This window comes from Triticum aestivum, chromosome 2D, assembly GCF_018294505.1.
Source record: "Triticum aestivum cultivar Chinese Spring chromosome 2D, IWGSC CS RefSeq v2.1, whole genome shotgun sequence".
NCBI lineage: Eukaryota > Viridiplantae > Streptophyta > Magnoliopsida > Poales > Poaceae > Triticum > Triticum aestivum.
This window is the reverse complement of record NC_057799.1, coordinates 172,880,696-172,952,784: the sequence shown is the minus strand read 5'-3', so window position 1 is coordinate 172,952,784 and position 72,089 is coordinate 172,880,696. Positions and strand designations below refer to the sequence as shown.

At 44.0% G+C, this 72,089-nt stretch overlaps 2 protein-coding genes and 1 pseudogene across 3 annotated transcripts; 2 read left to right on the top strand and 1 right to left on the bottom strand.

The window, feature by feature from the left end:
• Positions 1-26,035: 26,035 nt before the first annotated feature.
• On the bottom strand, positions 26,036-27,526 carry LOC123055735 (SOSS complex subunit B homolog; annotated as a pseudogene).
• On the top strand, positions 27,215-41,846 carry LOC123052411 (phospholipid-transporting ATPase 2). 2 transcript variants are annotated; one of them, XM_044475571.1, is made up of 25 exons: positions 27,215-27,396; positions 27,998-28,194; positions 28,333-28,546; positions 29,163-29,279; positions 30,291-30,383; positions 30,467-30,641; positions 31,457-31,623; positions 32,666-32,770; positions 33,711-33,808; positions 33,895-34,037; positions 34,362-34,458; positions 34,545-34,654; positions 34,754-34,918; positions 35,106-35,260; positions 35,435-35,515; positions 35,626-35,746; positions 36,746-36,852; positions 37,303-37,434; positions 37,855-38,008; positions 40,081-40,198; positions 40,345-40,518; positions 40,654-40,705; positions 40,864-40,991; positions 41,080-41,230; positions 41,312-41,846. In XM_044475571.1, exons 2-25 carry the CDS (start codon positions 28,073-28,075, stop codon positions 41,648-41,650), a joined length of 3,318 nt encoding a protein of 1,105 aa, XP_044331506.1. In that variant the 5' UTR covers positions 27,215-27,396; positions 27,998-28,072; the 3' UTR covers positions 41,651-41,846. The 2 variants fall into 2 exon arrangements, with proteins under 2 accessions (XP_044331506.1, XP_044331507.1); XM_044475572.1 differs by having other exon boundaries at positions 27,236-27,396; positions 28,001-28,194.
• A 3,987-nt stretch (positions 41,847-45,833) lies between these two features.
• On the top strand, positions 45,834-46,579 carry LOC123052410 (uncharacterized). The gene has a single exon (XM_044475570.1). The coding sequence runs from the start codon at positions 46,088-46,090 to the stop codon at positions 46,310-46,312; it is 225 nt and encodes a 74-aa protein (XP_044331505.1). The 5' UTR covers positions 45,834-46,087; the 3' UTR covers positions 46,313-46,579.
• Positions 46,580-72,089: the final 25,510 nt, after the last annotated feature.

Here is a 72,089-nt window from a genome sequence, read left to right as displayed (position 1 = left end):
GTAGACATGACCGAGACACGTCTCTGGTCAATAACCAATAGCAGAACCTGGATGCTCATATTGGCTCCTACATATTCTACGAAGATCTTTATTGGTCAAACCGTATAACAACATACGTTGTTCCCTTTGTCATCGGTATGTTACTTGCCCGAGATTTGATCGTCGGTATCTCAATACCTAGTTCAATCTCGTTACCGGCAAGTCTCTTTACTCGTTCCGTAATACATCATCCTGCAACTAACTCATTAGTCACATTGCTTGCAAGGCTTATAGTGATGTGCATTACTGAGAGGGCCCAGAGATACCTCTCCGACAATCGGAGTGACAAATCCTAATCTCGAAATACGCCAACCCAACAAGTACCTTTGGAGACACCTGTAGAGCACCTTTATAATCACCCAGTTACGTTATGAAGTTTGGTAGCACACAAAGTGTTCCTCCGATAAATGGGAGTTGCATAATCTCATAGTCATAGGAACATGTATAAGTCATGAAGAAAGCAATAGCAGAATACTAAACGATCAAGTGCTAAGCTAACGGAATGGGTCAAGTCAATCACATCATTCTCCTAATGATGTGATCCCGTTAATCAAATGACAACTCATGTCTATGGCTAGGAAACATAACCATCTTTGATCAACGAGCTAGTCAAGTAGAGGCATACTAGTGACACTCTGTTTGTCTATGTATTCACACAAGTATTATGTTTCCGGTTAATACAATTCTAGCATGAATAATAAACATTTATCATGATATAAGGAAATAAATAATAACTTTATTATTGCCTCTAGGGCATATTTCCTTCATGAACTGTGTGTCATTAGGCAACACAATGAAAACGGTTCAACTGAACAAGATGTGTGTGATATGCGGCAAATAGGTCCGTAATCAGAAATGTGTGCGAAGACCAATAATAACACAGACGATTGCTGCTAATAAGCCGTGTGAATTGCTCTGTCTTCAGTAGAATAACATGTGTGTGTGTGTGTCTATATATATATATAACTGAAATAAACATCCAATTACATAAGTGACTATACAGATCATTCGCACACACCTCAATAAACAATTTCATGCATTCTAAAGTAGGAGATACGATCGTCTAGTCATCTACTTCTTGTGACGCTCCCGCCACTGTTATGTGGCTCGATCCCTCGTCTGGGTCAGGAAGAAGACAGTTCCTCATGTCAACTATCCGCATGTACATCTCGTAGCTTGTGTACGCGTCCATGGCCGCGTACTTGACATGTTGTTCATCCAGTCTCTCATGCCACACACTGTCCCAGGCGTTCTTGTCCTTATTGCTCTCTTCATAAATCTTCGCGTAGTAGGGGTCGATGATGGCTGAGGCGAGGTCAACCAGGGAGTTCAATTTGTTTTGTCGCTGCCCCAGACCTTATAGTGGTGCTGGATGTTGACAAGATTCGGGCATTTCAAGTACGAAACCTTGAGCGCTTTTAGATCGTTGGTGGTGTCCACCGTAGCGAAACTGTAGTCGGAGCTGTTGATAAACCTGGAGAAACGCTCGCAAGGCCTTGTGGCAAGGTGGTAGTGGTAGACGAGGACGTCATGTCGCACGCACAACTAGGCGACGACAACCTTCTGATCGTGCCCGGCACGACTGATGGTGTACTCGAGGTCGAACCGACCACTCGGTACTTGTCCTCGGCAAGGAACTGCTCCATAGTTTGGATGGAGCTCTCCACCGAAATCGGATCGTTCGTGTACACCACCGAGAGGGCCTTCCACCTCACGTGGGTGTCCACTACGTGATGCGTGGTGAACTGCCCGCCGTTGTCATCGTCGGCCGCTGGGAGCGCCATTGGAGCCACGGGGAGCGCCATTGGAACCGCTGGATGTCCTCTCTGTATGTGTCCTCGTGGGTGTGCTTATTGTGTCGTGTGAGATGAGAGATGAAGGTAAATGGCTGCAGGAATAAAAGGGGGCCGGGCGGCGTGGATTCTCGGCGCGTCCGCATGGCAGTTTTTGCGGTGGGTAACTGCATCGTCGCGCCGCGCCCGGCGCAACCGCTTGCACATGAACGTGCGTGATCATCGCTGGCCCCAAACACTGGCAGCACGCGTGGAGGGACGAGGGCAGAGCACCCGGAGGGACGCGAGAGCAGAGCGCACGCCGCGGGACACGAGCAGAGCGCGCTGCGGCCGCCTGAACCACAAGCAACCACACGCATAGAGCAGTTGAACACGCAGGAAATGGTCGCCTACAAGCTGGCCGACAATTGCGTCGCTGCGTAGAGAGCGGACGTGTGCTACCACCTCCGTCCAGTCTATAGTCTCCTTTATATTCTGTGCCATACTTTGCCCTCAAATTTAACCAACAAAATGTTAATGCATGTTTTAAAAATTATATAATTGGAAACTATGTTCAAATACAAATCCAACTATATAATCTTTGGCGACATGCATTCGTATTTTATTAGTTAAATCATACTTATAAACCAGGATGGTGGTATAGTAGGTAATTAAATCACAAACGTTTTTTTATTAACCGTATGTGTACATGGCCTTTCGTCCTCCTCTCGCACGTCTTGTCACCCCGCTACTGCAGACGGCTTACAGTGCAAGCTTGCACAGAGCGCGGGGGCGTTCTTTTGGCCAAACGGTGGCACCAATGAATCGTCGGTGAGCCCGTTCCCGCGCAAGCTTCCCGCCCGACTCGGTGAAATCCCCCAAAATCCCAATGCTTACCGGCCTACTATAAAAACCCTCACGACCGGCGAGTCCTACGTCGCATTTTCCCCTCCCTCCCTGTAGCTTATCTCGTCTGCTTCTCCCATAATCGCCAATGGCACCGGTCCGTCGTCGTCGCTCAGCCTCTCGACCGTCATCAGAGGACAGCTCCAGCTGGGAGGCTACACCGTAGTGGCGGCGCAGTTCCCGGCGTAGTGTAGTGCGCGTGGCGTCCCTGTTGGGTGTGCGCGGAACACCCACCACACGCTCCGCCGCCGGTGCCCATCGGCAGCTGTTGCCGGCCGCCGTTGCCGCCACACCACCGTCGAAAGCCAGGGCCTTCGCCCGCTCCGCCGCCACGGCCTGAAGGCGGGAGGTGGCCGTCGCGGCCGCCACCCCACTACCAGCCACTGTGGCCATCACCCGCTCCGCCACCGCGGCCCGAAGGCGGGAGGTGGTGGTCGTGGCCACCACCCCGTCGTCGGCCGCCGTGGCCGCCAGCCCATCGTCCACCGCCGGGGTCATCACCCGCTCCGCCACCGCCGCCCGAAGGCGGGAGGTGGATGCCCGCACGTGCGTCAGCGACCTTGCGCGCTACACCGAGTTCCTGCAGGAGGAGGAGGAGCGCCTCGTTGAGCACGCAAAGAGCCTTACCGCCGCCGTGGCCGCGGCACACGCCGCCTCAGAGGCGAGGAATCAGGAGATCTACAAGGAGAACCACCGCTTTGAGAGGGGTCATCTGGAGCGGCAGAGGGCGTTCGAGGTGAGCGTCGCTGAAGCTGCAACAGCGGCAGGCACCGCATTGCGGTTGCCCAGCTCGTCGGTAGGCTCCTCCTCCTCCGCCTCTTACTGAGCGCGCTCGGCAGAGGAGAGGCAGCCGGAAGTAGTACAAAGCCCCTCCGTAGTAGTAGTATTTAGGGGCTATTTTGTTCAGTTCATCTGACTATAGATGTGGTGGAACTGTACAACGTACTTAAAATTAGCTAGTATATATAGTTGAACTAGTTATTTCAGTACGTGGTTGGCAACAATTGGGGAAAAGTTTGGTCAGTTCAGCTGTCGAGTTGAACTGTTTGTATAAATTAAGAATGACTGCTTAAATCTATGAATGAAATCTATGCTTAATTACTGAATTTCAGTTGCAAAAATTAGATACTGCTAGTGATTTTTAGCTTCATATTTTGACAAATCACACTGTTACAAGGATTGACAAATCTTACCAAATTATTTGGACGTGGTTGCACACGGGTCATCCAAAACAACCGTTTGCGTTGAAGGGATGCACAAATCCTGCGCTGCTCTCACTTTGCATACGGGTGTTCTATCTAAAACATTTGCGATCAAGAGCTGCAAAAATCCTGCTCGACACATTTTCTCTTGGCTTCCTGGGGAAGCTGTCGGTTTGCATACGGGTGTTTTAACTAAAATGTTTGCGATGAGTGTTTTATATTTAAAAAGCGAATTAAACAGCGGCTTGGGCGCCATTAATGGAGAGGATGCGAGCAAGGCGGGCGGCCATGGAAGTCAAAGCGCTCACTTCCCAGTGAGCCTGCGCAGCGTACAACTCGCACGCTTCCCGGTGAGCCTGCGTATTCGAGGACAGCTTGCACGCCTCTCGGTCAGCCTGCGCACCGGACGGCGCTCACACGCCTCCCGTTCAGTCAAGGTCAAGCAGCTGTCCGCACGGCACCTCCTACAGCCATTAAAACCAAGACACGTGGCATCACATGAATGGTTAATAGAATGCACATGGTTTTAATTCTACAAACGTTTGAGACATTAAAGTGGCAGCTATTTTTTCAAAATGCCTTTGTTGGCTGTTATTATTCGAGTGCGCCTTCTCTCAAAATGGACACAAAAAATGCCACAGCATGTCGGGTGCCATTCCAGGATAGCATGCCAAGTTTCATGAATTTCAGACGAGTTTTGGATTTACTAGAATTTAAAAACCATGCATCTCAATGTTTTGCCGGCAATCAACGGTGCCCTGGTGTTTGAAATTCATTCCCATTTCTTGCATGGGACCTAAGCATGCACTCAAGGACACAGATTTGATTTTTCAACCAATTTATATGCACCGGAGCATGTGCATGTAGTTCAAATTTGAATTATGCACATAAATGCATTGAAAACTCAGTTAATGCATAGAAATGTCCAAACGAACCCCGAAAAATCACAAAAATTCACACAACACTCCTGTTGTTCTGTGTTGACACGAGAAAAAAATTGAAAGCAATAAGAGGCAATGGATATCGTTTCCTCCCCAAATGTGGGACGTTCCCTACCAAAAACCATCATGTTTGTTGTGAGAAGCTCCGGTTTGTGAGGAGCATATACCCAAACCTGACCCAAATGGGAAAAATTTACCACGCCATGTTGATGCCGCTCCATGATAGCATGCCAAGTTTCATGAATTATAGACGAGTTTTGGATTTACTAGAATTTAAAAATCATGCATCTCAATGTTTTGCCAGCAATCAATGGTGCCCCGGTGTCTGAAATTCATTCCCATTTCTTGCATGGGACCTAAGCATGCACCCAAGGACACAAATTTGATTTTTCAACCAATTTATATGCACCGGAGCATGTGCATGTAGTTCAAATTTGAATTATGCACATAAATGCATTGAAAACTTAGTTAATGCATAAAAATGTCCAAACGAACCCCGAAAAATCACAAAAATTCACACAACGCTCCTGTTGTTCTATGTTGACACGAGAAAAAATTTGAAAGCAATAAGAGGCAATGGATATCGTTTCGTCCCCAAAGGTGGGACGTTCCCTACCGAAAACCATCATGCTTGTTGTGAGAAGCTCCGGTTTGTGAGAAGAATATACCCAAACCTGCCCCAAATGGGACAAAAAATTTACCGCGGCATGTTGATGCTGCTCCATGATAGCATGCCAAGTTTCATGAATTTCAGACGAGTTTTGGATTTACTAGAATTTTAAAACCAGACATCTCAATGTTTTGCCGGCAATCAACGGTGCCCTGGTGTTTGAAATTCATTCCCATTTCTTGCATGGGACCTAAGCATGCACCCAAGGGCACAGATTTGATTTTTCAACCAATTTATATGCACCGAAGCATGTGCATGTAGTTCAAATTTGAATTATGCACATAAATGCATTGAAAACTCAGTTAATGCATAAAAATGTCCAAACAAACCCCAAAAATTCACAAAAATTCACACAACACTCCCGTTGTTCTATGTTGGCACGAGAAAATTTTTGAAAGCAATAAGAGGCAATGGATATCGTTTTGTCCCCAAAGATGGGACGTTCCCTACTGAAAATCATCATGCTTGTTGTGAGAAGCTCCGGTTTGTGAGAAGCATATACCCAAACCTGCCCCAAATGGGACAAAAATTCTACCACGGCATGTTGATGCCGCTCCATGATAGCATGCCAAGTTTCATGAATTTCAGACGAGTTTTGGATTTACTAGAATTTAAAAACCAGGCATCTCAATGTTTTGCCGGCAATCAACGGTGCCCTGGTGTTTGAAATTCATTCCCATTTCTTGCATGGGACCTAAGCATGCACCCAAGGGCACAGATTTGACTTTTCAACCAATTTATATGCACCGGAGCATGTGCATGTAGTTCAAATTTGAATTATGCACCTGAAATGGCTATAAACCCAATTTAATGTATAAAATGTTCAAACAAACCCTGAATAATTCCAATTCCTTTACGACAGACATATAGTTGCATGTTCACTGCAGATAAAAGGTCTAGCAATTCAAACAGCATCCATTGCCGCTGTGACCCCATTTTGTAATTCAAATCAAATAGATCCCACACAGTTTATTATCACCAACCGTGTGATATGTAGTACAAAATATCTTGGAGCATCGTCGGTGTATAGTATGCCTATGGCTTACGCGAGAAGGTGTGTCGGCTATAGTCCACAGCCGACGTCTCAAGCACACTAGCTCGCTCCCCAAATATAATTTCACTGTTCAATCGTCGCCGGTGAAAGATGGGCACGTGGACCCGCGTCGTGAGGGCAACTTCGGTGGTCCACTCCGGCAAGAGCGTGGCCGCAGCCGCCATGCGCATGAATAAGGTGCATGAGCGCGGCCGCAATCTGCGACCGGGCGGCAAAGACATCCCAAACGACCGATGTTGCTTCTCAGGTGGCGGCAGCAACATCTGCCTCGGGGATAGCAACTGGCAAGAGCGGCACAGCAGCTGCCCATTCGCAGCGGCGGCCTTAGCCCTCATGGAGGCCGCCCACGCCCAGCTCCTGGCGGTCACCACACAAATCGAACGAAGCTTCTCCGACAACGGCCGGCAACCCACGGCCGAAGAGCTGGCAGTCGCCGAGAGTGTTCGAGCAGCCGTTCGTTCCTCCGCCGCATACCTTGCAACGACGGAGCCCGTCCAAGCCCAGATCATGTCCGCCCATGCCCAGCTCGTGGCGGCCTTTTGCAAAGAGATGGCGGACGCGGATGGCGAGATGCTTGCCGAGTATGGTGCGATGGATGCCATGGAGCCCCTTCCCCGGGAGACCGTCGAGCGCGAGCTGGACATGGAGGCGGCGGCGGAGATCGACGAGCACCAACCGTAGTAGTACTCTTTGTTTTGTTTAATTAAGAGTGCCGGTCTTTAATTTGTTAGAGTAATGTTTAGGTCAGCTAGCACTGTTTAATTGCTGAACTTGCTCGATTAAGAACTGTGGGTGTGTTGTAGTCTCCTTTGTGTACCCAAATTATGCAATGACGTGGATGACGACTGTAACCATGGAAATTCGAACCAAAACTTTTGACGTTCAAACTCATCACACATGAGTTAAGCTATCTGAATCGTTTGTGATGTCCACATATCGTACACAGTTTTGAATAAGGGACCGTGTCTGATGACACTTTGCACGCCAGTTTTTTTGCTGAAGCGATTCCAAATTTTCGGCTTCCGCGGAAATATCTACCTCCCCGCCCCCTCCCCCTTACCAAAAGCCACATTTCCCCTCTTTCCGCCTTCCTTTCCAAGTTGAAACCTTCACTCCTTGCTTGCAGCGCCACCGCCTCCTCGTCGGTGACCCTCCTTCACGCTGCTCGGCCTCGTCTATCCAGGCAGGTAATCCACACCAGACCCCCATCCTCCTCCTCCTTCCACATCCTACATGCACCGACCGCCGGCGCGGGCACGACACCTTCCACCCAAATCACCAACCCCTCCACCAAATAAGCGCTGCCCTAAGCCATGGTGCATGCAGTATAGCCAGGATCTCAAGGAGCATTTGGCAGCGGAGAAGCAAATCGCGGCCACACGCGCGGATGAGGTCGCGATGGCTGCCATTCGTGCCGACCCCCAGATCTTGGAGGAGCACCTTGCCATTTGCTAGCTACGCCGGTTAAGCATGCTCGGTTTACCCGTTGCCTGTGCTGCTCCTGCCTTTCCTTCACAAATTCTAGTGAATTGTGCTATCTAATTTTACCATGCAATCTGTTGCTCTAGTGTATATGTACTATATGTCGTGCAGTGTGATGCTCACTTATTAACTGTTTTGTTAATTAGTTGCCATCTTCGGTTACTATTTGGTTCAGTTCTGCAAATGTGATGTTCAATTCTTCAGGCTGCAATTTTTTATTGTCTTCCATGTGAGAAATAAATCGAATTTATCTTTACAAAATACATGAGAAACGAATACAATTGCTATATTTCCAAGTTGTCAAGCATGCTTGGTTTGGTTATACATTGAGCAATGTGGTGCTCAGTTAACGTTTGGTTCATTTGTGTTGTGGTGTTTAGTTAACTGTTTGGTTCAATTCTGCAATGCGATGTTCAAGTTGTGGGTGCATTCTGTTATTGTATACCATGTGAGGAATAAATTGAATTTGGTTGTAGTAAATACATAAGAAACAAATACAATTGCTACAATTGGTTGTAGTTAATTTTTTGGTTAACTGTCTGATCTTCTATTAGGAGTATGTTATATTGTGCAATGTGGTGCTCAATTAATGTTTGGTTCATTTGTTGTGGTGTTTAGTTAACTGCTTGGTTCAATTCTGCAATGCGATGTCCAATTGTCGTGGTTAGAATTTTGTATTGTTGTGCATGTGAGGAATAAATCGAGGCTGCACTTAATACATGAGAAACATATACAAGTGCTATATTTCCTAGTTCTTAATCATGCTTGGTTTGGATAAATGGGTTTTTCGCGTGGCTTGAATTAATCTGATGAATCTGCAATGTGCTTATTTTTCATCAACATATTTTACTAATAGCATGCGAACCCTTACTTAACCTGATGACTAACTACCTTATATGTGTTGTAGGGAAACAATGGGAAGCACTGAGGTTTACAATCGAGGTTAGCACATGCATGGTCTGTTCTCTAATAGCACATTATTGTGCAATTGCAGGAACCATTCTAATATTTTGGTTTTTCACAATTTGGTCTTGCACATGTAGGTCCTGCTGTCAGAGGTTTTGACCCACTGTTCGACCCTTTTTGCATATGGGAAAATGAGTTGTCCATGAATATCAATCAAATCAAGAAACTCAGAAAGATTGTTAGGATAAAGAAATTAGCGACAAAAAACAACAAGATCTTTGTCTGCACAATGAAGAAGACATCAGTTCACTACAAGATGGTACTAACTATTATACCTTGCCTTTTTTTATTCCTTTGCCCCATTTCCAATATAGAGAAGATATTTATGCACATCCTTGTTTTTAGGCCTTTTCAAAGCAGTTCACTGATGATTACTGATACGTCTCCGCCGTATCTATAATTTTTTATTGTTCCATGCCAATATTATTCAACTTTCATATACTTTTTGGCAACTTTTTATACTATTTTTGGGACTAACATATTGATCCAGTGCCCGGTGCCAGTTCCTGTCTGTTGCATGTTTTATGTTTCACAGAATATCCATATCAAACGGAATCCAAACGGGATAAAAACAGACGGAGCTTATTTTGGAATATTTGGAAAATTCCGGAAGAAAAATCCACGCGAGACGGTGCCCGAGGCGGCCACGAGGCAGGGGGCGCGCCCCTGACCCTAGTGGGCCACCCGTAAGGCGGTTGATGCCCTTCTTCGGCCGCAAGAAATCTAATTTTTGGTAAAAAAAATCATGGCAAAGGTTTCAGTCCAATCGGAGTTACGGATCTCCATATATATACGAAACGGTGAAAGGGCAGCAGACGAGAACGCAGAAACAGAGAGATACAGAGAGACAGATCCAATCTCGGAGGGGCTCTCGCCCCTCCCACGCCATGGAGGCCAAGGACCAGAGGGGAAACCCTTCTCCCATCTAGGAAGGAGGTCAAGGAAGAAGAAGACAAAGGGGCCCCCTCTCCCCTTCTCTTCCGGTGGCGCCGGAACGCTGCCGTGGCCATCATCATCACCGCAATCTTCACCAACAACTTCACCGCCATCATCACCAACTCTTCCCCCCTCTATGCAGCGGTGTAACCTCTCTCTTACTCGCTGTAATCTCTACTTAAACATGGTGCTCAACGCTATATATTATTTCCCAATGATGGCTATCCTATGATGTTTGAGTAGATCCGTTTTGTCCTATGGGCTATTTGATGATCAAGATTGGTTTGAGTTGCATGTTTTATTATTGGTGCTGTCCTATGGTGCTCGTGTCGCGCAAGCGTGAGGGATTCCCGCTGTAGGGTTTGCAATATGTTCATGATTTGCTTATGGCGGGTGGCGTGAGTGACAGAAGCACAGACCCGAGTAAGTAGGTTGTTTGCGTATGGGATAAAGAGGACTTGATGCTTTAATGCTATGGTTGGGTTTTACCTTAATGATCTTTAGTAGTTGCGGATGCTTGCTAGAGTTCCAATCATAAGTGCATATGATCCAAGTAGAGAAAGTATGTTAGCTTATGCCTCTCCCTCAAATAAAATTGCAATAATGATTACCGGTCTAGTTATCGATTGCCTAGGGACAAATAACTTTCTTGTTAACAAAAGCTCTCTACTAAAACTAACTTAGTTGTGTCTTCATCTAAACAGCCCCTACTTTTTATTTACGTGCTCTTTATTTTCTTGCAAACCTATCCAAAAACACCTACAAAGTACTTCTAGTTTCATACTCGTTCTAGGTAAAACGAACGTCAAGCGTGCGTAGAGTTGTATCGGTGGTCGATAGAACTTGAGGGAATATTTGTTCTACCTTTAGCTCCTTGTTGGGTTCGACACTCTTACTTATCGAAAGAGGCTACAATTGATCCCCTATACTTGTGGGTTATCAAGACCTTTTTCTGGCGCCGTTGCCGGGGAGTTATAGCGTGGGGTGAATATTCTCGTGTGTGCTTGTTTGCTTTATCACTAATTAATTTTTATTTGTTGTTCTTAGTTGTTTTCTATCTTTAGTTATGGGTAGGAAACGCAAAATACCAAAAAAATTAGTTGTACCTACTGAACCAATGGTTGAAGAACCACTCAAAATCTATCACACTCCTGAAGCTTTTTACTTGGATCATCTTCGATCTCTTTGTGCTCGTGCTGAAACCCCAACTAGCATAGTTGAGGGCAAATCTTTAGATGATCATGCTTGTTATGTGTGACACCAAATATCTGAAAAAGGGAAAATTCTATTGGGTCAAATTCATCGTTTGCAATGCTATGCTTGGAATTTATGTGAAATATATGATTTTACTTGTTGTTCTGAAAACCCTAAGAAACACCTCCCCTACCAATGTGAGTTTATTGATAATGGAATCCTAGCTTCGTATGCTAAGGGTGTTTATAATTACTATGATATTCAACAAATTGAAGAATTTGTTGCTTTTAAGGGTGCTTATGAAATTGCTTCTTTGATTGAAAAGTATGATGCTACTCTTTACAAATCTGAAAATTTTGCCATACTTAAATATTGCTATGATAATTATGCTTCTAATGCCTATGTTGAACCATATATTGAGGACTACTCCACTATCCAAGAAGAGACTAATATTTTGCAAGAGTCTATGGAAGAAGAAATTGATGAAACTGTGAGCTCATTGGATGAGAAAGATGATGAGGAGAGCGAAGAACAAAAGGAGGAAGAGCGGATTAGCTACCCGTGCCCACCTTCTAATGAGAGTAACTCTTCAACTCATACATTGTTTAATTTCCCTTCATGCTTACCAATGGATGATTGCTATGATGACTATTATGATCCCGTTGATTCTCTTGAAATATCCCTTTTTGATGATGCTTGCTATGCTTGTGGCCAAGATGCCAATATGAATTATGCTTATGGAGATGAACTTGCTATAGTTCCTTATGTTAAACATGAAATTGTTGCTATTGCACCCACGCATGATAGTCCTATTATCTTTTTTAATTCTCCCGACTACACTATATCGGAGAAGTTTGCATTTATTAAGGATTATATTGATGGGTTGCCTTTTACCGTTACACATGATGATTTTGATAGATATAATATGCATGTGCTTTCTGCTCCTACTTGCAATTATTATGAGAGAGGAACTATATCTCCACCTCTCTATGTTTTCAACACAATAAAATTGCAAGAAACTGCTTATACTATGCATTGGCCTTTACTATGTGTGCATGAATTGTTCTTTTATGACATGCCGATGCATAGGAAGAGAGTTAGACTTCGTCATTACATGATATATGTTGCTTTGTGCTCACTACTAAATTACAAATCATTGTTAATTAAAATTGGCTTTGATATACCTTGGGATCCGGGTGGATTCATTACTTGAGCACCTTATGCCTAGCTTAATGGCTTTAAAGAAAGCGCTGCCAGGGAGACAACCCGGAAGTTTTAGAGAGTTATTTATTTCTGTTGTGTGCTTTTATAAAGTTTAGAAATAAAAATAATGTGCCAAGTGGGCCGCCGCGGTGTGCAGAATTTCACAATTGAAATACATTAGAGTACAACATGATATAGCTTCAGCACTCAGCTACCCCATTACACAACTGCACCAGCAGCAAGTTCCACATGCAACATGTAGAACCTTTCGAAATTAGCATCATTGACGGTATAAAGACAGATGCATCTCCTCTGGAAAGCTGCTAAAGCAGAAGGCGAATATTGAGCCTTCATTCATGTTGAAGGTCTTTGCAACTTTAGGCCAGTGCATGTGGATAAACATCCTAAAGGTAAACCTTGGCACATTATTTTTATTTCTTAACTTTATAAATGAAGAACTAAATGTGGACCATTATTTTTATTTCTAAACTTTATAAATGTGGACCAACTATATAAGAAGAAAACATCAACATTTATAATATGAAATCAATATCATTAGATGCATCATTGAATTAATTTTCATAGTATATAACTTTTGTATTGTAAATGTTAATATTTTTTAAGATAACTTTGGTCAAACTTTAGGTAGTTTGACTTCAAAGAAATATTATACCCATAGTAAAAATAAATGGAGGGAGTATTTTAGTACATTCTAGTGATTTACGCGTGTTTAAACTTTAAAATATATAAGTATTAATACTCGCTCATTGTTCATGTATAATTTTAGTTTAAAACATTTATATATTCCTCATATATGCATGTGCTATTGAAGGAAATATGCCCTAGAGGCAATAATAAAGTTGTTATTTATATTTCCTTATATCATGATAAATGTTTATTATTCATGCTAGAATTGTATTAACCGGAAACTTAGTACATGTGTGAATACATAGACAAACAGAGTGTCCCTAGTGTGCCTCTGCTTGACTAGCTCGTTAATCAAAGATGGTTATGTTTCCTAGCCATAGACATGTGTTGTCATTTGATGAACGGGATCACATCATTAGAGAATGATGTGATGGACAAGACCCATCCGCTAGCTTAGCACTATGATCGTTTAGTTTATTGCTATTGCTTTCTTCATGACTTATACATGTTCCTACGACTATGAGATTATGCAACTCCCGAATACCGGAGGAACACTTAGTGTGCTATCAAACATCACAACGTAACTGGGTGATTATAAAGATGCTCTACAGGTGTCTCCGATGGTGTTTGTTGAGTTGGCATAGATCGAGATTAGGATTTGTCACTCCGAGTGTTGGAGAGGTATCTCTGGGCCCTCTCGGTAATGCTCATTGATACGTCTCTGTCGTATCTATAATTTTTTATTGTTCCATTCCAATATTATGCAACTTTCATATACTTTTTGGCAACTTTTTATACTATTTGTGGGACTAACATATTGATCCAGTGCCCAGTGCCAGTTCCTGTTTGTTGCATGTTTTATGTTTTGCAGAAACCCCATATCAAACAGAATCCAAACGGGATAAAAACGGACGGAGAATATTTTTGGAATATTTGGAGAATTCCGGAAGAAAAATCCACGCGAGACGGTGCCCGAGGGAGGCACGAGGCAAGGGGGCGCGCCCCACCCCCCTGGGCGCGCCCCTGACCCTCATGGGCTCCCCGTAAGGCGGTTGATGCCCTTCGTCGGCCGCAATAAAGATAATTTTTAGGAAAAAATCACGGTGAAGATTTCAATCCAATCGGAGTTACGGATCTCCATATATACACGAAACGGTGAAAGGGCAGCAGAGGGGAGCGTAGAAACAGAGAGAGACAGAGAGACAGATCCAATCTCGGAGGGGCTCTCGCCCCTCCCACGCCATGGAGACCATGGACCAGAGGGGAAACCCTTCTCCCATCTAGGGAGAAGGTCAAGCAAGAAGAAGAAGGAGGGGGGCTCTCTCCCCCTCGCTTCCGGTGGCGCCGGAACACCGCCGAGGGCCATCATCATCACCGCGATCTTCACCAACACCTCCGCCATCTTCACCAACATCTCCATCACCTTCTCCCCTATATCTACAACGGTCCACTCTCCCGCAACCCGCTGTACCCTCTACTTGAACATGGTGCTTTATGCTTCATATTATTATCCAATGATGTGTTGCCATCCTATGATGTCTGAGTAGATTTTCGTTGTCCTATCGGTGGTTGATGAATTGCTATGATTGATTTAATTTGCTTGTGGTTATGTTGCTGTCCTTTGGTGCCCATCATATGAGCGTGCGCGTGGATCACACCATAGGGTTAGTTGTATGTTGATAGGACTATGTATTGGAGGGCAAGAGTGACAGAAGCTTCAACCTAGCATAGAAATTGATGCATACGGGATTGAAGGGGGACCAATATAACTTAATGCTATGGTTGGGTTTTACCTTAATGAACGTTAGTAGTTGCGGATGCTTGCTAATAGTTCCAATCATAAGAGCATAGAATTCCAAGTCAGGGATGACATGCTAGCAGTGGCCTCTCCCACATAAAACTTGCTATCGGTCTAGTAAAGTAGTCAATTGCTTAGGGACAATTTCACAACTCCTACCACCACTTTTCCACACTCGCTATATTTACTTTATTGTGTCTTTATCTAAACAGCCCCTAGTTTTTATTTACGTGCTCTTTATTTTCTTGCAAGCCTATCCAAAAACACCTACAAAGTACTTCTAGTTTCATACTTGTTCTAGGTAAAGCGAACGTTAAGCGTGTGTAGAGTTGTATCGGTGGTCGATAGAACTTGAGGGAATATTTGTTCTACCTTTAGCTCCTCGTTGGGTTCGACACTTTTACTTATCGAAAGAGGCTACAATTGATCCCCTATACTTGTGGGTTATCAAGACCTTTTTCTGGCGCCGTTGCCGGGGAGCAATAGCGTGGGGTGAATATTCTCGTGTGTGCTTGTTTGCTTTATCACTAAGTAATTTTTATTTGCTGTTCTTAGTTGTTTTCTATCTTTAGTTATGGGTAGGAAACGCAAAATACCAAAAAAATTAATTGTACCCATTGAACTAATGGTTGAAGAACCACTCAAAATCTATCACACTCCTGAAGCTTTTTACTTGGATCATCTTCGATCCCTATGTGCTCGTGCTGAAACCCCAACTAGCTTAGTTGAGGGCAAATCTTTAGATGAGCATGCTTGTTATGTGCGACACCGCATATCTGAAAAAGGGAAACTTTTACTGGGTCAAATTCATCGTTTGCAATGCTATGCTTGGAATTTATGTGAAATATATGATTTTACTTGTTGTTCTGAAAACCCTAAGAAACACCTTCCCTACCAATGTGAGTTTAGTGATAATGGAATCGTATCTTCGTATGCTAAGGGTGTTTATAATTACTATGATGTTCAACAAATTGAAGAATTTGTTGCTTTTAAGGGTGCTTATGAAATTGCTTCTTTGATTGGAAAGTATGGTGCTACTCTTTACAAATCTGAAAATTTTGCCATACTTAAATATTGCTATGATAATTATGCTTCTAAAGCCTATGTTGAACCATATATTGAGGACTACTCCGCTGTCCAAGAAGAGACTAATATTTTGCAGGAGTCTATGGAAGAAGAAATTGATGAAACTGTGAGCTCATTGGATGAAAAAGATGATGAGGAGAGCGAAGAACAAAAGGAGGAAGAGCGGATTAGCTACCCGTGCCCACCTTCTAATGAGAGTAACTCTTCAACTCATACATTGTTTAATTTCCCTTCGTGCTTACCGAAGGATGATTGCTATGATGATTGTTATGATCCCGTTGATTCTCTTGAAATATCCCTTTTTGATGATGCTTGCTATGCTTGTGGCCAAGATGCCAATATGAATTATGCTTATGGAGATGAACTTGCTATAGTTCCTTATGTTAAACATGAAATTGTTGCTATTGCACCCACGCATGATAGTCCTATTATCTTTTTGAATTCTCCCAACTACACTATATCGGAGAAGTTTGCCCTTATTAAGGATTATATTGATGGGTTGCATTTTCCTACTACACATGATGATTTTGATAGATATAATATGCATGTGCTTGCTGCTCCTACTTGCAATTATTATGAGAGAGGAACTATATCTCCACCTCTCTATGTTTCCAACATGATAAAATTGCAAGAAACTGCTTATACTATGCATTGGCCTTTACTATGTGTGCATGAATTGTTCTTTTATGACATGCCAATGCATAGGAAGAGAGTTAGACTTCGTCATTGCTTGATATATGTTGCCTTGTGCTCACTACTAAATGCCAAATCATTGCTAATTAAAATTGGCTTTGATATACCTTGGGATCCGGGTGGATTCACTACTTGAGCACTATATGCCTAGCTTAATGGCTTTAAAGAAAGCGCTGCCAGGGAGACAACCCGGAAGTCTTAGAGAGTCATTTATTTCTGTTGAGTGATTTAATATAGTTTAAAAACAAAATAAATAAAGAGGGGAACCTAAAACTTTTCAAAAAGGAAAGTGAAAGTGAGAAAGACAAGCATAGTTGAAGTGGGAGAGCTCCTTGAACTTTTTTCATGCTCACGGAAACTTTGTGAATCTTAATTATAGAAATTTTTCAAAAAAAATAATTATCCCCTTGTACAATTCCATTGTATTATAAAAATAATGTGCTAAGGTTTGCCTTTAGGATGTTTACAATGCTTGTTGGTTTGTACGGTGCAGGACAGAAACTTTGGCTGTAGTGTGCGATTTTTAAGTTTTTACTGGAACGTCAAATGGTTCTGATTCGTTTTGCACTGTCTTTATATACAAATTTTTTATTTTTCCTAATTTTGGCAGAATTTTTCAAGTATCAGAAGTATGGTGAATGTTCAGATTATTACAGACTGTTCTGTTTTAGACAGATTCTGTTTTTGATGCATAGTTTGCTTGTTTTGATGAAACTATCAATTTATATCAGTGGATTAAGCCATGAAAAAGTTATACTACAGTAGACACAATGCAAAAACAAAATATGAATTGGTTCGCAACAGTACTTAGAGTAGTGATTTGCTTTATTATACTAACGGATCTTACCGAGTTTTCTGTTGAAGTTTTGTGTGGATGAAGTGTTCGATGATCGAGAAGGTCTCGATGTGAGAAGAAGGAAGAGAGGCAAGAGCTCAAGCTTGGGGATGCCCAAGGCACCCCAAGTAAATATTCAAGGAGACTCAAGCGTCTAAGCTTGGGGATGCCTCGGAAGGCATCCCCTCTTTCTTCAACAAGTATCGGTATGTTTTCGGATTCGTTTCGTTCATGCGATATGTGCAAATCTTGGAGCGTCTTTTGCATTTAGTTTTCACTTTTATTTTATGCACCATGCTGGTATGAGATAGTCCTTGGTTGATTTATAGAATGCTCATTGCACTTCACTTATATTCTTTGAGAATGGCTTTATAGAATGCTTCATGTGCTTCACTTATATCATTTGAAGTTTGGATTGCCTGTTTCTCTTCACATAGAAAACCGCCATTTGTAGAATGCTCTTTTGCTTCACTTATATTTTTTAGAGCATGGGCATATCTTTTGTAGAAATAATTAAACTCTCTTGCTTCACTTATATCTATTTAGAGAGATGACAGGAATTGGTCATTCACATGGTTAGTCATAAAATCCTACATAAAACTTGTAGATCACTGAATATGATATGTTTGATTCCTTGCAATAGTTTTGTGATATAAAGATGGTGATATTAGAGTCATGCTAGTTGAGTAATTGTGAAATTGAGGAATACTTGTGTTGAGGTTTGCAAGTCTCGTAGCATGCACGTATGGTGAACCGTTATGTAACAAAGTCGGAGCATGAGGTGTTCTTTCATTGCTTTCCTTATGAGTGGAGGTCGGGGACGAGCGATGGTCTTTTCCTACCAATCTATCCCCCTAGGGGCATGCGTAGTAGTACTTTGCTTCGAGGGCTAATAAACTTTTGCAATAAGTATATGAGTTCTTTATGACTAATGTGAGTCCATGGATTATACACACTCTCACCCTTCCATCATTGCTAGCCTCTTCGGTACCGTGCATTGCCCTTTCTCACCTCGAGAGTTGGTGCAAACTTCTTCAGTGCATCCAAACCCCGTGATATGATACACTCTATCACACATAAGCCTCATTATATCTTCCTCAAAACAGCCACCATACCTACCTATCATGGCATTTCCATAGCCATTCCGAGATATATTGCCATGCAACTTCCATCATCATCATATACATGACTTGAGCATTCATTGTCATATTGCTTTGCATGATCGTAAGATAGCTAGCATGATGTTTTCATGGCTTGTCCGTTTTTTGATGTCATTGCTACGCTAGATCATTGCACATCCCGGCACACCGCCGGAGGCATTCATATAGAGTCATATCTTTGTTCTAGTATCGAGTTGTAATATTGAGTTGTAAGTAAATAAAAGTGTGATGATCATCATTATTAGAGCATTGCCCAGTGAGGAAAGGATGATGGAGACTATGATTCCCCCACAAGTCGGGATGAGACTCCGGATGAAAAAAAGAGAGAAAAGCCAAAAAAAGAGAAGGCCCAAAAAAATGAGAGCAAAAGAGAGAAGGGGCAATGTTACTATCCTTTTACCACACTTGTGCTTCAAAGTAGCACCATGTTCTTCATATAGAGAGTCTCTTGAGTTATCACTTTCATATACTAGTGGGAATTTTCATTATAGAACTTGGCTTGTATATTCCAACGATGGGCTTCCTCAAATGCCCTAGGTCTTCATGAGCAAGCAAGTTGGATGCACGCCCACTTAGTTTCAGTTTGAGCTTTCATATACTTATAGCTCTAGTGCATCCGTTGCATGGCAATCCCTACTCCTCACATTGACATCAATTGATGGGCATCTCCATAGCCCGTTGATTAGCTGCGTTGATGTGAGACTTTCTCCTTTTTTTATTCTTCTCCACATAACCCCCATCATCGTATTCTATTCCACCCATAGTGCTATATCCATGGCTTGCGCTCATGTATTGCGTGAGGGTTGAAAATGCTGAAGCGCGTTAAAAAGTATGAACCAATTGCTCGGCTTGTCAACGGGGTTGTGCATGATGTGAATATTTTGTGTGGTGAAGATGGAGCATAGCCAGACTATATGATTTTGTAGGGATGAGCTTTCTTTGGCTATGTTATTTCGATAAGACATAATTGCTTGGTTGGTATGCTTGAAGTATTATTGTTTTTATGTCAAATGATAGACTATTGCCTTGAATCACTCGTGTCTTAATATTCATGCCATGATTAGATACATGATCAAGATTATGCTAGGTAGCATTCAACATCAAAAATTATCTTTTTTTATCATTTACCTACTCGAGGACGAGCAGGAATTAAGCTTGGGGATGCTGATACGTCTCCGTCGTATCTAATTTTTTTTATTATTCCATGCCAATATTATGCAACTTTCATATACTTTTTGGCAACTTTTTATACTATTTTTGGGACTAACATATTGATCCAGTGCCCAGTGCCAGTTCCTGTTTGTTGCATGTTTTATGTTTCGCAGAAACCCCATATCAAACGGAACCCAAACGAGATAAAAATGGATGGAGAATATTTTTGGAATATTTGGAGAATTCCGGAATAAAAATCCACGCGAGACGGTGCCCGAGGGAGGCACGAGGCAGGGGGGCGCACCCCACCCCCCTGGGCGCGCCCCTGACCCTCGTGGGCTCCCCGTAAGGCGGTTGATGCCCTTCTTCGGCCACAAGAAAGCTAATTTTTAGGAAAAAATCATGGCGAAGATTTCAATCCAATCGGAGTTACGGATCTCCATATATACACGAAACGGTGAAAGGGCAGCTGAGGGGAGCGCAGAAACAGAGAGAGACAGAGAGACAGATCCAATCTCGGAGGGGTTCTCGCCCCTCCCACGACATGGAGACCATGGACCAGAGGGGAAACCCTTCTCCCATCTAGGGAGAAGGTCAAGGAAGAATAAGAAGGAGGGGGGCTCTCTCCCCCTCGCTTCCGATGGCGTCGGAACGCCGCCGGGGGCCATCATCATCACCGCGATCTTCACCAACACCTCCGCCATCTTCACCAACATCTCCATCACCTTCCCCCCTCTATCTACAGCGGTCCACTCTCCCGCAACCCGCTGTACCCTCTACTTGAACATGGTGCTTTATGCTTCATATTATTATCCAATGATGTGTTGCCATCCTATGATGTCTGAGTAGATTTTCGTTGTCCTATCGGTGGTTGATGAATTGCTATGATTGATTTAATTTGCTTGTGGTTATGTTGCTATCCTTTGGTGCCCATCATATGAGTGCGCGCGTGGATCACACCATAGGGTTAGTTGTATGTTGATAGGACTATGTATTGGATGGCAAGAGTGACAGAAGCTTCAACCTAGCACAGAAATTGATGCATACGGGATTGAAGGGGGACCAATATAACTTAATGCTATGGTTGGGTTTTACCTTAATGAACGTTAGTAGTTGCGGATGCTTGCTAATAGTTCCAATCATAAGAGCATAGAATTCCAAGTCAGGGATGACATGCTAGCAGTGGCCTCTCCCACGTAAAACTTGCTATCGGTCTAGTAAAGTAGTCAATTGCTTAGGGACAATTTCACAACTCCTACCACCACTTTTCCACACTCGCTATATTTACTTTATTGTGTCTTTATCTAAACAGCCCCTAGTTTTTATTTATGTGCTCTTTATTTTCTTGCAAGCCTATCCAAAAACACCTACAAAGTACTTCTAGTTTCATACTTGTTCTAGGTAAAGCGAACGTTAAGCGTGCGTAGAGTTGTATCGGTGGTCGATAGAACTTGAGGGAATATTTGTTCTACCTTTAGCTCCTCGTTGGGTTCGACACTTTTACTTATCCAAAGAGGCTACAATTGATCCCCTATACTTGTGGGTTATCACTCATCACTATAAGCCTTGCAAGCAATATGACTAATGAGTTAGTTGTGGGATGATGCATTACGCAACGAGTAAAGAGACTTGCCGATAACGAGATTGAACTAGGTATGATGATACCGACGATCGAATCTCGGGCAAGTAACATACGGATGACAAAGGGGACAACGTATGTTGTTATGTGGTTTGACCGAGAAAGATCTTCGTAGAATATGTAGGATCCAATATGAACATCCAGGTTCCGCTATTGGTTATTGGCCGGAGATGTGTCTCGGTCATGTCTACATAGTTCTCGAACCCGTAGGGTCCGCACGCTTAACGTTCGATGACGATTTGTATTATGAGTTATGTGATTTGATGTACCAAAGTTTGTTCGGAGTCCCGGATGAGATCACGGACATGACGAGGAGTCTCGAAATGGTCGAGACATAAAGATTCATATATTGGAAGGTTACATTCGGACACCGGAATGGTTCGGGTCGTTTCGAATGAGTTTCGGAGTACCGGGGGTTATCGGACCCCCCCGGGAAGTTATTGGGCCTCATGGGCCTAGTGGTGGAAGAGAGGAGGCAGGCCAGGGAGTGGCGCCACCCCCCTAGCCCAAACCGAATTGGACTAGGGTTGCCCCCCTTTCCTTCTCTTCTCCTCCTCCTTCCCGCCTTCTCCTTGTGGGAATAGGAAGGGGAGGGGGCGAATCCTACTTGGAGTAGGACTCCCCCTTGGGCGCGCCACACCTTGGCCGGCCTCCTCCCCCCTCCCCCTTTATATACGTGGGAGGGGGCACCCCAAAGACACACCAAAGTTTCTCTTAGCTATGTGAGGTGGCCCCCTCCATAGAAACACACCTCGGTCATATCATCATAGTGCTTAGGCGAAGCCCTGCGCCGGTAACTTCATCATCACCATCACCACGCCGTCGTGCTGACGGAACTCTCCCTCGGCCTCAACTGGATCAAGAGTACGAGGGACGTTATCGAGCTGAACGTGTGCTGAACACGGACGTGCCGTACGTTCGGTGCTAAGATCGGTCGGATCGTGAAGACGTACGACTACATCAACCACGTTGATAAACGCTTCCGCTTTCGGTCTACGAGGGTACGTGGACACATTCTCCCCGCTCATTGCTATGCTTCTCCTAGTTAGATCTTGCGTGGTCGTAGGAATTTTTTTGAAATACTACGTTCCCCAACAGTTATATGACCGTTTCTGATCCGAGTCCTTTCTGTCACCGTTCCGTGTTCAAATCAGCATATCTAGTGTTTTAATCCGCATAATCTGATATTCAAATCCACTTCTAACCCGCTTTCGAATCCAAATATGCAATAGGATATGATATGAGCATTATCCGTCCGAATTTGATCCACTTTCACCCCTAGTTTAATTGAACAATTATCCCAACTGTAGTCAACGGAGGATGGGACACCGAGGTTGACGAGGAGCCAGACCTATGTCGCCTCGGGGCACAGGATGGTGAGGTGTAGAGCGCCCTCCAGGTGGTGATCACACCTCAGGCAGGAGGATTCGGGGAAGATGGTCTTACGCAGCAGGTTCACCTTGGTATTTAGCCCGTCTTGAAAAAGAAACCAGCCAAAAAATTGACCTTGGTGGGGGTCATGGAGCTCCAAATATACTCAGGGTTGACGTCAACCTCGTTGTCATGGGAGAGCAACATGTAAGCACACCTAGTGGAGAACGAAGTGATGTGGATGAGGAACATGTTGTCCAGGGCGTACTAGTGGAAACATCCCGCAACAAAGACAAAATAGCATCAAGTTTGACAGAAGCAACATGGGTTAGGCAGTCCCGTAAGGTCCTGAGTAAACCATCCTGCAAGACTTGTGAGGAGATGTGAGGGAAGGCTACAACAAGGGGTTTGGAAATCAACCAAGAGTCGAACCAGAAAGAGGTGTATGTGCCATTGTTAAGGAGGACAATTTTTTTGTAAGGATTAAATTTGGTCATTAATAATTTTCCAGAGGGAGGAGGGCGATGATGGTTTAGCGGTGAAGTTGAGTGGGTATTGTTGTAGGAACCACTAAACTCAGAGAAGGTTTGGCTTTTGGAGAAGTCTGAAGACAAATTTCATGAACTGACAGTTATTTTATAGATGCATTTTTTTGAACTTTAGCGACTTTATTTAAATAATAACCATGTCTTTTACAATAAAGGGGATCAAGAAGTCCGGGGGTTTATCATTCCACACCCCTGTTTCTTGTCCTTCGAAACTGAAGCGAGCAAGTTTGTGAGCACACCCATTAGCTTCTCGCACACAATGACTTATAGTCGCTTTGCCGGAAAAACTCATCAACTTTCAACAATCATCAGTAATCACTGCTCCCGAAGCCCGATACTCGGACGGATTCTGGATAGCTTGTACAATCTCCAATGAATTACTCTCAATTGCAATAGATAGAATACCAAGCTCATGTGCAACTCGTAGCTCCAATAACATAGCTAACGCATCCATAGTAGGAGCATCAAGTGCATGCTGTTTAAACTCCACAGCTGCAGCAATAAAATTACCTTTCGAGTCGCATAAAATTGCTCCACATGAACCTGCACCTCTGTCCATGTGAAACGAGGCATCCACATTAATTTTTATACACCCTGATGCCGGCCTAGACCAGCAAGTGTCCCGTTGGGTAGGCTTCTTCTTATCTGCCACCCAATTTGCAACAATTCCTCTGATTTTCATAGCAGTTCGAGCTGGCGTTGCAATCTTCTCATCATGTGAGACCTGACGTCGTTCCCATCATATGTACCAGCATGCGACCATCACCAATTCCAGCGCATTTTCTCCTGAAACTTGAAAGCCACCTGGTAGCTTTGAGCATAACATCTCGTCCAAAATAAGAGAACCTGACCTATGTGGTGACGCGATAGCTGTCACGCAATCTAGTAGACCGAGTTCTTTCCATACCTCACAAGCTCTCTTGTAGATAAAAAGCATATGTCTTAGATCTTCTGGGTCAATTTTGCACACCGGGCATGTTACCGGTGTCTTTATATATTTATCCGCCAGAGTGCAATAACAAGGCACAATGCCGTGCAAAGCCCGCCAAGTAAAAATGTGCACCTTGGGCGGTACCTTCCTTTCCCATAGAATCTTCCAAACGGGATGTGGTTCACTTCTTCCTCCTCCTATTACACTGCCAGCTCTGGTTCGATACTCCGCTTTCCATTCTACATGATAAAACACCCAGACTTACAAAGTTGCCATGCTATGAAGTTCGGTTGATCTTGAGATGGTAGCGGAATTTGTAAAATTCTTGAAGCATCAATAGGCCAGAAATTATCATGTATAAGCTGAACATCCCACTCGTCGGTAGTAGGATCAACCAGATCCTGCACCGTCTCCAGTAAACAATGCCCCCTAGGGGTCAATACCTTTTATTTTGCGGGGGCTAGGGGTCAATACCTTGCGATCATAGGCCGCAGGGATCCAAAGATCGGACCAAATTTTAATAGTCGCTCCATTGCCTAGTCTCTAAATCGCACCCCTCCTAAGGGTCTTTAATCCAAACATGATACTGCGTCAGGTAAATGAAGATCTTTTTTTAAGAATAGCATTAAATAGATCCCCGTCCGGATAATATTCAAATTTTTGATGCCAAGACCACATGTTTATCTTGATCTGCAAACGTTTTTAAGCTAATAAGACATTTAACATGAGAGCAAGTTTCCTTGGCAGACCAAAAGAATGATCTACGGATAGTGTCTTGTTTTTTAATAATTTTTTTAGGGAGGCAGAAGTAGGTGGCTAACGAGTCAGGTTAGGGCATGTACAATGGTTGATAAGATAGTCTTATCTAAGTCTTGCATGTAATTTAGAAATGTCAAAAAAATTGTCTATAATGGGTCATCTCTTAGTCTTATCTTCAATAACTAGTTATTCCTAACAATATGGTGAGACATATTGTGCTAAGAGATCATCTCTTGTCTTCTCTTAAATAAGAGAAGACAAGCCTTTTCTTATGAGTTCTCTCTCCTCCACCTCATCATTTATCCTATATGGCACTCCTAAGATAGCACCATTGTACATGCCCTTAGAGGTGAATAGACTTAGGCTTCCACCTTGGGAGAGAAGGCGAGCGACCCTACCTGTAAGGTATTCTGTGTGAAATTTTGACCATAGATTTGACTAACAAAATATAAGTTGTATGTCACAAAACTTATATTGTTGGATTCATATTCAAAAGAGGTTTTCAATAATACTCCCATGGGTCCATATTAGTTTTTGCTGAAACAGATGTATCTGGACGTATTACAGTGTTAGATACATCTGTTTGAGTGTCAAGTAATATGGATCGAAGGGAGTACTTTTTTTGTCGTATATAATTTATTTTTTGGTATTTTTTTAACACAATACAGATGCAGACACTCATATATAGTCTAGGATTTGAACCCTGCTGGACTGGGGATACCACTGTCCTTCTAACCATCTAACTACAGATTAATTCACTCTTTTTTATGGTTAAATCAAAGGAAGAACTAACAAGCTAGGACAAAGATAGTACACCACGTTAGAATAACATCACATAGTACAGTTGAGAAACCGGAAACTGAGCCTGGTTACAAACGATTAAAAGCTAGTCGCAGTTTGAATTAGTTAGATCGCAAAGGGGCGAGAATGAGCTGCATTTGTCTGGCGAGAGCAGGGTGCAGGCTCCCTATATGATGTCGTAATAGAATTTTAATTTCAGTGCTGTATAATTGTGATGCCAAACCAATCAACAATGGTAGCCTCAGTCAGTCAGTGCAGCGGCTTGAAGACCTGGGAGTAGGGCGACAGGACGGCCTCCTGCACCATCTTCCTCGGGTCGCCTGGATCAGGCCCCCACCGCCCCACCTCATCTCAATGCTCATGTTGGGGGTCTCGACGAACGTCATGGTGAACTCACCCACCTTCTCCGTGCGTCCTCGCTTACCAGCCCGCAGGAAGAGCTTGTTGCCCCTATGGTAGGAGAAGATGCCGCTCGTGAGCCGCACGATGTCCCCGGGCTCGAAGGCATCGCACTCGGTGCCCCACAACAGGAAATGCACCGTTGCCGTCTCGTCGGCCACTAGTGACAGGCAAGTCTCCTCCCTGCCGTTAACACCCAGAGTAAGCGCACCATGAACCATAGCTAAGTTTGCATTGCAAAAATTCTGGTCTCGCTGTGTCGAATTCATGCTCAGTGTTATTGACGAAGCATCGTTCAGTCTGCACCGGGCATTTCAACGAACACGTTAGTGGCGGAGGTAGGATTGGAGTTAAACCCGGGCCAAATTCTTCTTTTGAGAACATGAAAAAACTACTTTCTACAACTACCCATGTGAGAACATAGTACAAAATATGGTTCAGTTGCTCAATAATTCTATAATTTGTTTGCTACTCTTTTCTACCGTCGATACAAATATGAAATCCGTGCCTCCCAAAATACAATTATCATTGGTACAAATATGAAATCTGTGCCTCCCAAAATATAATTATCATTTGGTACAAATATGAAATCTTAGCAGCGTCTCTTCATCTTCTATTTCTAACAAACAATAAATGGTATCAAATGCAACGATTCGAGTTCGATCAATACATAAACGCAGTTCTATTTCAGTTCAGTTTGAGCTGGCTATGGTTTAAAAATACTGTAGAACTTACCCTGTCCTCTGTCCGGCTGTGAGCGCTCCTCTCCTCCGAAAATTCAGAAACAGCAGCTACTGCCTGTGCGAGTCGACGAGCAACAAGCAGGCGGGGGAGCAGCCGAGCAGCGTAGGGTGGCCGGCCGGCTGGCCCGCGGCGCAGCAGAGGCGGCGGCGGCCGCCGGGGAGCACTGCCGTGCGGTGGGGGCCTGGGTGGGAGGAGCCGGGAGGGGGAGCAACGGAGCGGGGGCAGGGCGGTGGGGCGGCGCCTGGGCGTGTGCTCGGGGCTTTTGTTGGGTCGGAAGTCGGAACCCGTTTCGTCCGACCGGGCCGGGTCCGTCAGACGAACCGCGTCCCGCTTCCACGGCTCCACCCCGTCTAGCCCGAGCACGGCTCCCCACCTTGCTCCACCCCTCCGCAACTCCGTCCACTATCGCCTTCGCCGCCGGCCGCCGCAGCTGCAGCCGCCCTCCGTCGGAGATCTGGGCTCACCCGGTATATATTCATCACCTCACCTCTCTCCCCTAAACCTCAGCCGATCCGAGCGATCCCGCGCTATCCTTACGCCCTCGCGCTCACGGCTAGATCCGGCGCGGGCGATCGGAAACGAAACCGACGTGGACATTGATGTTCAGAATTTCGATAGGGCAGCTCTTGCTTAGCGTTCGGTGGTGGTTGGGAAATGACCAGATGGACGGATGAGTTTTGCATAGCTGTAGATGATTTCATTCGTAACTCGCTTACTTAGCTTTGCAGATCGAATGTTAGCTCAGTTCAGTTGGATGCTGCCTGAGCAAACCACCATAGTCATAGGCACAGATCACATTGGAGCTTGAATGAACTTTTTTTTTTTGAGCAAGAGAGGGGGGGGGGGGGGGGGGGGGGCTCCGATTTCATTAACGAAACCACCACGAATTCGTTCGCTACAGCGCCACCTAATTAACTACCATCTTCCAACGATAAAGGAGCTTGAATGAACTATGCTGAATTCTGGTCATCTTCGAAAAATTCCTTTTCCCCTTGCTCGGATGTTGACTAATTCACTTGGAGCTTACATCTTGCTGTCATTCTTAAGCTCCCCTCTTTTGTTTTGTAGCAGGAGTGCTCAGCCGATTTCACGCGGATAATCAAAGTGGACAAATTACAATAGAGTGCATGGTTGTTTCTAGCAATGAAGCGCTTTGTCTACATAAATGACGAATCGTACCAGAATGACTACTGTGATAACCAGATTTCTAACACAAAGTATACCTTATGGAACTTCCTGCCCAAGAATCTATGGGAGCAATTCAGGTTCGTATTTTCTATTAGCATTCATTCTGTAATGACTTCAGAAATGTGAGTACATTTCTGCCTTTCTTGGTGTAGAAGCCCTGACTGAAGTTGTGTTGCCTGTACTTTGTAGAACTAATGCTTGATTTGGTGTTTCAGGCGTTTCATGAATCAATATTTCCTATTGATAGCATGTCTCCAACTGTGGTCACTTATTACTCCTGTAAATCCTGCAAGCACATGGGGCCCACTTATAGTAATTTTCGCCGTTTCGGCAACCAAAGAGGCCTGGGATGACTACAATAGGTACATTTCAGACAAGCAAGCGAATGAGAAGAAAGTGTGGATTGTAAAGAATGGTGCACGCAAACATGTATGTTTTTCTTGGAGACTTTTGGTTACATTGTAAGCATAAAATTATTACAAATACCACTTGGATAGCCAGGGAATGCTTCCTTAGGGGTAGAATATGAGACTAGAGCTATGGATGAACCTGTTTATTCTTAGTTTTTCTTAATGCCAAGTATTGCAGTAGGCCTTATTATAAAGATGGCTCGCCTGAAACATTTAGTAAGACTAGTCTAATAATAACTTACCTAACTAATAGATAAGATAGCAACTAAAGAGATAAGATGCTAACTAATGCAATCTCAACTTGGTTACAGAGTGGCTGCTGCCGCTGGCCCTAGCCAGTGCAGTTGTGGGTGACATATATCGTGAAGCGTTTAATTGTATTATGCAAATACTGTAGGAATGGTGTACGTGTATCCAAATTTGAAAATAATTTGTTTGAGATGTCTGATATTCTTGCAAACTCAATACTTGTTTTGGTTCACACTGTTTAACAGTATAGATCTAGATCAAGATGCATACCTATTTGTCTACACTACTGTATGTTTACTTTTTGTTGTCATTTCCAAGTGTATGGACTGGGTACTATTTTGAAACTTGCACCTGTGAATATGGTGTTCTCCAATTCTTTTATGTAGATTCGAGCACAAGATATCCGTGTTGGTAACATAGTATGGATTCGAGAGAATGAAGAAGTTCCATGTGACCTTGTTTTAACAGGAACTTCTGAACCACAAGGCATTTGTCATGTTGAGGTAAAACACGCGGTGAAGCCAACAGTGCTTAAATTCCACCTCCCACCTTTGTTTTATGATTAACCTTTAACTGCATTCAGCTTTTGGACTTGAGTAACCTAAATGCATTTTGCTTAAAAGAGGGAATTCTGTTGTGTATGCGAACTGATATGCATGCTATATGTCCAACTCGATATTCCAATGTGAAGTGCTGTCCATGTCTAACTTAGTCTGTACGAGAATAGTGGGTATTCTCTCAGCTGAGGTGAAGCACCTCAAGTTGTTCAGTGAATTTTTTTTATGTACAAATGATGACTGATGCTTGTGAATTCCACTATCATAATGTGTTTGGTAAGTTTTTGTTTTCAATTGCCCTCATGTTAAATCTGCAGACGGGAAAATTGTAGGGGAGGCCTCCGCAGTATATATTTTATTTACAATAAAGGAGCATGTTTACAAGAGTATCTACAAACAGGCAGCAAGAATAGCCAGTGCCTACAAAGAAGCAGTGCAAAAGATATACAATAGATTTGCTCTAGAGAGTATCTAGAAAAAGGAAAGGAGTCCTAGACTCCTAAATCATAGAACTGGATGTTTGCATAGCTTTTATTTCTGTTTCGTGAAATAGTCTTCATGTAACTCGAGATAATAGTTCAATTCAAATTTTACAGTGTATTGGTAGAACACACTCTGTTCATGTTCAGCCTATACATTGTTAGAATAATCCTGCAGTGTTGCTTTCTGTTTGAGTTTAAATGGTAGCTTGGATTTTGCTTTCTATGATGTGCAATCTGACTGACCCAACGTTATTCTCGATATAACCGAGGTTAATTTGATGAACAATGTTAGCCCTTCCTGTATATTTTGTGGTAGCCACATTTTAAACTTCATTTGTGATATCCTGAATTCCTGATGATTTTATTCCTTGTCTAGTACCTAGCTATATTTCAAATCTTGTTGTGTACAAAATAAAACACAGTAGATGAATGTCTATTGTAAACCTAACACTCTTGAGTTTTGTTTATTTTGTAGACAGCCGCCCTTGACGGGGAAATTGACTTGAAAACAAGAGTAATCCCAACAACATGTATAGGACTGGACTCTGAACAATTGCACAAAATAAAGGTTCTGGCATTTTTGTTTCTGCATGCCTATGATTCTGCTTTTTTTATTATTCCTCACTACCTGCATGCATTAATTGAACACAGGGTGTCATTGAGTGCCCAATCCCAGACAAAGACATAAGAAGATTTGATGCAAACATCAGGCTGTTTCCTCCATTTATTGATAACGATATTTGTCCATTGACTATTAATAACACATTACTACAATCGTGCTACTTGAGAAATACAGAATGGGCTTGTGGAGTGGCAGTTTATACAGGTGAGTTTTGAATTAATTTTGTCATGACCTTGTCTACCACTACACCAAACCAGATTGTAGTTCAAACATGTAGTATGTTTTTCTTACACTTTTGCGTCAGTGTTAGTATCGGTTCACTTCATAGTTCATACTCAATTCTCTCTGGAGGGCAAACATGTTGACAATGTATGTTTGAAGGAAAGACTGTGTCTACTAGATAACACCCTGTGTGTTGCTGTGGAAATTTATAGCAATGAAATTATCAAAATAATAATAATTAGAATACATGAAAATAGTACCGCACCATGTTCTCACCATATGAGCGGTAACAAACCTAGAGGTAAATAGATTGTGGATGCATGTTATATTGCCTTGTGACATTCAAGTTCAGTTATTTGTTACTGAAAAAATAAAAAATGATGATGTGGAGGGCTTGCATGTGCTTGATGATGTAGAGGGCTTGCATATGATGGAAAGTGGAAATTGAACAGTGAAAGGGTTGCATGTGTTTGATGATGCGGATGGCTTGCAAGTGGTGGGAAGTGAAAAGTGAAAAGTGGAAGGGTTGCATGCTCTTGATGATGTGGATGGCTTGCATGTGCATTTAAATGGGATCATTTACTTAGATATATAGGAATCGTTTACTTAGATATATAGGATTAGTAAGATAGAGTTTAACACTAATTACATAGGTATGAATGTGGAACCAGGTGGACAGTTTTCTATTCTAATACTGACTGATCCATATGACAATATTTGAGAAAGTTTATCTTAGCTTGATATTTTATTTCTCTTGAGATTATAAGCCCGACCGTTTATTTATCTCAACTTTGCAGGCAATGAGACTAAGTTGGGGATGAGTAGGGGAGTCCCAGAGCCCAAGCTTACTGCCATGGATGCAATGATTGATAAGCTTACTGGTGCGATATTCTTATTTCAACTTGCAGTTGTTGTCGTTCTTGGATCTGCAGGCAATGTTTGGAAGGACACTGAAGCTCGGAAGGTAAATTTGCTGTCAATCTCAGCTTCCATATTTCTACTGTTAATATATATATTACTATTTCCTAGGAACCTATGATGAGTTATCTTGTATAATGCAAGTATCTTCTCACAAACATGTAGCAAAAGTCATGTCTGTGTGCAAGCCTAAGAAACACCTCTTTCCACATGCTCTACGTTTTAGGACCTGAAGATTATAAGCAACTTTTCAGATTTTCTTTTGTAACTATTTAAGAACATGCACATTCCATATTCCTTAACTGGGGCTATTTCTACGTTTTAGTGCACTTTCACGGGGGACGCCAACCTGAGTACACTTTTCTCTGCATGGTTCATAACCAACCAAAACATTCCAGGCTGTATCATAGAAAAGAAAAGATTTTTAGATTGGCCTTGACATGTATCTGCATTCTAGTTCTGTAAGCCTGGCACTATGGTTATTTTTGAAGCAATTGGGCTTTCTATTTTCGTGGGTTTCTGTAATGGTTTATATGCTTTTAATCATTGAGTTAATGCTTTGTGTTCTGGATTGGACTGATTCCTAATCACCATTGCCCTTAGCCAAACGATCATTTTCATTAGTATTCCTCTTCTTCTTTTGTCCTTTCTAGAAATTAGCATAACAACAGTCTTGATCTTAAGCAGCACTAGCACACTAGTCAGTAACTAGCAATAGAATCTGCACATTCAAGACAATTTTTTTTTGTTCCTGAAAACCTTTAGCTCAACCGTTATAGTGCATCAATGCAGATCTAAGAAATGATCACTAACCCAGTTCTGTACATATCCTCCCCCATCACCACCTTCCAGATTAGAGCTAAAACCCGCATGAAGAATCTCTAACCCAAACCTCCTAGCGGGAATCAAACACATGGCTTCATTTATTATTTTGTAAGCTCCATATATCTTCATGAATAATATGAGCCTTCTGTTTTCCTTTTCTGCTCCTCTGCACCTATTACCCTGTCCTTTTGGCGATCATGTGCCAGTTACAGTTATGCACTTTTTTATATAATCATCTGACAATGCTTCGCATCATTTCTTAGCAATGGTATGTCAAGTATGATGATGATGAACCATGGTATCAGATTTTGGTTATCCCTTTGCGGTTTGAGCTATTGTGTTCAATTATGATTCCCATTTCAATAAAGGTATTACTCTGCCAGTCCATCTAATTCTGATATAATTCCTTCTCTTCTGTTATGTGATTATGCAACTATTTTCTGTCTCATGTTAATAATTTCGTGGTTTAATATTTGCACCATCAAGTTAGTCAAATAAACAAGTCCACCTTTGAAACACAGCTGAGTGCATGGGGTAAACCATAATTTAAATTTGAATCAAGCAATGGAATAGTCGGAAGACAAACTAAATCCCCATAGCCTCTTAACCATGGAGTCATAGATAAGGGCAAGTTCCCTATCTTTGGACCCTTACCAACGGCAGCACATGAAATTTTTGTTTTAGTAGAGTAAAACGGACCTCCACCGAGGTTGATGTCTCCCCCTGTTGAATCAAAAGCACTGATACCGAACTTTGTTAGAGTATGCTATATACTCCCTCCGTCCTGAATTACTTGTCTTGGATTTGTCTAGATAAATGTATCTAGACATGTTTTAGTGTTAGATACATCTGTATCTAGAAAAATCTAAGACAAAGTAATTTGGGACGGAGGTAATAGTATATTGCACTGGGTACTAGCAAAGAAGCAAGCATATGAAGATAACAGGACCCTATCCGTTTTTTTTGCTAGTTGTACTAGTGTTTGAAATCCCATGGTGCTAATGAGTCATGAATTCCCAACCCAGATTAGGATCTCAAAGCAAGTTTATTCAGTGAAAAATAGAAGAAATTTGAACTGAAATACATATATTTGGGGTTCTGCTAGGGACTTTTTCTTGAGTCAAATTTGAGTTTAGTTTAGAAACCAATGAAGTCCTTGTTTGTTTTAGCATAAGCTGGGGGCTACTTAATTTCTGCTAAATGCTTCCTCAAAGTAGTAATACATAGTTGTAAATGCTAATATTTCTTTTAAGTTTTTAAAGGAAGTTTTGAGCAAGTTTTTAAAGGAACTTTCTATGTGTCATGTAGGTTTCACTGGACTTCGTTAAGAGTATGTATGCAAAGTTCATAGATTGGGACGAGGAGATTTACGACCAGGAAACAGATACACCTGCTCACGCAGCAAAGTAAGTGAACATCTGCATTTTTTGGAAAGTAACATGTTTTCCCTTTTTTTGTTTTCTAAATCTAATCATCTCACATTAACTTTCAGCACAGCAATTAGTGAAGACTTGGGACAAGTTGAGTATATTTTGACAGATAAAACTGGGACTCTGACTGAGAACAAAATGATCTTCAGGAGGTGCTGTATTGCGGGCACCTTGTATGGGAATGAAAGTGGAGACGCGCTTAAAGGTCATATTTAATCTCTTATAAAGATTTTCTTCTTGATTCTGCCAGTAAAAATCTCATAAAACTAGGGCCCTGATCATGTTTATTAAAATGATTGTCTTTTGAAGTATGATTTCATTAGTGAGCTTAGCATTGAATTCAAGGGGTTGTGAATAGTAGGGTGTGTTTATTCTGATCACTAAGTCTCTAAAGGTCTTGTTATTAACTAGTAAATCGCTAACCATGTCTTATAAATTACTTTTCTGCTGAATTTGGTTAATTGCATCCATCCTCTTAAAAGCAGTATTGATGTAACCACTGTGTACTGATGTCATTTTCTCTCTGTAGATATTGAACTGCTGAATGCTGTTGCCGATAATTCGCCCCATGTCATTAAATTCTTGACAGTCATGGCACTTTGCAATACAGTTATTCCTATAAAAAGGTTATATCTTTGCCTGTGCGATAGTGACACTCCACAATCCATCTTCCTTCCGTTTACCTTACCTTTACCTGTTTTTTGCACTTCAGTCCTAGCGGAACAATATCATATAAAGCTCAGTCCCAGGATGAGGATGCTCTTGTTAATGCAGCATCTAATTTGCATGTGGTGCTTGTCAGCAAAAATGGAAATAATGCTGGTAATTTTTGTACATTTCACCATGATCTCCTGACTTATACTTGTTTGTTTCTTGTCCTTGTGGTTGTTATGGATAAATAATAAGGAATGCTTTAAGCAGAAATTCACTTCAACAGACGGGTGATTCAATATGAGATACTTGACATTCTAGAATTCACCTCTGATCGGAAAAGAATGTCTATTGTAATATCGGATAGTCAAAGTGGCAAGATTTTCCTCTTGTCCAAAGGCGCAGATGAGGCTATTCTTCCTTTGGCTTATTGTGGTAATCACCCTTTTTTGTTCTTTATTCCTTGACTTGGTTTCTTACTCTGCATATGGATGCTAATCCATTATGTCTTGTCTCTTTGCCTCTGTAGAAGCATATAACATAGAAAACTACATAGCTTTGTCAGCAACTCAATCATTTCCACATGCATTGACCATTAGATTTAATGATCTTAATTTTTCAGGACAGCAAATAAAGACATTTGTTGACGCGGTTGACAAATATGCTCAGCTGGGATTACGCACACTCTGCTTGGGATGGCGTGAACTAAGTTTGGAGGAGTACCTAGAATGGTCTCGGTTATTTAAGGAGGCCAACAGCGCGTTAGTTGACCGGGAGGTAATTATCATACTCCCTCCGATCCATATTAATTGTCGCTGGTTTAGTACAACTTTAGTACAACCTTAGTTCAAAGCTGAGACACTTTTCTCCGCTCGGAGGGAGTAGTAGTTATTTTCTTTATTTACATACGTTTATACTGAAACTAAAAACAGTAGTGCTTCTTTTTCGCAGTGGAAAGTTGCTGAGGTTTGCCAGAAATTAGAGCACACCCTGGATATACTTGGTATCAGTGCGATAGAGGATCGGCTCCAGGTGTTACCTTTGCTTTGATTTCCTCTCTTGTGAAGTACGCTAATATCGTTCATTTGTTTTTGGCATTTTCTTACCCTGTGTCCCTGTCTTCTGGCTTGTTCTGACTATAGGATGGTGTGCCAGAAACTATTGAAATACTGAGACAGTCAGGAATCAATTTTTGGATGTTAACTGGAGATAAACAAAGCACTGCTATTCAAATAGCTCTTTTGTGCAATTTAATTTCTTCAGGTAGCTGTCCTTTACTGAATAGTTTCACTACCTAGAAGGTTCTTTGGGCTCATCACTTAATAGTTTACTGTTTATTTGGGTGTTGCACTGGTGGTATTAGGTGGAACTTGCCAACCCACTGCACAACTATGAACTATCTCTGCCTATTGGTTTGAAATTTTGTGTGATGAAGCCTCTCTATTACTTGACATGTGACATTCTAATCTTCTATGTGACTAAGCCCATATATTAGATCAAGAAGTAAAACATGACACTAATAAGATTCAAATCATATAAAATGTCTGATGGCACAAATTTCAGGTAGATTATTGATTCCACGAAATTGCTCTGTGTGGGTGTGTGTGTGTGTGGGCGAAGGTGTGTGTGCATGCGTGGGTGGGTAAAGCAGCACAAGGTTGTGGAGGAGCAATTCCACCTTGCTGCTACGAAGTGTACAGCACAATTGGTGAAGGAACTACTTCAGCGTGCTGCGCTACATATCGCTCGAGGCAAATATAGGCCGATATGGCAGCAGGAGTTCACAATCCAGAACTCCTAGTGCACAAGATCTAGTCCAAGATCCTTAGATAAGAACACCAAGTTCTATTATAGGTAGTGGGGTACATAGTCTGGTTACAAACTAGCGGTGAGGACCTCTATTTATAGGCTTTGGGAAGCCTTCACATCTCAACTTCTACTTATAGCTAGAACACTCTAGAAAACATTACTTAAGATACAATATTCCACCCATAGCTAGAAGACTCTAGAGAACAGTAGCTAAAGCTAAGAAAACAAGCAAGTACTAGATTGGAGTAGAAGTATCTAGAGGTAGTCAAATGGATTTCACTTCTGATTTTATTTTTATTTTCCTTCTCTATTGTTCCTCATCAGTGGGGCGATTGCACTAGTTTAGGTGCAATAACTCAGTTTGAACGAGGGTCCTTAAATCCAAAAAAAAAATCATGTCGAAGGGAACTAATAAGACGAAACTGTTGCGTGACTTTTGTTCCATTGTCTTAGAGCCCAAGGGTCAGCTCTTGTATATCAATGGGAAAACCGAAGATGAAGTTGCCAGGAGCTTGGAAAGAGTTCTACTCACTATGCGGATAACTTCTTCTGAACCTAAGGTTAGTTAACTTGTTGTAGGTAAAAATAATTAGTACCCTGAATGCCTTTCGGTGAAATATCACCCTGAAGAAATTTATTATATTCCCTTCATGTCAAAATTCATGTCGTTTTGGACGTTGGCAGGGTCTCCAAGGCTACACTTTGCCCATCGGTTTCTGTTAAATGTGTTTCTTCAAATAAAATTATTTTTACAGTATGAAAGTATATTTTATGGTGGTTCTAGTCTTATCAATTTGGTATTGGAGATGTTGGCAAAACTTTCTATTTGATGGTCAAACACTCAATATGTTTAACTAATGACATGTATGTGACACGGAGGGGGTATTCATCTTGTGTTTAATTTGTTGATAAACACTCGATATGTTTAACTAATGACATGTATGTGACACGGAGGGGGTATTCATCTTTTGTTTAATTTGTTGGTTGATGTAGTTTTTTGCTTGGAGCAGGAGTTAGCGTTTGTTGTGGATGGATGGGCTCTTGAAATTATTCTAACACGCTACAAGGAAGCTTTTACGGAACTAGCAGTTCTTTCAAAGACAGCAATATGCTGTCGTGTTACACCTTCACAGAAAGCACAGGTAATTTTTTGCTGCTGGAATTTTCATGTTTACCTGAGCCAAGTATATAATCACTATTGGCTATTTGACTAATAGACCTAATAAGTAAAAAAAATGCAATACATCAATTGTGTCATGTCCTTTCTAAATGAAAAATGGAAAAGAAGAGAGAGAAAATCAACTGGTGGATCTCCATGTCTTTGTTTTGAGGAGGAGGCTACGCAATTACCTCCTTATTGTCTAGCACTGAGCAATTATTTCATGTGTTCTAGTATATCACCCACAGCCAGTAATTTGTTCTGTAAGAAGCAGATCAATGTGCACGATCACTCATAATATATCCATCTGTAATCTACCTGGGCCCTATTTTTCCTATTCAATATTCTGCATATTCGCCCGGATTTTTTCTCCATGTGTTGATCATCTTTCATTTCTGGGTAGCTTGTCAAGCTTCTAAAGTCATGTGACTATCGAACTTTGGCAATTGGCGATGGTGGGAATGATGTCAGGATGATACAGCAGGCTCACATTGGTGTAGGGATTAGTGGTAGAGAAGGTCTTCAAGCAGCAAGGGCTGCTGACTATAGCATCGGCAGTAAGTCGTCTTCATATTTGACCTTCATGTTCTCACTATTTTTACATTGATTACATTATTGCTTTGTAGAATTTTCACCTCATCTCGTTTCTATACAAAAAACAATCTACCACGTGTTGTCATTTTTTCTTCATTCTTCTGGATAATAAATTGATTAAACAATTCTGGATAATAAATTGATTTCAACAAATGCACTAACCAAATGCCATTGGACCTTGGTGTTGTGATTGTGCCCATTATGTCCTACATGCAAATTAATAATGAAATGAGCCCCCCCCCTCTCTCTCTCTTCCATTCCTTCTCTCCCGTGATACCTACTCCCGTTCTTCCTTGCCGGTGTCTCTCCCTTGACCGCTGGATGTTTGGTTGCGGAAGTGGGACATGGGAACATTTGCTTCTGTGGTGGAGCTTCAAATCGATGGGTGTTAACCAGTTGGTAGTACTGACTATTGTGATGCGAGCAATTTGTGTAGAAGTTGGCTGGAGTGGCTTCACAGTGGAGGGGGTGCATGATCGTCTTTGTACTCAGCGGCGACGAAAACATGAGCGAGAATGGGGTCGGAAGAAGAGCTGTAGCATCAGCGAGATGAGGAAAGGCTGTTGTTATTGGCTAAAACGTACTCCCTCCGTTCCAAAATAATAGAAGTTCTAGGATTATCCTAACTCAAGCTTTTAGAAATTTGATCAAGTCTATAAACAATCTACAAAGATCTACAATATCAAATATATATATATATATATATATATATATATATATATATATAATTTTAAAATATATTTCGTAATAGATCTAATGAAGCAAATTTGGTGTTGTAGATGTTGATATATTTTTATATAGACTTGGTTAAAATACTGAAGTTTGAGTTAGGTCAAATTACAGCGGAAGCCGCCCTCTGGGCTGGGGCTGGGGCCTCAGGCCTTCGGCTGGTACTCCCAGCCACCTGGGACGTCCATTAAAACCTTTGTAATGCTCTCTGTAAACCGTCTCCTAGGAGGCATGTTACTTTTTCCCTACCTTTTCAAGAAACACAAAGTCTTTGCGTTTTCTTGAAAAAAGAACTTCAATTATTTTGGAACGGAGAGAGTAGCAGTTTGATGGCCTCGCACCATGCGATCTAGTCATGGACGTCTGCGGCAAATCTTAGAGGTGCATTTGACTGGTAGATTAAGCACAGCCGGAGGAAGAGGAAGGCTATTCGGTGGCAGATGGGACCTATTGTTTTTGTAGCGAGAGCAGGGGTATTTGCCTGCTCCCAAGTGTACATGGCAAGTTTGTACTGGACAGTCCTGGGTTAAATGTCCTTACAAACCACCTAAGGGGGGTCAAGTGGACAAAAATCAATACTTCAGGAGGGATAATAGATGGTTTCATTCCTGGGAGTTGTGTATGCTCTCTCCTTAAATTATCACTGGGCCATGTTTTAGTTTCTTGAGATGTTTCACATGTAAACGGAGCTAACAGAAGATTTAGCAAAGCCAAAATTATATCCTAAGCTGTGTTGAACGTCTGAGCTGTCACAAAAAAACAGGTATGAATAGGTACTTTGATACGGAGCAAATAGCAAAAGCAATCTCTGCTGCCCGGTGTATCCTAAGGAAAAGGTTGCATCGATGAAACTCTCAAGTATACTTATGAGGGTATGTAGGCAATACCTTTCTAAAGGCAAGAAATTACAAGCAACCCTACTACTCCCTCCGTCCCATAATATAAGAGCGTTTTGTGTTAAAAACGCTCTTATATTATGGGATGGAGGGAGTACTAAATAAAGATAACATGCTATGAGGTATGTATATGAACCCTGTATCTAAAGAATACGTCTGAAGGGTTTAAAAGAATAATCAGAAACTATTGGACACTTACTAACACGATGATGTGCATAACAATGAGAGCTTCCCCTGAAATTTTCAAAATACAATCGAAGTTGTGGGCAAGAGTTTGATAATATGGTGTCCCTAGATAATTTTCGTGTTTTATGAAATTTCTCGACTGATGGTCTCATAATTTGACTACATAATGGTTGTTACAGTGAAATTTCTGATGGCTTTCTACTTCTGCTTTTCCTTCTTGGCAGAGTTCAGGTTCTTGAAAAGGCTCATTCTTGTCCATGGACGATACTCATACAACCGTACTGCCTTTCTTTCGCAGTATTCGTTCTACAAGTCATTGTTAATTTGCTTTATTCAGATACTGTAAGTCACGACGAAACATCATTTTGGTCGCCTTCTTATTTTACCTTGAGCTCTTATATGTAATATCTTTCTCATATTCCATTTCTCGTTAAAAGCATATTGATAATAGTTGCTCTTGTCAGCATTCTCATATTATATGCGTGCAGTTTTTCTTTTGTTTCAGGTATTGCCGGAACAAGTTTATTCAATTCAGTTAGTTTAATGGCCTATAATGTCTTCTACACAAGCATTCCTGTTTTAACTACTGTTCTGGACAAGGATTTATCTGAAAAGACAGTGACACAAAACCCAGAAATTTTACTATACTGCCAGGCTGGAAGGTAAATTTATACCTCCTTTCATTTGTTGTTGACGGCTTCCACAAGTTCTATATGTCCTCTTAGTATATGCAATAAATTATCTGTAATTTTTTAGAATCAAGTTTGTGTTGCTTCACTAATATGTACATTTTTTAGGCTTTTGAATCCAAGTACTTTTGCTGGTTGGTTTGGTCGATCGTTATATCATGTGAGTACATCTTTGTCCCCCCATGCTATGCTTCTAGTCTGCAAATGCCAGTTGCAAAAAACATGAAAATAAATTTCATGCATTTCACTAGAATTTGTAATGCCCATGCACAGGTGTTGACGTGCCTGATGAGAGCTTCTTTTCTTGGTTGATTTCAGGCAATTGTTGTTTTCTTAATCACCATTCATGCTTATGCCAATGAAAAAAGTGAGATGGAGGAGTTGTCAATGGTTGCTCTCTCAGGAAGTATTTGGTTGCAGGCTTTTGTCGTGACACTGGAGATGAGGTGAGAAATCAAAACTTGAATCATAATGCTTATAACAACGTCTACATTGTACACTGTACTTGTTCTGACCTGTCTTTCCATTTTTCAGTTCTTTCACTTTTCTGCAGTTTCTGGCAATATGGGGAAACTTCGCTGCTTTCTACGTCATAAATCTCTGTATCAGCACTATACCAACTGCTGGGATGTACACCATCATGTTCCGCCTTTGTAGACAGCCGTCATACTGGATAACAATGCTGGTAAGCATTACTATAATGTTCTTTTGATTGGTTTATTATTGCACACACGATCCTCACGACGATGTGATATCAATGTTTCAGCTAATCAGTGGAGTTGGCATGGGTCCTGTATTAGCTCTGAAATATTTCAGATACACGTACAGTCCGAGTGCGATTAACATTCTTCAGAAGGCCGAGCGATCTCGTGGGCCAATGTACACCCTGGTAAATCTGGAATCTCAACTCAGATCAGAGCAAGGCAATTCGACCAACTCCATTTTGACGGCGCCAGTCAAGAATAAGAACTCAGTTTACGAGCCCCTACTGTCTGATTCTCCTATGGCATCCAGGAGATCACTAGCATCGTCATCATTTGACATCTTTCAGCCAGCTCAATCAAGGGTTCCTGCTGCTTATCCCAGAAATATTAAAACCAGTTAACCTTTGGTTGTCATTGTAGCACAGGTTACATAAACCCTCGACAAAGAAAAATGGAATGACAAATAATAGAGGTCAGTTGAATTAGATGTGTGGTATAGCCAGTAGGAAAAAAAAGGTTGTGTTGCATACTTGTATAGCGCCGTTAAGGACTTGCTATATATTGCCCAGAATATAAATGTGAAACTGATTATATCTACCTGCATTTTACTCAAAATGATAAAAAAAGATTTATTGCAAAGATGAGGCTAATGGTACTAATATGGCTTTATATATAATAACTAATTTTCCCCTCGATAAACTTGGTTAAAGATTCAGAAGTTTGACTTTCCAAAAAACTAATGCACCTTATATATTTTTTACTTTGAAATGGAGGGAGTAATAATTTGTTGGGAAGAGAAAATTATCTAAGTTGCATGATTCATTACCTTTCAAAAAGTTGTTTGAGTGGATGCAAACAGTATAGAAGGGTCACACTTGTGCATGTAAACAAAAGCCTGAAGATAAAATGACTGATTATGATATGTGCACTTTCTTGAACTAAAACCATGACATTTATTTGGGACGTAGGGAGTAGATGCCCCCAAGAATGTTGTCCAAAATGAATAAAAAACGAGACCATTTAGGACTAGCCCTTGGAGGTATATTTTTATAGAAGAAAATCTCTAAGCACCCTGTTCTCAATGTTGTTCGAAATCACTTCACATCAATTGGTTGTATCCATTCGTGGACTATGCAAACAAATTCTTGAGGTTGCAAATTTGAGATGTCTTGGAATTGTCTTGTGGGCTGGCTCAAACTAATAATGAAACAATAAAAGACCTGCATCGTGTCGGATGGATCAACTTGCTACGATGACGCGCAGCGTTTGTTAGCTGTTTATGTGTATGGCGCGCCACCTGTGACGGCAGCGGGCTGGCCGGAGAAGAAGCTGCACGGCCGTCCTAGCCATGACAGGTTCACGGTTAGGCGAAGCTGGCGTCGTCGAGATCGTCGGTCCTTCCCCTCTCATTATTCCTCACGGGCACGGCACCACCGGCCATATGGCTGTGCGGCGTTAACTCTGCCTTGGTACCTCTTGGAAGATTTTGGTCCTTCTGAGTGCATATGTTCAACGTAATTATCTTATTTCAGGTACTCCCATGGACATAGAGCGGACCACTGGAAGGAGAAAAGGCAAAAAAAAAAAAGCTTGAGCATCGTAGGTAGGCTGTTGGTGGATCGGTCCATGCAGGGATTAAAGCCTTGTCTGGTCATGGCCGGCTTTTAATCTCGCAGTCGGAGGTATAGTATTACGGGGGTGTTTAGTTTCAGAGACTTTTTTGTGTTGGGACTAAAAAAAGTTCCTAAAGTCTCTAGCAAACCAAACAGGGGGGACTTTTTTGGGACTTTTTGCTAAAAGTCCTTAGAAGCACCTCCTTGAGAGTCTTTTTTAAAAAGTCCTAGGGACTAGAAAAAGTCCTAGGACTAGAGAACCAAACACCACCTACACTACACGGCGGCAATGAATAGGAACACGACTAATGATGTAGACCAACTGTTATGGGATCACCGATTTTTTGGAGGCCATCATCAGCATTCAGTCATGGCGTTAATGGTACCAGCAAGCCCAGCATGGGTCGCCTATCCTCCTTAAATTCTTTTGGGAGTACTATGAACCGGGGCAGAACATTTTTCATAGGATCAAAGAAAATATGTAATCAAGGGCAACAATTTGGTCGAAATGATTACCCCTCCCCGTAAAAAAAAGAAAAATAAATGATTACCCTAAAAAAATGGTCGAAATGATATACCGTCATGTTTATATAATTAGAAGTACATACGCCAATAGTCAGCGAACTTTTGCTGTGAGGGAGGGGCAATTTGCGAACGGTTTAGATGCCAAGTTTAGTGGTACGAGAGTGGCAATTCTTTTGGAAACGCATGATAATTTCTGAAAAGAATAAAAAATTGCGGGAAAAAAGGAAGGACTTGCCATTACCAAGTAAAGTTGGCACAAAAAACGTTCGCTCGCCATCTCGTTCGTTCGTTGGTTATCTTTTTCGTTTAATTAAAGATGGGACATGCGTCGTCCATCTGTCAGCCGCGACAGCCTCACGCTTGAATTCCCTTCCGTTCGTGGCATGTTTGGTTAGGCGTGGCAATGGCACATGACGTACTGCCGGCCTTATCGGTCATCATGTGCCGTGGATACAGTACAATGATGCCCTTCCATGCTTACCGTCCTTGCGGAACGTCGCTATCCCTATGCCATCGTCTGGTAAACTTGATCAAATGATTAGGCGGATTCACGGCTTCACAGACTACTAACCGGAGGACGTGACACCCCCCACAAAAATACTCCCAAGGACGACATACATGCATGTTTGAAGCTTGGAATTATACCGAAAAAGTCGATCGGTATAGGACTGTCAGTAGATATCTCTGTGTGAGCTTAGGGCACGGTCACCGCGGCACCCACCACCCAACTAATCAACGGAATTAACAGATTTGCCCGTGTACTTAACACAGCTCAAAAACGTTGCCAACTCGCAGGCACGATTACTTAGCAAGGAAGTCTCGAACCACAAACAATATCAACCTATTGCGTAGTACATGCACGAGAGGAAACGGTTTTCGCGAGAGCCAAATGCGAGGCAGGCATTAATGTCATGACAGTCGCCTGGCTGACATGCCCTGCTGCCTATCCATCACCTAATTAAGTCCAAACCAACCTCTGCCAGGCAACCTACGCCCCGTCCCTGTCCTCCTACCGCCCCAACCCATACCTTTTCCTCTCCAAACAGACACCCAAACAGCCATAGTTGTTGGCAGTGGCAGGGGAACAAGTTGAACAACAACGCACGCAGCCGACCAAGTTTTCGATCAGTTCCGTTGGGCTCGATCTTTCTGGGTAGATTCTCGTCTAGGATCGAAACTCCATCGTGTGCGGTGGCGCTGTTTGTTGCACGTCGACGTGCAAGCAACGTGAGCCGTCAATGGATGTCTCTGCATAACCACACATCGGTGAAAGGTTTCCTCTCGGATGCGATGGACGGACCAGACTACTAAGTTATATTCATGCTGTTCTCGAGGAGAATAAGATGAAAGCCATCACGGTGAAAGCGAACGTTAGGAAACATTCGCCTCAATTTTTTTACTCCAATAAGAACAGGAACATACTGTAGTAATGCGGTCCACTTGGCACCACGAATCTGGAAGATGGACTCGGACCACACGACGCTCCGCGGTGAGGTTAAGACTGACCATAATGAAGAGTAACTCAGACTAGTAACATAAGCCATCACGGTGAAAGTGAACGTTAGGAAACATTCGCCTCAATTTTTTTACTCCAATAAGAACAGCAACATACTGTAGTAATACGGTCCACTTGGCGCCACGGATTTGGGAGATGGACTCGGACCACACGACGCTCTGCGGCGAGGTTAAGACTGGCCACAATGGAGAGTAATTTAGACTAGTAACATGCCTATGTTACTAGTCAATATTACTACCTCTATAGTGGTAAGTAACATTATGTGTGGTAACATGCAACACTTTATTTATTAGGCTATAGACTTATTTACCTTGATATGTGTGATGTTACTCATACTATCCCTTGTAGACTAGCCACAGTGGGAGTAACTTCGGTAGTAACATCGAGTCCAACTCAGCAATTTTGCTTATGTGGCAATGAGTTAATGAGGAGAGATGTAGTACTAGTAACTTAGCTAGTTACTGTAACATCACATGTCCCAATGCAATATGAGTCTATAACGTAATAAATGAAGCTTTGCATGTTACCACACTTATGTTACTACCCACTATTGAGGTAGTAGCATAGAGTAGTAACATGGGCATGTTACTATTCTATGTTACTACCCATTGTGGCTAGTCGTACATGCCTCTCTTTATTTATTTATTGCTTGCCACATCATCTATTTTACCTAGATATGTGTGATGTTACTATCTATATTACTTCATCGTGGATAGTCTAAACCAAACCAGTGGTCTGTGCCTGCCTGTTTTTGTCTACCCCGTGCGTACGTATACTTGCTCCGTCGCACACAACAGACTTAGTCAAGAAGCATACGCTTGGCAGGGACGACATTATGGCCACCCCTAACCGCCACCTTCCCCACCACCGTGAGCGCCATCAATGCCGTCCTCGCCTCGCCTTAAATCCCTCCTCCTACCCCTTCCCCTCCCTCCCTCCATCGCACATTGCCTGCTTACTGGCTCCCCGCCATTGCTGACCAGTGACCGCAACCACCACCTTCCTGCCACTATATATATACCCCGCGCGCGCTGACGCAGTGACAAATCGCACGGGCGGCGCGCGGCTTAGCTGTATTGCACTGTCCACCACCGCCAGCATCAAATATCTCCGGCGAGAGTTTCCGCGATATTTGTTTCTTTCCAGAGAGTTTTCCGGGAAGGGGGAGGAGGAGGAGCGGCGGCATGGTGTTCTTCTGCTTCCTGGTGGACCAGCGGCGGAAGGTGCGGAGCAGCAAGCCGGCGGCGGGGATCTGCTCGCGGTGCGGCGGCTGCGCCAGCGTGGCGGACATGGAGACGGCCACGCGGCTCTGCTACCTCCTCACCGTGCACCGCGTCACCTGGCGCGCCATCATCTGCACCTTCTGCGGCGCCATGCTCAAGTCCTACCGCCACTACAGGCTCTACTAGGCCGGCGGCCGACGCTGATTGATCTGCGCGCGCGACGGACGGCCGGCCGGCCACCGTCTCCACCCACGTCCCGTTTCCTGACTGACGGCCGGTGGAGCCTGCCTGTATGTGCTAGCTAGTTTTGTTTGCTCGATCTGCTTAATTTGTGTTTCAGGCATGCCCTCTAGCTTGAGCTTGGAGATTGTTACACCGGATGGATTCTTGTGGTCTTATGTACATATACGGAGTAGTATTATGCAAGGTGGCTAGTCTTGATTAGTTATTTAATTTCCTCCGAAATAAGGTTGCATTGCCTCGTCTTCTCAGTCTCCGTCGAGAGTGTAAAAACTGAGAAAGGGTTTTGCTCCGTGCATACAATAGGTGCCGGCTCCTCTGTTTATATGCATAGCAACGAGGTTGTTGCGTCCACAATCAGGAGCTAACAAACTGAATCTTATGGCTTTACAACTTGATACGCAAGTCTAGCTAACTATCTGGACTCTCTACATCATTGTCTGCACAACATCTACACGTATCTTAACAGACCCATAGGATTAGTTAGTAGGATCTCATGCAAGAGAGAAGGGGAGAAGTGTCAGAATCTTGTTATCCATCACTAAGTAGCTCCTCTTGTAATAGTAGCATGGCTGTTCATACATTTCCCCTCTCCTCTCCACGGCATTAACGTGTGGTTCCTCACACTTTTCATCTTTCTTTGTTGTTCGAGAAAATCACACTTTTCATCTGACAAGGCCCTATTGTCTGCTACTACTATGAGATATTTCGAAATAAACAAGACGGGGGATATTTGTGTGGCGTTGTTGTTAAAATTTGTTCTGTCAATTCCTGCGATCTTTTTTATTCTGTCAAAATTTTGGTCCGCTGGAGGGGAAAGCAATAGCGTTTGAAAATTGAAACCCCATGGCAGGCCGACCACCAACAAGTGAGCATTAACTGCATGTGCATGCATACGAGGACATATGGCACATGGATGTGGACAGCCCATACCAAACTACTCCTACTCTGGTGTAAATTTCGTTGGCGCACGATGTACAATGTCTGCGCCAGCTGGTGTATGTTGAAGGAAGTGATTTATTACAACTGTCACCAGAGCCCAGATGCCGTCGACAGGCCATTTCTACGGTCATGGTAATTGAGCACTCGGCACAGTGCACATGTGCAATTAATAATGTACAACTATTGTCAAGCAACTACGCAGTGAGTACTCTTCAGGAACCCTGCAACGGTAATTTTTAATGGACTGGGAGCGCGCCACTTGGCATGCTCTCAGCCGTCGCCACGTGTTGCGTTTTAAACGCTTCCTCTGATTTTTTTATTTCCTGTACACGTTTCTGGCATTTAGATGGATTTTTTGGTTTTTTGGCTTTTCGGTTTTTCACCGGTTTTGGCAAAAAAAACCCCGCAAACAATGTGTTTTTTTACTTCTTCCGGAGGCACGGATTTTCTTGTGCGATAAAAAAAATCATTTTTTTCCTTTCACAAGAGGCACATATTTACTTTTCGTGGATGCACGTATTTGCTTACTCAAGATGCATAGGCGTGCCTCTCGGAAAAGGAGAAAAACATTTTTTTTTGTTTTTTCCTTCTTTTCATGAGAGGCACAAATTATTTCTCATGTAGGTACGAATTTGTTTCCGCGAGATGGCAGTCGTGCCTTTCGGAAAAGAGGAAAAAACACATTTTTTCCTTCTACAAGAGGCATAGATCTATTTCTCACGGAGGCATGGATTTGTAGTCGTGCCTCTCGAAAAAGGAAAATAGGGGGGGGGGGTGGTCTTTCTTTCGTGAGAAGCACGTCTCTCGAAAAAGGGAAACAATATGTTTCTTTTTTTTCATTCCATGAGAGGCACAAATTTACATCTCATGGAGGCACGGATTTGCTTCCGCGAGAGGCATAGCCGTGCCTTTCGAAAAAGAAAAAAACACCTTTTTTTTTTCTTCCGTGTGAGGAACAGATCTATTTCTTGTGGAGGCATGGATTTGCAGTCGTGCCTCTAGAAAAATAAAAAAGCGTGTTTTTCTAAAAGAAAAATATTTTTTTTATTCCGTGAGAGGCACAAATTTACTTCTCATGGAGGCACGGATTTGCTTCTATGAGAGGCACAATCATGTCTCTCGGAAAAAGAGAAAATGTGTTTTTTAATTTTTCCACGAGAGGTGAAGGAAATATGCCCTAGAGGCAATAATAAAGTTATTATTTATTTTCACATATCATGATAAATGTTTAATATTCATGCTAGAATTGTATTAACCGGAAACATAATACATGTGTGAATACATAGACAAACATAATGTCACTAGTATGCCTCTACTTGACTAGCTCGTTAATCAAAGATGGTTAAGTTTCCTAACCATAGACATGAGTTGTCATTTGATTAACGGGATCACATCATTAAGAGAATGATGTGATTGACTTGACCCATTCCGTTAGCTTAGCACTTGATCGTTTAGTTTACTTCTATTGCTTTCTTCATGACTTATACATGTTCCTATGACTATGAGATTATGCAACTCCCGATTACCAGAGGAACACTTTGTGTGCTACCAAACGTCACAACATAACTGGGTGATTATAAAGGTGCTCTACAGGTGTCTCCGATGGTACTTGTTGAGTTGGCATTGATCGAGATTAGGATTTGTCACTCCGACTGTCGGAGAGGTATCTCTGGGCCCTCTCGGTAATGCACATCACAATAAGCCTTGCAAGCAATGTGACTAATGAGTTAGTTGCGGGATGATGCATTACGTAACGAGTAAAGAGACATGCCGGTAACGAGATTGAGCTAGGTATTGAGATTCCGACGATCGAATCTCGGGCAAGTAACATACCGATGACAAAGGGAACAACGTATGTTGTTATGCGGTTTGACCGATAAAGATCTTCATAGAATATGTGGGATCCAATATGAGCATCCAGGTTCCGCTATTGGTTATTGACCGGAGACGTGTCTCGGTCATGTCTACATAGTTCTCGAACCCGTAGGGTCCGCACGCTTAAAGTTCGGTGACGATTGGTATTATGAGTTTTGGTGTTTTGATGTACCGAAGGTAGTTCGGAGTCCCGGATATGATCACGGACATGACGAGGAGTCTTGAAATGGTCGAGACGTAAAGATCGATATATTGGACGACTATATTCGGACACCGGAAGTGTTCTGGGTGGTTTCGGAGAAAACCGGAGTGCCGGAGGGTTACCGGAACCCCCCGGGGAGAAATAGTGGGCCTTATGGGCCTTAGTGGAGAGAGAAAGGGTTGGCCTAGGGCAGACCGCGCGCGCCTTTCCCTCTGGTCCGAATTGGACTAGGAGAGGGGGGGGCGGCGCCCCCCTTTCCTTCTCCCTCTCCCCCTTCCTTTCCCCCTCCTAGTAGGAGTAGGAAAGAGGGGAGTCCTACTCCTACTAGGAGGAGGACTCCTCCTCCTGGCGCGCCTACAGGGGCCGGCCGGCCTCCCCCGTTGCTCCTTTATATACGGGGGCAGGGGGGCACCTCTAGACACACAAGTTGATCTGTTGATCTCTCCCAGCCATGTGCGGTGCCCCCCTCCACCATAATCCACCTCGATCATATCGTAGCGGTGCTTAGGCGAAGCCCTGCGTCGGTAGCATCATCATCACCGTCATCACGCCGTCGTGCTGACGAAACTCTCCGGCGAAGCTTTGCTGGATCGGAGCTCACGGGACGTCATCAAGTTGAACGTGTGCTGAACTCAGAGGTGCTGTGCGTTCGGTACTTGGATCGGTCGGATCGTGAAGACGTACGACTACATCAACCGCGTTGTGCTAACGCTTCCGCTTTCGGTCTACGAGGGTACGTGGACACACTCTCCCCTCTCGTTGCTATGCATCACCATGATCTTGCGTGTGCGCAGGAATTTTTTTGAAATTACTACGTTCCCTAACAGTGGTATCAGAGCCTGGTTTATGCGTAGATGTAATATGCACGAGTAGAACACAAGTGAGTTGTGGGCGATACAAGTCATACTGCTTACCAGCATGTCATACTTTGGTTCGGCGGTATTGTTGGATGAAGCGGCCCGGACCGACATTACGCGTACGCTTACGCGAGACTGGTTCTACCGACGTGCTTTGCACATAGGTGGCTGGCGGGTGTCAGTTTCTCCAACTTTAGTTGAACCGAGTGTGGCTACGCCGGTCCTTGAGAAGGTTAAAACAACACTAACTTGACGAACTATCGTTGTGGTTTTGATGCGTAGGTAAGAACGGTTCTTGCTCAGCCCGTAGCAGCCACGTAAAACTTGCAACAACAAAGTAGCGGACGTCTAAATTGTTTTTGCAGGGCATGTTGTGATGTGATATGATCAAGACATGATATGAGATGATCATGTTTTGTAACGGAGTTATCGGCAACTGGCAGGAGCCATATGGTTGTCGCTTTATTGTATGCAATGCAATCGCCCTGTAATTGCTTTACTTTATCACTAAGCGGTAGCGATAGTCGTAGAAGCAATAGTTGGCGAGACGACAACGATGCTACGATGGAGATCAAGGTGTCGCGCCGGTGACGATGGTGATCATGACGGTGCTTTGGAGATGGAGATCAAAGGCACAAGATGATGATGGCCATATCATATCACTTATATTGATTGCATGTGATGTTTATCCTTTATGCATCTTATTCTGCTTTGTTTGACGGTAGCATTATAAGATGATCTCTCACTAAATTTCAAGGTAAAAGTGTTCTCCCTGAGTATGCACCGTTGCCAAAGTTCGTCGTGCCGAGACACCACGTGATGATCGGGTGTGATAAGCTCAACGTTCATCTACAACGGGTGTAAGACAGTTTTACACACGCAGAATACTCGGGTTAAACTTGACGAGCCTAGCATATGCAGATATGGCCTCGGAACACTGAGACCGAAAGGTCGAGCGTGAATCATATAGTAGATATGATCAACATAGTGATGTTCACCATTGAAAACTACTCCATTTCACGTGATGATCGGTTATGGTTTAGTTGATATGGATCACGTGATCACTTAGATGATTAGAGGGATGTCTATCTAAGTGGGAGTTCTTAAGTAATATGATTAATTGAACTTAAATTTACCATGAACTTAGTATCTGATAGTATTTTGCTTGTCTATGTTGTTGTAGATAGATGGCCCGTGCTATTGTTCCGTTGAATTTTAATGCGTTCCTTGAGAAAGCAAAGTTGAAAGATGATGGTAGCAATTACACGGACTGGTCCGTAACTTGAGGATATCCTCATTGCTGCACAGAAGAATTACGTCCTGGAAGCACCGTTGGGTGCCAGGCCTGCTGCAGATGCAACTGACGACATTAAGAACGTCTGGCAGAGCAAAGCTGATGACTACTCGATAGTTCAGTGTGCCATGCTTTACGGCTTAGAACCGGGGCTTCAACGACGTTTTGAATGTCATGGAGCATATGAGATGTTCCAGGAGTTGAAGCTGATATTTCAAGCAAATGCCCGGATTGAGAGATATGAAGTCTCCAATAAGTTCTACAACTGCAAAATGGAGGAGAATAGTTCTGTCAGTGAACATATACTCAAAATGTCTGGGTATAACAATCACTTGATTCAACTGGGAGTTAATCTTCCGGATGATAGTGTCATTGATAGAATTCTTCAATCACTGCCACCAAGCTACAAGAGCTTCGTGATGAACTATAAAATGCAAGGGATGGATAAGACAATTCCCGAGCTCTTCGCAATGCTAAAGGTTGCGGAGGTAGAAATCAAGAAGGAGCATCAAGTCTTGATGGTCAACAAGACCACCAGTTTCAAGAAAAAGGGTAAAGTGAAGAAGAAGGGGAACTTCAAGAAGAACAGCAAACAAGTTGATGCTCAAGAGAAGAAACCCAAGTCTGGACCTAAGCCTGAGACTGAGTGCTTCTACTGCAAACAGACTGGTCACTGGAAGCGGAACTGCCCCAAGTATTTGGCGGATAAGAAGGATGGCAAGGTGAACAAAGGTATATGTGATATACATGTTATTGATGTGTACCTTACTAGAGCTCGCAGTAGCACCTGGGTATTTGATACTGGTTCTGTTGCTAATATTTGCAACTCGAAACAGGGACTACGGATTAAGCGAAGACTGGCTAAGGACGAGGTGACGATGCGCGTGGGAAATGGTTCCAAAGTCGATGTGATCGCCGTCGGCACGCTACCTCTACATCTACCTTCGGGATTAGTTTTAGACCTAAATAATTGTTATTTGGTGCCAGCGTTAAGCATGAACATTATATCTGGATCTTGTTTGATGCGAGACGGTTATTCATTTAAATCTGAGAATAATGGTTGTTCTATTTATATGAGTAATATCTTTTATGGTCATGCACCCTTGAAGAGTGGTCTATTTGTGATGAATCTCGATAGTAGTGATACACATATTCATAATGTTGAAGCCAAAAGATGCAGAGTTGATAATGATAGTGCAACTTATTTGTGGCACTGCCGTTTGGGTCATATTGGTGTAAAGCGCATGAAGAAACTCCATACTGATGGACTTTTGGAATCACTTGATTATGAATCACTTGGTACTTGCGAACCATGCCTCATGGGCAAGATGACTAAAACGCCGTTCTCCGGAACAATGGAGCGAGCAACAGATTTGTTGGAAATCATACATACTGATGTATGTGGTCCGATGAATATTGAGGCTCGCGGCGGGTATCGTTATTTTCTCACCTTCACAGATGATTTGAGCAGATATGGGTATATCTACTTAATGAAACATAAGTCTGAAACATTTGAAAAGTTCAAAGAATTTCAGAGTGAAGTGGAAAATCATCGTAACAAGAAAATAAAGTTTCTATGATCTGATCGTGGAGGAGAATATTTGAGTTACGAGTTTGGTCTACATTTGAAACAATGCGGAATAGTTTCGCAACTCACGCCACCCGGAACACCACAACGTAATGGTGTGTCCGAACGTCGTAATCATACTTTACAAGATATGGTGCAATCTATGATGTCTCTTACTGATTTACCGCTATCGTTTTGGGGTTATGCTTTAGAGACGGCTGCATTCACGTTAAATAGGGCACCATCGAAATCCGTTGAGACGACGCCTTATGAACTGTGGTTTGGCAAGAAACCAAAGTTGTCATTTCTTAAAGTTTGGGGTTGCGATGCTTATGTGAAAAAGTTTCAACCTGATAAGCTCGAACCCAAATCGGAGAAATGTGTCTTCATAGGATACCCAAAGGAAACTGTTGGGTACACCTTCTATCACAGATCCGAAGGCAAGACATTCGTTGCTAAGAATGGATCCTTTCTAGAGAAGGAGTTTCTCTCGAAAGAAGTGAGTGGGAGGAAAGTAGAACTTGATGAGGTAACTGTACCTGCTCCCTTATTGGAAAGTAGTTCATCACAGAAATCTGTTCCTGTGACTCCTACACCAATTAGTGAGGAAGCTAATGATGATGATCATGTAACTTCAGATCAAGTTACTACTGAACCTCGTAGGTCAACCAGAGTAAGATCCACACCAGAGTGGTACGGTAATCCTATTCTGGATGTCATGTTGCTTGACCAAGGCGAACCTACGAACTATGAAGAAGCGATGGTGAGCCCAGATTCCGCAAAATGGCTTGAGGCCATGAAATCTGAGATGGGATCCATGTATGAGAACAAAGTGTGGACTTTGGTTGACTTGCCCGATGATCGGCAAGCCATAGAGAATAAATGGATCTTCAAGAAGAAGACTGACGCTGACGGTAATGTTACTGTCTACAAAGCTTGACTTGTTGCGAAAGGTTTTTGACAAGTTCAAGGGGTTGACTACGATGAGACTTTCTCATGCGTAGCGATGCTTAAGTCTGTCCGAATCATGTTAGCAATTTCCGCATTTTATGATTATGAAATTTGGCAAATGGATGTCAAAACTGCATTCCTGAATGGATTTCTGGAAGAAGAGTTGTATATGATGCAACCGGAAGGTTTTGTCGATCCAAAGGGAGCTAACAAAGTGTGCAAGCTCCAGCGATCCATTTATGGACTGGTGCAAGCCTCTCGGAGTTGGAATAAACGTTTTGATAGTGTGATCAAAGCATATGGATTTATACAGACTTTTGGAGAAGCCTGTATTTACAAGAAAGTGAGTGGGAGCTCTGTAGCATTTCTGATATTATATGTGGATGACATATTGCTGATTGGAAATGATATAGAATTTCTGGATAGCATAAAAGGATACTTGAATAAAAGTTTTTCAATGAAAGACCTCGGTGAAGCTGCTTACATATTGGGCATCAAGATCTATAGAGATAGATCAAGACGCTTGATAGGACTTTCACAAAGCACATACCTTGACAAAGTTTTGAAAAAGTTCAAAATGGATCAAGCAAAGAAAGGGTTCTTGCCTGTGTTACAAGGTGTGAAGTTGAGTCAGACTCAATGCCCGACCACTGCAGAAGATAGAGAGAAAATGAAAGATGTTCCCTATGCTTCAGCCATAGGCTCTATCATGTATGCAATGCTGTGTACCAGACCTGATGTGTGCCTTGCTATTAGCTTAGCAGGGAGGTACCAAAGTAATCCAGGAGTGGATCACTGGACAGCGGTCAAGAACATCCTGAAATACCTGAAAAGGACTAAGGATATGTTTCTCGTTTATGGAGGTGACAAAGAGCTAGTCGTAAATGGTTACGTCGATGCAAGCTTTGACACTGATCCGGACGATTCTAAATCGCAAACCGGATACGTGTTTACATTGAACGGTGGAGCTGTCAGTTGGTGCAGCTCTAAAACAAAGCGTCGTGGCGGGATCTACGTGTGAAGCGGAGTACATAGCTGCTTCGGAAGCAGCAAATGAAGGAGTCTGGATGAAGGAGTTCATATCCGATCTAGGTGTCATACCTAGTGCATCGGGACCAATGAAAATCTTTTGTGACAATACTGGTGCAATTGCCTTGGCAAAGGAATCCAGATTTCACAAGAGAACCAAGCACATCAAGAGACGCTTCAATTCCATCCGGGATCAAGTCCAGGTGGGAGACATAGAGATTTGCAAGATACATACGGATCTGAATGTTGCAGACCCGTTGACTAAGCCTCTTCCACGAGCAAAACATGATCAGCACCAAAACTCCATGGGTGTTAGAATCATTACTGTGTAATCTAGATTATTGACTCTAGTGCAAGTGTGAGACTGAAGGAAATATGCCCTAGAGGCAATAATAAAGCTATTATTTATTTACTCATATCATGATAAATGTTTATTATTCATGCTAGAATTGTATTAACCGGAAACATAATACATGCGTGAATACATAGACAAACATAATGTCACTAGTATGCCTCTACTTGACTAGCTCGTTAATCAAAGATGGTTAAGTTTCCTAACCATAGACATGAGTTGTCATTAGACTAACGGGATCACATCATTAGGAGAATGATGTGATTGACTTGACCCATTCCGTTAGCTTAGCACTTGATCGTTTAGTTTACTTCTATTGCTTTCTTCATGACTTATACATGTTCCTATGACTATGAGATTATGCAACTCCCGATTACCGGAGGAACACTTTGTGTGCTACCAAATGTCACAACGTAACTGGGTGATAATAAAGGTGCTCTACAGGTGTCTCCGATGGTACTTGTTGAGTTGGCATAGATCGAGATTAGGATTTGTCACTCCGACTGTCGGAGAGGTATCTCTGGGCCCTCTCGGTAATGTACATCACAATAAGCCTTGCAAGCAATGTGACTAATGAGTTAGTTGCGGGATGATGCATTACGTAACGAGTAAAGAGACTTGCCAGTAATGAGATTGAGCTAGGTATTGAGATACCGACGATCGAATCTCGGGCAAGTAACATACCGATGACAAAGGGAACAACGTATGTTGTTATGCGGTTTGACCGATAAAGATCTTCGTAGAATATGTGGGAGCCAATATGAGCATCCAGGTTCCGCTATTGGTTATTGACCGGAGACGTGTCTCGGTCATGTCTACATAGTTCTCGAACCCGTAGGGTCCGCACGCTTAAAGTTCGGTGACGATCGGTATTATGAGTTTTTGTGTTTTGATGTACTGAAGGTAGTTCGGAGTCCCGGATATGATCACGGACATGACGAGGAGTCTCGAAATGGTCAAGATGTAAAGATCAATATATTGGACGACTATATTCGGACACCGGAAGTGTTCCGGGTGGTTTCGGAGAAAACCGGAGTGCCGGAGGGTTACCGGAACCCCCCGGGAGAAATAGTGGGCCTTATGGGCCTTAGTGGAGAGACAGAGGGCTGGCCTAGGGCAGACCGCGCGCCCCTCCCCCTCTGGTCCGAATTGGACTAGGAGAGGGGGGGCGGCGCCCCCCTTTCCTTCTCCCTCTCCCCCTTCCTTCCCCCCTCCTAGTAGGAGTAGGAAAGAGGGGAGTCCTACTCCTACTAGGAGGAGGACTCCTCCTCCTAGCGTGCCTACAGGGGCCGGCTGGCCTCCCCCTTGCTCCTTTATATACGGGGGCAGGGGGGGCACCTCTAGACACACAAGTTGATCTGTTGATCTCTCCCAGCCGTGTGCGGTGCCCCCCTCCACCATAATCCACCTCGATCATATCGTAGCGGTGCTTAGGCGAAGCCCTGCATCGGTAGCATAATCATCACCGTCATCACGCCGTCGTGCTGACGAAACTCACCGGTGAAGCTTTGCTGGATCGGAGCTCGCGGGACGTCATCGAGTTGAACGTGTGCTGAACTCGGAGGTGCCGTGCGTTCGGTACTTGGATCGGTCGGATCGTGAAGACGTACGACTACATCAACCGCGTTGTGCTAACGCTTCCGCTTTCGGTCTACGAGGGTACGTGGACACACTCTCCCCTCTCGTTGCTATGCATCACCATGATCTTGCGTGTGCGTAGGATTTTTTTTGAAATTACTACGTTCCCCAACAAGAGGCACATATTTTCTTCTGCTGGAGGCAATGATTTCCTTCCTTGAGAGGCACGGTTGTGCCTTTTAGGATAATGGAAAAACGTGCTCCCAGTTCGAGTTTTATGGAAAAAGTTCTCCCGCCCCGCTGCCACTTCTGTTGGGGAACGTTGCATAAAAAACAAAAACAAAATCTACGCACACGCAAGATCTATCCATGGAGATGCATAGCAACGAGAGGGGAGAGTGTGTCTACGTACCCTCGTAGACCGTAAGCGGAATCGTTTATTAACGCGTTTGATGTAGTCGAACTTCTTCGCGATCCAACCGATCAAGTACCGAATGTACGGCACCTCCGCGTTCAACACACGTTCAGCTCGGTGACGTCCTTGCCTTCTTGATCCAGCAAGACGGGCGAAGTAGTGGATGAGTTCCGGCAGCACGACGGCGTGGTGATGGTGGTGGTGATGCTATCTCCGCAGGGCTTTGCCTAAGCACTACGAAAATGTGACCGAGAAACGAAACTGTGGAGAGGGGCGCCCCACACGGCTAAGAGATTGTCATCGTCCTTGTGTGGCACCCCCTCCCACAAATATATAGGTGGGGGGGGGGGGAGAGGGGAGGCAGCCAGGAGGCACCCCAAGGGTGGCCGAATCCCCTTTGGGCTCCTGCCCTTGGCCGCCCACCCCCTTTCCTTGTATGTGCGCGGGAGGAAGGCAGGAGGAGGTGCACCCCCTTCCTTTCTCTTATGAGGAGGGAAAGGCAGGAGGGGCCAACTCCCCCCTTCCTTCCCCTAGGGCCGGCGGCTAGGGAGAGGGGCACACCAGCCCCTTGTGGGCTGGTGTGTTCCCCCTTTGGCCCATTAAGCCCATATAGCCTCCCGGGGCTTCCCGGAACCCCTTCCGGTGATCCGATGACTTCCCGGTACCTCCCGAAACTCTTCCGGTGTTCAAATTGTTGGGGATCGTAGCAGAATTTTAAAATTTTCTACGCATCACCAAGATCCATCTATGGAGTTTACTAGCAACGAGAAAGAAGGAGTGCATCTACATACCCTTGTAGATCGCGAGCGGAAGCGTTCAAGTGAACGGGGTTGATGGAGTCGTACTCGTCGTGATCCAAATCACCGATGACCGAGCGCCGAGCGGACGGCACCTCCGCGTTCAACACACGTACGGAGCAGCGATGTCTCCTCCTTCTTGATCCAGCAAGGGGGAAGGAGAGGTTGATGGAGATCCAGCAGCACGACGGCGTGGTGGTGGAAGTAGCGGGGATCCCGGCAGGGCTTCGCCAAGCGCAAACGGGAGGGAGAGGTGTCACGGGAGGGAGAGGGAGGCGCCAGGGGCTAGGGTACTGCTGCCCTCCCTCCCCCCACTATATATAGGGGTCCTGGGGGGGGGCGCCGGCCCCCTGGAGATCCCATCTGAGGGGGGGGGGGGCGGCGGCCAAGGGGGTGGCTTGCCCCCCAAGCCAAGTGGGGCGCCCCCTACCCCCAGGGTTTCCAACCCTAGGCGCAGGGGAGGCCCAAGGGGGGCGCACCAGCCCACCAGTGGCTGGTTCCCCTCCCCACTTCAGCCCATGGGCCCTCCGGGATAGGTGGCCCCACCCGATGGACCCCCGGGACCCTTCCGGTGGTCCCGGTACAATACCGATAACCCCCGAAACTTTCCCGGTGGCCGAAACTGGATTTCCTATATATAATTCTTCACCTCCGGACCATTCCGGAACTCCTCGTGATGTCCGGGATCTCATCCGGGATTCCGAACAACTTTCGGGTTTCCGCATACTAATATCTCTACAACCCTAGCGTCACTGAACCTTAAGTGTGTAGACCCTACGGGTTCGGGAGACATGCAGACATGACCGAGACGACTCTCCGGTCAATAACCAACAGCGGGATCTGGATACCCATGTTGGCTCCCACATGTTCCACGATGATCTCATCGGATGAACCACGATGTCGAGGATTCAATCAATCCCGTATACAATTCCCTTTGTCAATCGGTACGTTACTTGCCCGAGATTCGATCGTCGGTATCCCAATACCTTGTTCAATCTCGTTACCGGCAAGTCACTTTACTCGTACCGTAATGCATGATCCCATGGCTAACTCCTTAGTCACATTGAGCTCATTATGATGATGCATTACCGAGTGGGCCCAGAGATACCTCTCCGTCATACGGAGTGACAAATCCCAGTCTCGATCCGTGCCAACCCAACAGACACTTTCGGAGATACCCGTAGTGCACCTTTATAGTCACCCAATTACGTTGTGACGTTTGGTACACCCAAAGCACTCCTACGGCATCCGGGAGTTGCACGATCTCATGGTCTAAGGAAATGATACTTGACATTGGAAAAGCTCTAGCAAACGAACTACACGATCTTTTGTGCTATGCTTAGGATTGGGTCTTGTCCATCACATCATTCTCCTAATGATGTGATCCCGTTATCAATGATATCCAATGTCCATAGTCAGGAAACCATGACTATTTGTTGATCAACAAGCTAGTCAACTAGAGGCTCACTAGGGACATGTTGTGGTCTATGTATTCATACATGTATTACGATTTCCGGATAACACAATTATAGCATGAACAATAGACAATTATCATGAACAAGGAAATATAATAATAACCATTTTATTATTGCCTCTAGGGCATATTTCCAACAGTCTCCCACTTGCACTAGAGTCAATAATCTAGTTACATTGTGATGAATCGAACACCCATAGAGTTCTGGTGTTGATCATGTTTTGCTCTAGGGAGAGGTTTAGTCAACGGATCTGCTACATTCAGGTCCGTATGTACTTTACAAATATCTATGTCTCCATTTTGAACACTTTCACGAATGGAGTTGAAGCGACGCTTGATATGCCTGGTCTTCCTGTGAAACCTGGGCTCCTTGGCAAGGGCAATAGCTCCAGTGTTGTCACAGAAGAGAGTCATCGGGCCCGACGCATTGGGAATCACCCCTAGGTCGGTAATGAACTCCTTCATCCAGATTGCTTCTTGCGCTACCTCTGAGGCCGCCATGTACTCTGCTTCACATGTAGATCCCGCCACGACGCTTTGCTTGCAACTGCACCAGCTTACTGCCCCTCCATTCAAAATATACATGTATCCGGTTTGTGACTTCGAGTCATCCAGATCTGTGTCGAAGCTAGCGTCGACGTAACCCTTTACGACGAGCTCTTCGTCACCTGCATATACGAGAAACATATCCTTAGTCCTTTTCAGGTACTTCAGGATATTCTTGACCGCTGTCCAGTGTTCCATGCCGGGATTACTTTGGTACCTTCCTACCAAACTTACGGCAAGGTTTACATCAGGTCTGGTACACAGCATGGCATACATAATAGACCCTATGGCCGAGGCATAGGGGATGACACTCATCTTTTCTCTATCTTCTGCCGTGGTCGGGCATTGAGCCGTGCTCAATTGCACACCTTGCAATACAGGCAAGAACCCCTTCTTGGACTGATCCATATTGAACTTCTTCAATATCTTGTCAAGGTACGTACTCTGTGAAAGACCAATGAGGCGTCTTGATCTATCTCTATAGATCTTGATGCCTAATATATAAGCAGCTTCTCCAAGGTCCTTTATTGAAAAACACTTATTCAAGTAGGCCTTTATACTTTCCAAGAATTCTATATCATTTCCCATCAATAGTATGTCATCCACATATAATAAGAGAAATGCTACAGAGCTCCCACTCACTTTCTTGTAAACACAGGCTTCTCCATAAGTCTGTGTAAACCCAAACGCTTTGATCATCTCATCAAATCGAATGTTCCAACTCCGAGATGCTTGCACCAGCCCATAGATGGAGCGCTGGAGCTTGCATACCTTGTTAGCATTCTTAGGATCGACAAAACCTTCCGGCTGCATCATATACAATTCTTCCTTAAGAAAGCCGTTAAGGAATGCCGTTTTGACGTCCATTTGCCATATCTCATAATCATAGAATGCGGCAATTGCTAACATGATTCGGACGGACTTCAGCTTCGCTACGGGTAAGAAAGTCTCATCGTAGTCAACCCCTTGAACTTGTCGATAACCCTTAGAGACAAGTCAAGCCTTATAGATGGTCACGTTACCATCCGCGTCTGTCTTCTTCTTAAAGATCCATTTATTTTCTATGGCTCGCCGATCATCGGGCAAGTCAGTCAAAGTCCATACTTCGTTGTCATACATGGATCCTATCTCGGATTGCATGGCTTCAAGCCATTTGTTGGAATCCGGGCCCGCCATCGCTTCTTCATAGTTCGAAGGTTCACCGTTGTCTAACAACATGATTTCCAGGACAGGGTTGCCGTACCACTCTGGTGCGGAACGTGTCCTTGTGGACCTACGAAGTTCAGCAGTAACTTGATCCGAAGCTTCATGATCTTCATCATTAACTTCCTCCCCAGTCGGTGTAGGCACCACAGGAACATCTTCCCGCGCTGCGCTACTTTCCGGTTCGGAAGGGGTGACTATCACCTCATCAAGTTCCACTTTCCTCCCACTCACTTCTTTCGAGAGAAACTCTTTCTCCAGAAAGGACCCGTTCTTGGCAACAAAGATCTTGCCTTCGGATCTGAGGTAGAAGGTATACCCAATGGTTTCCTTAGGGTATCCTATGAAGACGCATTTTTCCGACTTGGGTTCGAGCTTTTCAGGTTGAAGTTTCCTGACATAAGCATCGCATCCCCAAACTTTTAGAAACGACAGCTTAGGTTTCTTCCCAAACCATAATTCATACGGTGTCGTCTCAACGGATTTTGACAGAGCCCTATTTAAAGTGAATGCGGCAGTCTCTAAAGCATAGCCCCAAAATGAGAGCGGTAGATCGGTAAGAGACATCATAGATCGCACCATATCCAATAGAGTGCGATTACGACGTTCGGACACACCATTTCGCTGAGGTGTTCCAGGCGGCGTGAGTTGTGAAACTATTCCACATTTCCTTAAGTGTGTGCCAAATTTGTGACTTAAATATTCCCCTCCATGATCTGATCGTAGGAACTTTATTTTTCTGTCACGTTGATTCTCAATCTCACTCTGAAATTCCTTGAACTTTTCAAAGGTCCCAGACTTGTGTTTCATTAGGTAGACATACCCATATCTACTTAAATCATCAGTGACAGTGAGAACATAACGATAGCCTCCGCGAGCCTCAACACTCATTGGACCGCATACATCAGTATGTATGATTTCTAATAAGTTGGTTGCTCGCTCCATTGTTCCGGAGAACGGAGTCTTGGTCATTTTGCCCATGAGGCATGGTTCGCATGTGTCAAATGATTCATAATCGAGAGACTCTAAAAGTCCATCAGCATGGAGCTTCTTCACGCGCTTGACACCAATGTGACCAAGGCGGCAGTGCCACAAGTATGTGGGACTATCGCTATCAACTTTACATCTTTTGGTATTCACACTATGAATATGTGTAACATCACGTTCGAGATTCATTAAGAATAAACCATTAACCAGCGGGGCATGACCATAAAACATATCTCTCATATAAATAGAACAACCATTATTCTCGGATTTAAATGAGTAGCCATCTCGAATTAAACGAGATCTTGATACAATGTTCATGCTCAAAGCTGGTACTAAATAACAATTATTGAGGTTTAAAACTAATCCCGTAGGTAAATGTAGAGGCAGCGTGCCGACGGCGATCACATCGACCTTGGAACCATTCCCGATGCGCATCGTCACCTCGTCCTTCGCCAGTCTCCGCTTATTCCGCAACTCCTGTTTTGAGTTACAAATATGAGCAACCGCACCGGTATCAAATACCCAGGAGCTACTACGAGTACTGGTAAGGTACACATCAATTACATGTATATCACATATACCTTTGGTGTTGCTGGCCTTCTTGTCCGCTAAGTATTTGGGGAAGTTCCGCTTCCAGTGACCACTTCCCTTGCAATAAAAGCACTCAGTCTCAGGCTTGGGTCCATTCTTTGACTTCTTCCCAGCAACTGGCTTACCGGGCGCGGCAACTCCCTTGCCATCCTTCTTGAAGTTCTTCTTACCCTTGCCTTTCTTGAACTTAGTGGTTTTATTCACCATCAACACTTGACGTTCCTTTTTGATCTCCACCTCCGCTGATTTCAGCATTGAATATACTTCAGGAATGGTCTTTTCCAGCCCATGCATATTGAAGTTCATCACAAAGCTCTTGTAGCTAGGTGGAAGTGACTGAAGGATTATGTCAATGACCGCGTCACCCGGGAGATTAACTCCCAGCTGAGACAAGCGGTTGTGTAACCCAGACATTTTGAGTATGTGCTCACTGACAGAACTATTTTCCTCCATTTTACAACTGAAGAATTTGTCGGAGACTTCATATCTCTCGACCCGGGCATGAGCTTGGAAAACCATTTTCAGCTCTTCGAACATCTCATATGCTCCATGTTTCTCAAAACGCTTTTGGAGCCCCGGTTCTAAGCTGTAAAGCATGCCGCACTGAATGAGGGAGTAATCATCAGCACGTGATTGCCAGGCGTTCATAACGTCTTGGTTCTCTGGGATGGGTGCTTCACCTAGCGGTGCTTCTAGGACATAATCTTTCTTGGCAGCTATGAGGATGATCCTCAGGTTCCGGACACAGTCCGTATAGTTGCTGCCATCATCTTTCAGCTTGGTTTTCTCTAGGAACGCGTTGAAGTTGAGGGCAACGTGGGCCATTTGATCTACAAGACATATTGTAAAGATTTTAGACTAAGTTCATGATAATTAAGTTCATCTAATCAAATTATACAATGAACTCCCACTCAGATAGACATCCCTCTAGTCATCTAAGTGAAACATGATCCGAGTTAACTAGGCCGTGTCCGATCATCACGTGAGACGGACTAGTCAACATCGGTGAACATCTTCATGTTGATCGTATCTTCTATACGACTCATGCTCGACCTTTCGGTCTTCCGTGTTCCGAGGCCATGTCTGTACATGCTAGGCTCGTCAAGTCAACCTAAGTGTATTGCGTGTGTTCCGAGGCCATGTATGTACATGCTAGGCTCGTCAACACCCGTTGTATGCGAACGTTAGAATCTATCACACCCGATCATCACGTGGTGCTTCGAAACAACGAACCTTCGCAACGGTGCACAGTTAGGGGGAACACTTTCTTGAAATTATTATAAGGGATCATCTTACTTACTACCGTCGTACTAAGCAAATAAGATGTATAACATGATAAACATCACATGCAATCAAATAGTGACATTATATGACCAATATCATTTTGCTCCTTTTGATCTCCATCTTCGGGACGCCATGATCATCTTCGTCACCGGCATGACACCATGATCTCCATCATCGTGACTTCATGAAGTTGTCACGCCAACGATTACTTCTACTTCTACGGCTAACGCATTTAGCAATAAAGTAAAGTAATTTACATGGCGTTATTCAATGACACGCAGGTCATACAAAAAATAAAGACAACTCCTATGGCTCCTGGCGGTTGTCATACTCATCGACATGCAAGTCATGATTCCTATTACAAGAACATGATCAATCTCATACATCACATATATCATTCATCACATCTTCTGGCCATATCACATCACAAGGCACATGCTGCAAAAACAAGTTAGACGTCCTCTAATTGTTGTTGCAAGTTTTTACGTGGCTTCTATAGGTTTCTAGCAAGAACGTTTCTTACCTACGTAAAACCACAACGTGATATGCCAATTTCTATTTACCCTTCATAAGGACCCTTTTCATCGAATCCGTTCCGACTAAAGTGGGAGAGACAGACACCCGCTAGCCACCTTATGCAACTAGTGCATGTCAGTCGGTGGAACCTGTCTCACGTAAGCGTACGTGTAAGGTCGGTCCGGGCCGCTTCATCCCACAATACCGCCGAAACAAGATAAGACTAGTAGTGGCAAGAAAAATTGACAACATCTACGCCCACAACTGCTTTGTGTTCTACTCGTGCATAGAAACTACGGATAGGCCTGGCTCATGATGCCACTGTTGGGGATCGTAGCAGAATTTTAAAATTTTCTACGCATCACCAAGATCCATCTATGAAGTTTACTAGCAACGAGAAAGAAGGAGTGCATCTACATACCCTTGTAGATCGCGAGCGGAAGCGTTCAAGTGAACGGGGTTGATGGAGTCGTACTCGTCGTGATCCAAATCACCGATGACCGAGCGCCGAACGGACGACACCTCCGCGTTCAACACACGTACGGAGCAGCGACGTCTCCTCCTTCTTGATCCAGCAAGGGGGAAGGAGAGGTTGATGGAGATCCAGTAGCACGACGGCATGGTGGTGGAAGTAGCGGGGATCCCGGCAGGGCTTCGCCAAGCGCAAACGGGAGGGAGAGGTGTCACGGGAGGGAGAGGGAGGCGCCAGGGGCTAGGGTACTGCTGCCCTCCCTCCCCCCACTATATATAGGGGTCCTGGGGGGGGGGGGCGCCGGCCCCCTGGAGATCCCATCTGGGGGGGGGGGGGGGGGGGCGGCCAAGGGGGTGGCTTGCCCCCCAAGCCAAGTGGGGCGCCCCCACCCCCAGGGTTTCCAACCCTAGGCGCAGGGGAGGCCCAAGGGGGGCGCACCAGCCCACCAGTGACTGGTTCCCCTCCCCACTTCAGCCCATGGGGCCCTCCGGGATAGGTGGCCCCACCCGGTGGACCCCCGGGACCCTTCCGGTGGTCCCGGTACAATACCGATAACCCCCGAAACTTTCCCGGTGGCCGAAACTGGACTTCCTATATATAATTCTTCACCTCCGGACCATTCCGGAACTCCTCGTGATGTCCGGGATCTCATCCGGGACTCCGAACAACTTTCGGGTTTCCGCATACTAATATCTCTACAACCCTAGCGTCACTGAACCTTAAGTGTGTAGACCCTACGGGTTCGGGAGACATGCAGACATGACCGAGACGACTCTCTGGTCAATAACCAACAGCGGGATCTGGATACCCATGTTGGCTCCCACATGTTCCAAGATGATCTCATCGGATGAACCACGATGTCGAGGATTCAATCAATCCCGTATACAATTCCCTTTGTCAATCGGTACGTTACTTGCCCGAGATTCGATCGTCGGTATCCCAATACCTTGTTCAATCTCGTTACCGGCAAGTCACTTTACTCGTACCGTAATGCATGATCCCGTGGCTAACTCCTTAGTCACATTGAGCTCATTATGATGATGCATTACCGAGTGGGCCCAGAGATACCTCTCCGTCATACGGAGTGACAAATCCCAGTCTCGATCCGTGCCAACCCAACAGACACTTTCGGAGATACCCGTAGTGCACCTTTATAGTCACCCAGTTACGTTGTGACGTTTGGTACACCCAAAGCACTCCTACGGCATCCGGGAGTTGCACGATCTCATGGTCTAAGGAAATGATACTTGACATTGGAAAAGCTCTAGCAAACGAACTACACGATCTTTTGTGCTATGCTTATGTAACGCCCACGATGCGGCTATATCTCCCACGTGTCGAGGCACGACTTAGAGGCATAACCGCATAGTGGTTTTGTCGCAAGAAGGGTCATCTTCACACAATCCCATGTAATGAACAAGAATGGGATAAAGAGTTGGCTTACAATCGCCACTTCACACAATACATAAATATCATCATACATCATCCAAAATACAATCATATAGACCGACTACGGTCAAAGTCCAGATGAAAAATAAGACAACCCCAAATGCTAGATCCCCGATCGTCCCAACTGGGCTCCACTACTGATCATCAGGAAAAGACACATAGTAACGACCACGTTCCTCGTCGAACTCCCACTTGAGGTCGACGCCATCGTCTGCACTGGCATCGTCGACACCTGCAACTGTTGTTGGAAGTATCTGTGAGTCACGGGGACTCAGCAATCTCACACCCGCGAGATCAAGACTATTTAAGCTTATAGGACAAGAGGTGCAACGAGGTGGAGCTGCAGTGGCAAAGCATATATGGTGGCTACATTGCGCAACTGAGAGCGAGAAGAGAAGCAATGGAACGGACGTCATCTAGCAATGACCAAGAAGAGGTCCTGAACACCTACTTACGTCAAACATAACACAGACCATGTTCACTTCCTGGACTCCGCCGAGAAGAGACCATCACGGTTACACACGCACTTGGTGTATTTTAATTGGGTCAAGTGACAAGTTATCTACAACCGGACATTAACAAATTCCCATCTGCCTCATAACCGCGGGCACGGCTTTCGAAAGATAATACCCTGCAGGGGTGTCCCAACTTAGCCCATCATAAGCTCTCACGGTCAACGAAGGATAAACCTTCTCCCGGAAAGACCCGATCAGTCTCAGAATCCCGGTTTACAAGACATCTCGACAATGGTAAAACAAGACCAGCAAAGCCGCCCGAATGTGCCGACAAATCCCGATAGGAGCTGCACATATCTCGTTCTCAGGGAACACCGGATAAGTCAAGCTACGAGTAAAACCAGACCTCGAGTTTCCCCGAGGTGGCCCTGCAGGCTGCTCGGTTCGGATCAACACTCGAAGGAGCACTGGCCCGAGGGGGGTTAAAATAAGATGACCCTCGGGCTCGCGAAAACCCGGGGGAAAAGGCTTAGGCGGCAAATAGTAAAACCAAAGTTGGGCCTTGCTGGAGGAGTTTTATTCAAGGCGAACTGTCAAGGGGGTCCCATAAATCACCCGACCGCGTAAGGAACGCAAACTCAAGGAACATAATCCCGGTATAACAGTAACTAGGGCGGCAAAAGTGGAACAAATCACCAGGCATAAGGCCGAGCCTTCCACCCTTTACCAAAATATATATAGATGCATTAATTAAATAAGAGATATTGTGATATCCCAACATATCCATGTTCCGACATGGAAGAAACTTCAACTTCACCTGCAACTAGCAACGCTATAAGAGGGGCTGAGCAAAAGCGGTAACATAGCCAAACAACGGTTTGCTAGGAAAGGATGGTTAGGGCTGACATGGCTGACATAGGAGACAAGATATAGCAAGTGATAGGTAGCGAGCATGGCAATAGAGCGAACAACTAGCATAGCAAAGATAGAAGTGATTTCGAGGGGTGGTCATCTTGCCTGCAAGATTCTCAGAGTTGTCGAAAGCTTGATCCTCGTAAGCGTACTCGACAGGTTCCTCATTCACGAACTCGTCTCCCGGCTCTACCCTAGACAAGAACACCAACAAACGGAACCACAATCAACAACGAGAAATGCACAAGCAACATGATGCAAAACATGTATGATATGCAAGATATGATATGCGATGCATATGCGTGCTCCGGAAGGAAAATGATGAACATGGCAGTAACTTGGCAAACCAAGCATGCCACTGGAAAGATGAGATGATTTCGGTCGAAATCGATATAAAGATCACCGGAATCGGATGCACGGTTTGCAAATGGCAAGCAAAACAAGAATGACCCTAATCTGCGATAAACAGCAAGATAGCACTTAAAATGCAACAAGTAGCAATGCTACAGCACCCCAACATAGCAACAAAGCACATGGAAGTAATCTACAGGAGATGCTTGACAAAAGATGAACACTGAGATACGGCTAGTTCACAACATATCAAGCTCAAACAAGCATGGCAAAAGTGCAAAAGATTACAGGTTCACAGACTTTGTGAAAAACTGGACATGGCAGAAATCAGCATCAGGTAGCAATGTTGAGAGCACGAAATCAACATGCTACAGGAACTTAACATAGCAAAACAAGGCATGGTAGTGTTCTACTAAATGCACATGACAAAAGTCCCTTACTGACCATAAGCCAAAAAGGACCAGAAGATATGGTGGCAAGCATGTAAACATAGCAAGTTTCGTTATCAGGTTTTCAGACTTAGCAGAAAACAGAGCATGGCAGAAATGTTAATATGTAGGCCTCTTTGTGAGCTTGATGCACTCACTACAGAGCAATGCATGACAAACCAAGCAAACCTACAGCAATATGACATGTTTATGAATCTATCCATGACAAGAACAATTACATAGCATGTATGGATCAACTACAATAAGCTTGGCAAAAATGCATGTCATGTTAAAAATCTGCCAGAAATATTTTATAGCAAAAGTAGAGCAAGATTAAGTCATGCTATAGTACTCCAAAATTACAAACAATTTCAGGAATGGATCAATTACAACTATATCTAGAAAACATCCTTACTGAACATCTCCAAAATATGCATGGATCTCTCTGTAGCATCAAGTTTATATGGCAACAAAATTACAGCAGACAAAGACTTTGAGAAATCACTAAGTCCCTGAAATCAGAATTATTACGGGACCTACTTTGCATGCTTGTGATAGTCACCAAAAAGATCACAAAAATACATGGGCTATACCACTAGAAAGATGACATGGCATACTTCAAAACACATGTAGAGCTCATGCTCAAAAGATGCACAGATTAAATGATACAAAAATGACAAATCTCCAAGTTCTGACAAGAACCAGAGATTAACAGCAACTAGCCCTCTTCCAACGAAGATTTGGGCATCAAGATAACCTCTAATGAAAATGGTGCAATTTAAGAAAATGAAGAGCATTACGAGACGAACAATTTGACATATTGTACGCGCAAATCGGAGCTACATGCACAAAGCTATCGCATCGGGAACAGGGGCATATGCTGATGGAATCTCCAGACTTAGAGAAATAGAGGGGGAGCGAGAAGTCAACGGGAGCTACAGTACCGATCGATCGGATCTGGCTGCCGAGCTCGAGCTCGCTCGGGCGCTCGCCGGCCGGAGAGGGAGGGGCGGCGCCGGCGCGGGGGAAGGAGAGGAGGAGGCGCGGCGGGGGAGGCGCCGGCCGGAGGCGGCGGTCGCCGGCGGGGGCGGTGGTCGCCGGAGGCGCGGCGGCGGCGATGGCCGGAGCGGCGGTAGTGGCCGCGGCGGAGCCGGCCGGCGGCGGCGGCGCAGCTCCGGCGGAGGCGGCGGTGACGGGCGCGCGCGGGCGCGGAGGAGGCGACGGCGGGCTCAGGCGGGCCCGCTGCGGGCTTCGCGGGCCGGCGGCGGGGCGGTTGGACGTCGTCCGGCGCGGACGGACGCGTCCGGCGGCGCGGTGGGAAAAACGCTAGGGTTCGTCTGCGAATCCGTTTTCGGGATGCCCACTTATAAATAGGTAGAGGGAGCTAGGAGGCTCCAAATGAGGTGCGGTTTTTGCCCACACGATCGTGATCGAACGACCTAGAGCATGGAAGGGAGTTTGGTGGGCTTTGGGCTGGTTTTGAAGGGGGGTTTTGCTGGACACTCAAATGGACTTTGCGGATGCCCGGTTAACCGTTGGAGTACCAAACGACCTCCGAATGGAACGAAACTTGACCGGTAGTCTCCGGGTGGTATATTAAGGTCACTTAGACAAGCCTCGGTCCATTCTGAGAAAGTTTGACACACGCACACGAAAGAAAACTAGAGGGGTGCACCGGAGGAGATAGGAGCGCCGGATTGGAAACCGGACAACGGGGAAAATGCTCGGATGCATGAGACGAACACGTATGCGAATGCAATGCACATGATGACATGATATGAAAATGCAAGACATGACAAAATACAAAACGAAAGACAAAACCCAACAACGGAGGGAAAAACATATCACATAGCCGGAAATGGCAAGAGTCGGAGTTACAAATATGGCAAGTTACATGCGGGGTGTTACAGCTTAGGATTGGGTCTTGTCCATCACATCATTCTCCTAATGATGTGATCCCGTTATCAATGACATCCAATGTCCATAGTCAGGAAACCATGACTATCTATTGATCAACGAGCTAGTCAACTAGAGGCTCACTAGGGACATGTTGTGGTCTATGCATTCACACATGTATTACAATTTCCGGATAACACAATTATAGCATGAACAATAGACAATTATCATGAACAAGGAAATATAATAATAACAATTTTATTATTGCCTCTAGGGCATATTTCCAACACAAATATCATCGTCCTATATATTGATCTTTACCTTTAGACTATTCCGGAGCTCCTCGTCATGTCCGTGATCTCATCCGGGAGTCCGAACAACATTCGTTCACCAAATCATATAACTCATATAACACTATATCGTCAACGAACGTTAAGCGTGTGGACCCTGTCGTGGGTGTAAACTTGACAATAGAATAGGGGGTATGAATGGAGAGGCAAGATCCCAGCTACGATGAGATTGTGCACGCAAGATTTTCGAGTTCAGGCCCTTCGCGGAGGAAGTAACAACCCTACGTCTCGGTGCCCGGAGGCTTGGTCGATTGGTTTTATGCGTGAAGTTACAGGGGGTGCGAACCCTTGTGCCTAAGGAGGGGGGGGTGGCTTATATAGAGTTCGCCAGGCCCCTCCGGCCCTCAGTTACACAGGGTTCGATGTACATAAAGACAAGACGTTACTGGTAACACCAGCATTAAAGTCATATAAATGATCATTAAGACTACGGAGTAAACGCCTGACCATTGTCATTCAGAGTGACCTTAGATCTTCTATACTCCGAGTGGTTTCTGATATGGTCGAGTAAGTATACCCTGGTCGAATGGAATTGGGTTATCCGAGTGGAACTCACAGTCGAGTGGGTTGCATCCCTTGATGATTTCAGTCGGTAGAACTTGCTATCCTTTGAATGTCCTTGACTATAAGGTAGTGTCCTTGGGAAGGGTGCTTAGATCAGGTCTATTGCCCTACCCTAGGTACATGTCATCGTCATTAGGCCCCGAATGGTTCTGGGTCCGAGTGGAGATGAAGTTGAAGATGGTTCCGACTCAATTTTCATGCTTCGGAAGCATTGTACTTGGATTGGTGAACCATGCAAAAACTTCGACCTCATTTTCAGTCACCTTGAGCCATTCAGAAGCTGTCGAGTGAACTTTTGTTGATAAGCTTTGAATGTTGATATGGCATAAAATCTTCAGCGCGATCAACTGCGCTGTTGTTCCCGGATCTCACGGGATTCAAAATTT

Excerpts from the sequence above, each read along its gene's own strand:
- LOC123052411 (XM_044475571.1), top strand. The coding sequence starts at position 28,073 with ATGAAGCGCTTTGTCTACATAAATGACGAATCGTACCAGAATGACTAC. Across the intron at positions 30,384-30,466 it reads AACAATTGCACAAAATAAAG|GGTGTCATTGAGTGCCCAAT; the intron begins GTTCTGGCATTT and ends AATTGAACACAG. Across the intron at positions 34,459-34,544 it reads ACAGTTATTCCTATAAAAAG|TCCTAGCGGAACAATATCAT; the intron begins GTTATATCTTTG and ends TTTGCACTTCAG.
- LOC123052410 (XM_044475570.1), top strand. The coding sequence starts at position 46,088 with ATGGTGTTCTTCTGCTTCCTGGTGGACCAGCGGCGGAAGGTGCGGAGC.